This window comes from Lepeophtheirus salmonis, chromosome 4, assembly GCF_016086655.4.
Source record: "Lepeophtheirus salmonis chromosome 4, UVic_Lsal_1.4, whole genome shotgun sequence".
Taxonomy (NCBI): Eukaryota; Metazoa; Arthropoda; class Copepoda; order Siphonostomatoida; family Caligidae; genus Lepeophtheirus; species Lepeophtheirus salmonis.
Window position 1 is genome coordinate 51,557,194 of NC_052134.2, and position 72,089 is coordinate 51,629,282.

The window sequence follows — 72,089 nt, forward strand, 5'->3', positions numbered from 1 at the left end:
GCTGTTTGAATAGCTTCATAATCAAATATTATTAAAAAAATTGAGAAAATTACTTTTAAGATTTTGGCATTGAACAAAGATAGATTTAATATTTATTGTCATCATGATGGGGTTGTAGTCATGATACACTTGGAATTACCAGAGAAAACGTAATTTCACTTTGGGTATAAAATCATTCTCAGTTCATTTACTCAAATAGTTTAGTTTTGTGATTATTCTCCATTGATTCATTGAAAGAAAATACATCCTTGTTTACTCTGAATATACTCTAAAGAAGGGGGTCTTAAAGTATAGAAGATCAAGCCTCCACCGAGAACAATGAATTTCTATAGTTGCATAAAATATGACCCTAATACGTCTGATATTTTTTTCTTGTTGGTAATTGAAGGGAGAATATTTAAATATAAAGTAATCACTAGTGGCGTGTGGTCATGAACAATGGAGAGTAACTCTGAAAATTTGTTTGGGAGTTATAAGTGGGAGTCTTTGTTGAACTCAGAGTAGAATTGAGGTTCAAGATCGGAGTAATTCCTGCCGTCTATATTCTTGCTAGAGACGGAGTGATATTTCTGTTATTTTCTTGCACTATAGTTGCTCTAAGATAATCTAAAAAAACGTCATGACACCTAAGCTGCTCTCCTCTGAAACATTCTTCAAATCGTCAGGGTCACTATGTAGTTTTTAGGTTTCTTTAATTTTTACAAGCCGGAAGCTCATATTTTATACAACTCTATTAATAGTTCTGCTTTCCCTCCAATCCCCTTTAGCTGTCATTACGTTTTATTTGTAAAGAATGGATCTATGTAAAGAAAAAAACAAGTATAGCGATTAGAAAAGGAAAAACGGTTGATGCGTGTGCTCTTTCTTCTTTTTTGCACTTAATTTAATAATTGCATTTGTGTCAACACCACCCTCTAAAAGAAGAATTCTCCCCTATCTTTGGTATAAAAATGACTTAAATTTATAATTCCGGATCAAAACTTCATTTTTACTCTTCGACTTTCATGAGCATACCCACTACTTATAACTTTATACTTTGATATTTCCTTCTCAATAATTGAATAATATTGACAGCAGTAGTAAAAAAAAAATCTACAAAAACTACAAAAGGTCGCTTTTGCCTTCGAGGACATATTTTATACACTTTTACTGATAAAATACGGAACACACATACATAATTATATTTTCTAAGAGCCTCGGAGCTAGCTTAACCTCCATATTTGAATGTAATACGTAAAATAAAAATGGATTGATCGTATATGGAATCTGAAAATACATCATAATTACGTTCTACTAACCTGAGTCAAAAGAAATGATTAGGGATTGAAAGATAAGAAGTTAATATTTCCACTTCTCTGTAATTGCAGAGACGGTGTCATAGAGTTGAACCTTAGGGGATGCTCCATAAGTTTTGAGTCATATTACATTTCTTATTTTCCTAGTGATCAACATTTATTGGCGTTTGCCAGTGAGAACATATACATAAGTAGTCATGAAAATCGTCGTCTAAACATCGACACAGTGTAGATAAAGGGACCAGAAAAAGACACACCTTTGTGCAAGGTTATTAAAAAAATAATAAAACAATCCTCTCTACAAATAGGAAATAATCTATTAAGAAGGCCCCTTTATTATTTTTAGGGGGAATGAAAAGGCCCATATCCTGTTTAAAAGAATAAGTCAAATCATATTAGACTCGGGGAAAAAAAGGAGATGTGAGTCGAAAAATTTGAAAAAATATTTAAAAAAAACACAAAGAAAAATCCTAGGGCTGGCCCTGCGTGTGCTCGTTTTCCTTTTTCGTTTATTGTTCAAGAAGACGTTGTGGTGTTAACAACTATAGTGATGAAAATTGTGTGTATTTTGGAAGTTTAAAAAAGAAACCGACAATCAACATGGTAACCCTAACAATTTGTAGAATGTTTTGAAGAAGAGAAGTTTAGTTGTCATGACGTTTCATTAGATCAGCTACAATCATATGTGACAAGGGAGGAGGGAAAAAAAGAAGAAGGAAATAACCAAGGACTTTAGCAAGAATTACTTCGACATTGATCATCATCTCTATTCAGCAAGGGTTTGTTGCTGAGTTATAATTGTCAGTCCTTGTTGGACTCAACGAATAATGGAGGATCAACATAGGGGGAATATCCCCCTTGCTCTTCTTTATTTCCTTCTCTACCTTCTGCTCGTCACAGCTGCTTGTTGTCAATCTAATGTAAGGTCATTAGAGCTAAGCTGTTCTTATCAAAAAAAAAAAAAAAATCAATTTGACAGGGTTCCCATGTGGGTTTTCGGATGCTTTTTTTAACATCCTCAAAATCCTACCGTTTAGCAACACTACCTATAACAGTGTTACCCACCAACGTTAATATAGACACTGTATTTGTTGTCGGCTTATTCATCCAATAATGTTCCTATCACTGGAAATAAGTAATCATGTTTATAAAGTTGACTGCAGGAAATCGAATTACTTCGTGTTAAATACTGTGAACGAGGCACTAGCACCTGTTCAGAACATTATTTGGTTCAGCTCAAATGATATTCTGTTAATATAACGAAATTTACACTCTATTTTGTCGTCAACTGTCGATGTTTCTGCTTTTCCCACTCTTAATTAGTGTTTTGAACGTTGATTTGTCGAATTTGAATTATTTCTTGTTAAGCTGTGAACAATTCCCATTCATTGAAAAATAATAGTTCCATAGTAGGGAAGAATACCTCCTGATTTCGGGCCTTTTTTCTGTTTCTTTTCGGAGAAGCGGTTACATATAAATAATAAACGGAATGACATGTTGAATAAAATTTCTCACACTATTAATTAGAGAATGGTTCAACTATTGAAAAAATTTGTCTAACTACCAAGTGATTTGGGGTATTTATTTATTTTCTCTTTTCGGAGGAAAGGTTGAGAGATATAATAATGATTTGGGTACATACAGGAGAAGTGGGAAAAGGTTTTTAATCTGCACGTACAAATCGAACCAAGTTCGAGTCCTCATATTTCTTTTGAGCTCTTTTCAACTACATAATTATGATATAAAGTCCATAGCGATCGTACTCGGCATTGTCCGGAGTAATTAGGAGTCGACAAACTTGTAGATTTGTAGATATTTTTCAGTTGCCCCTTGTATGCCATCCTTTTCTCGAGGCGTTTTTTTATGTTAAATTATGCATAAAACCTTTTACTTAATAGGATAACCAAATCCCTGTTATCAAAAGGGGGATTCAAATGTATCAATGGATATTCTTATGGAATTCGATTACGTCCATAGCAAGGAAATAGATGCATATTGATTTCCTATTTATATGAATAGAGAAATCTTTGCATTTAAATTGGATTTGTCAGGGCTCAGGAGTTTTAAAAAGGGTCTTACTCTATTTATTTTCTTGTGTACATAATATGAATGTATTTCAACTGAAAGAGGTCAATGGTTTACAATAGTATTGAAACATGATAAATATATATGATTTTATGTAATCTTTTAACAAATTAATTAAATAATAAAAATATCCTACTAATTGATTAATTATACATATTATGAGGATACGATAGGGGCTTGAACAGCTGAAAGAAAAATGGAGTTTGACTAGATGACATTGAAAATGTAGCGATAATGTAGTATCATGGCTAATTATCTGAAAGGGGATGGGCATATTGCATTCGAGGCATAGTGGCTAAGCCTCGAAGTTGTTGGCTATGAGCAGGGGGCTGAACAACTCCAGGACGTCCAATAGTTGTGTTCCCCTCATTGATATTGAGACACACAAATTGATTCCCATTCATTGTAGTAACTTGCACTGGGATTTCTTCCTCATCTCTGGTTCTTCTTCCATCGGAGTTGTTGGGTACAACTGAGGACTTAGTGAACATGGACCGTCGAGCAGGATTATTTTGTGAGTTCATGGAGGAGGCGGAGGAGGTATTTGGAGGTAGGCGAACACTTTGTGAGTGGAGTACACCACTTATTGTATGGAGAAGATTTCTCTCTCCAGTCATGAAATTTCCTCTTCGTATGAGTGGGCGACATTCGCGAGAGGAGGATTGTCCACTTGTTCCATCGACATAGTGGTTACTTACATCCTCACTGAGATCACTTATGGTTGACATCATATAAGTATCGCTTAATGGCTCATATACAATTTGTTGTTGCTGCTGTTGTTGTGCTGGCAGCTGAGGATTGTCCTCAATTTCCATGTAGATATGATTAATCGGGGATTTGGCACGATTTGAAAGTAGTTCATGAGGTTGAGCTTGGTTGAGGATGGTTTGAGATCCGGAGATGTTGGATTGTTTGTTATTTAATTCACCCGATGAGTTCTTTTTCGAAGCATTTGATGTAGGAGGATTTTTTTGCATGGCAATCATGTGCTCAAAAAATATTTGAGCTTCATCATGTTTATTACCAGCCGGATTTGAGGTGGCAGTGTTATTACCCGTAGAAACATTTAATTTTGGATTAACCGTATAAAAATTTCCTCTATCCCGTGTTTTATCCGAGTCGGGATCCTTATTTCCTTTCTTATGAAAGCATGGAAGACCTGAGTTCTCAAGAGCGGTTCGACACTGACGAGACACATGGTACTTTCGCCAGATTAAAACAGCGACCAAAAGGAGAAACAGAACAGATATTGATGAAATGGCTGCAGCAATAATGACCGTTATATTAGTATGGAATTCATTGTCATTGGAATAGACTGACTCCTGACTCTTTTTGAGAAGTGGGTATGCACCAGAGAGGTGATCATCTCTCATAAAGAGACCAAAATGAGTTAAATGATCACAGTTACAAATTGTATGCGACTCATTTGTGACAGAAATGATGCATCCATCATTACTCCAATTATTATTCGTGTAGTCCCAAAATACGCACTCAGGATCCGACACATTTTCCAATCGCAGATGTTTAAAGGTGATATAGACAGGCGTGGATAGGGGAACGTAGCTCCTAGATTTAGAACTTCCGGTTCTTCCAAGAGATGCACTCAATACTCGAGAATTGAGGAATCGAACACCTCTTCTAGGATCATGAATAGGCCTCAAAACCCGTTCAACGCCATCATACATGGCAAAAATGACGCGAACAGCACCGTTTTGAAGACCACTATGAAGGAGTGAGTCGGAACTTAGATCAATGGAATTACCTAGTTGTGCACCAATGGTATCAGCCTCAACAGTTTCAACAGACGGAAATCTTTGATGAAGAGCATTCCGAGATTGCATTACGCGAATAGAAAGCACTAGGAATAAAAGAGAACATGGTTCAGTTTTTTAAACGACAAAACAAGTCAATTAACTTACATAGATGCCTCGTTGGTTTGATAATGATTTTTTCTGATGTCACTGAACTTGCCAAGAGATATGCATTATCTTCAATTCCCATCATTAGTGCAGATATGGATCTTTCGACATCCTCTCTATCCAGATCCCTCCAACTTTGAAGGTTTTTGTAATCAAGGAGATTACTCCCAGTTTTTACAACGCTTTGTACTAATTGGGTGACAAGGGCCTCTTTATCTCTTGGATCCAATGTCCTCTAAAAATGTTGAATAAAATTATTGCAGAAATCGTTCGTGCATGCTTTTTAAATTATTATATATTACCTGAAGATCAAACTGAGTCCTTTCAGCCATATGTTTTAACATTTTGGATGACAAAAGTATATCTGGTCCAAACATGGAGCCAAGTCCAGAAAACTCGGAAAGGTCATGACCTATTTTAACAACAGAAGCTCCTTGTCGGAGTTGACTATCCAAGTCACCTGACCAAAGGGATCTACATTCTGCCAAAGAGGGAGTGGGAGTTGCCCAGCCCACTGTTGGTGGTCTAGACTCACAGTACCATTTGGCAAATCCAGTACTTCCGGGTGGACATTGAATAACTGAGGTTTCGCCCTATGTCGAGGTAAATAAGATGATTTCTATTAAGAACTGAACTACATCTAATAAAAAGATAATTATTTACTTACCGCACTCGTCCAATTCCAAAAGAGACCTCGCGCATGTGTTGGAGGACAAAACCGAGTAAAGTTTGGTACAACCTGCATCGCCTTTTCTTCAGTAATTTTGTTCTTCTTCGTTTTGATGGGTGGAGGAGGTATCATGGTTGTAGTAGTAGTAGAGGTTGTGGTTGATAATCCAATTGCACCAGACTTCAAGGACGGAACTTGTGATTCAGAGGAATCATCCTTGCTGTTGACTCCTTCATCATCTTGAGATATTTCAAGATGTGCCTCAGTGATTCCACTGAGATGGTTATTAATGGTGGACCAAGAGTCTGGAGCACTTAGAGGGAACCAACTGGGCTTAGGTTTTGAAGTGGAGGTCAATGCAGGAAGTTCTATAAAAAATAAAAATAAATCATTTTATTAGTATTTCAAAAATAGTTCAAAATCGACTATTAGTATTATACCTTTTGAGCATTGATATTGCACCTCAATATATTTAAAGGTTCCTGGGCATGGATCCCCGAATATGGCAGAGTCTACAGGGACCTCACAGTATCTCTTGTTACCACATCTAAAAATAAAATAAAATGTACGAAACATTAACAATAATAACTAACTTAACAGTTAATCTCATTTCTCGTTACCTCGCATTGATGACCCGAAGGGTTCGTGGAGATAAGCAATTCACGCTCCAGGCTGTGTTTCCTCCGTCATTGCACACAGTAATGGAGAATCGACCATAGTTGGCACGTATGATATCCAAATAAGAATTTTCTGGACAGGATATGTTAAGATGTTTGGATTCGCAGGCATATGCCGTCAAATATTCACTACTTTTTCGTTTGAATCGGGCCTCTGAAAGATTAAAAATACATCTCACAATATATTTGTTGAGTTCACAAAAAAATAATATTGAAGAAATATGTCAAATTTATTTTTTTAAATCCTACATGCTCACATACATACAGCAAAATATTCATGGTCATATGAATTCAATGATATATTTTCTTTCAATTTTTTTAGATGAGATGACCAGAAGAATGTTTAGTATAGTTAGAACCTCCATTTTATTTATGGAACTTTTTGTAGGCCTCCAATCATATGGCCTTTCAAAGACATCCACAATATATCAATACCTAATTCGGTAACTGTGAGGATACCTATTTGCTACTTTAATTTGCAATTTGATGCGTTTTCAAAGGAGTAATCAGTAAAATTTATTGATATAAATGAAAGATAATTTTGTGGAGGAATACAATAATATAAAATTCAGAGTCTATTTCGAGAAAAATAATTCTAGTTTGATTTTGTGTTGACAGGCTACTTCCTTATTTAAAACGCAGTGGAACTAGGTTGAGGAAATAGTTGCTTGGGGGGGGCGTAGTTTCATTCTAGAGACAAGATTTTAAAATTAAAATTTTCGAAGAAATAAAATTAGTTACTCTTATGTGTTGGAGTGGCGAGGAACGTACGTTTGTCGTCCAAAAATAGTTTGACAAAATATTTTATAAAATTAAAATAATTGCAATTTAGACCCAACATTTTGATTGGTACGATTCATGAAAATCAAGAAATTGATTCAATTTCTAATCTACAAAAGTTCATTTTCATAATTTGAAATTTGTAAAAATTATTTGAAGGCTAATAACTCCAGAATAACTTATACTAGAGAGCTAAAAATAACATCATCAGATCCGGTGCTATGCAAGAATAACAAATTAGAGAAGCTTGTACAAATTCAGTTATTTGAACCGGATTTATTCTGGAAAATCAAACATTTTTATGACTATTGCAAAATCACTAATAACTAATTTTTTAACCAACTAATCATCCACAACTATAAGATAAGATATGTCACTAATTAATTGGTATATCCTTTTGTATAAAATAAGTATTCATCAAAAACTTCTCAATGAAAAGTAATTAAAGATATAAACGAAATAATAACGAAGTTTGGTCTATTTGTTGTATGGTCTACTATCGGATATGATTTTTAAAATTGTGAATTAACTATGAAATAATAAATATAACCTTTTTTATTTATAAAAGAAAATATATCTTGCCTCACTCTGTATAATTATAGAGATTACGCATATATATTTGTCTAGGATGGAACAGACAGCAGTATAAATAAAAAAACACCACACTTTTATTAATAATAATGACTAGGAAAAGAGCAACAATATTGATAAACCTTTTTTTTTATTTTTGATATCTTTAACAGGTGTAAGAAATGGTTTTATATATAGTTTTACAAGAGAGAAGGGCGGAGAACCATAATATTTCATAATCCCTTCTTCCATGATTTGTACACCACAAGGTTTTATGTATTATGTATGTAACGACGTTACTACTTATTTCGTAGTTATTAGGGTGGTTTGTGCTTTCAACTATTTTCAAATTTCGATTACGACGCATGCCGAAAAGTTATTTGTTGGTAAAAAAATTAACTATTAGATATTTTACCGCCGGAACGAAACTGAACTGTTTTTGCCTCTGTTTTTTCTTTTCTTTTGTTTATATTGTCATTGAATGCAATGTTTAACTAGATTGGCACACGTTAGAGTGCAAAACCTCCACTTTAAATCACATTGAGTTATGTATCTGAATTTGTTCTAAAGTTATGGTCGATTATGATTTTTGTACATTTTGTGTTACCTTGACCTCTCAAATCAAACAAACAGGGGCAGACACCTCCCTTCAACTTTGTCGGCTGAGGCAATGGTACAACTGTCCTAATGGCCAGATACGGGGTTCAGCAGTTAAAAAAGGTCAAATTTGTGTCAAAATTATACAAGTATAAAATTTGTATGTAATAGAGACTAGGTAGGGTTAAAACTTATTGCTTTTGGCTAAATTGCTCAGAGTTGGTTTGTCACAGACACGTCAAAATGTGAACAAAAATATAAAACCATCGTTTGGGTTTATTTAGGTAAAGATAACAAATTGTGTTTCCTAATTAGTAATTACTTTCAGATTCAAAATCAAAAGTAGCCTTCTTTTGACAACCATAAAATGGTGATTAAAAAGGATGGGGGTAAAGGTTTCAGTGGGTAGATGGCTCGAAGAGTGTGATACTAGGGAGTAAAAAGACCGGAGTGATGCCCGCTTGGGGGTGAAAGTAAGATGGGGTAGGTGCCCTGTATTACTCCATAAATAACTACACCATGTTTTCACCATTTATACTAAGTTAACTGGATGAATAGTGCAAAAAGAATAAAAGTTGCAAACGTTATGACAGATAATAAAATCAGACGAGTTTTTATAAATCTTGGTCAATAGATTATCCCAGTCCACTAACCAAGAGTTAAAAACGTACAGTGATTCCCCACACTTTTCATCACTTCGAAGCCCCTAGGCGTAATTTTTTTATATAACTAACTATATAATTAATAAATAGGGTAATACTAATCAATTATTATGAATATGAAGTATATCTATAAACTTGCTTTAATTCACTTAAATCTAAATTATTAATTATATAGTGAGTTATAAACTTATAAGCAATTAAATTCTTCCCCCCGGGAGTATTATAATAATGTATATTCAACGCAACCTAAACAACTTGTTACATTACATTTCTTAACAAATACTAAATTGACCAAAAATCAATCAAAATTGACTTTTTTTAAATTAAAATATAAGGTTCATTCTATAACTGCAACTATAATATAAACCATTGGTGGTAATATACATTTTTTATTAATTGTAATCGAAATAAAGTAAAAAATAATTCATTTTTCAAATTCTGAAATGTTTGTATGAATTTTTTATTTACTTCGATTTTCATCTATCTAGTTCTTTTAAGTCGAAATATGGCACTGAACCAGTTTATGGTATAAGCTTGATATAAAAGGCTGTTGAGGTTGAAAGTTTTAATGGTCATTTTCGTGTTTTATGGCTTAAATAACAATAATAAATATGGGGTTCAGCCTGTGGGTACTCCAAGAGTTTAATTTTGTTGCATAGTGTAATTTAACGATAATAAATACTTGGGTCTAGAGATCCTAATCCTAGGGATTTATCCCAAGACCTTATGATATTGGCGTTACGTCAGGGAAGATTTGTAACAAAATATCAAAATCTCGTTATTTATTTTTACATGCAACAATAATATATTACTTTCTTTTAAATTGTTTTCATTATTTCTTCAAACTTTGTTTTCAACTCTTTCTCGTTTCGTCTGACTTTATCTGCATTTATACAATATATTAGAAAGAACGGTGGAACATTCTAGAACTGGCAGCCTAATATAGCCTAAATAACGAAACTTAAACATTGAAAGGTTCATCAACGATATGCTTAAAATCCATAAAGAAAATGATTTCATACATTTATCAGCAGATATGATTGAAGGTGAAGAAGAATGTTGAAATATAATGGATTCAAGGTGACTGTAAACTATTTATATTTTCTTGAGATCTTAGTGTTGATTCGTAGGATGTATTTAGGGGGGTTATCTAGGGATATTATAATATGCTTGGGTATATAATTTTTTTGATAACATCTAGGAGCCCTACACAACTCTGTGAGGAGCCCCAGTTAGGAGTCACTGTCCTCGAATAATGAGCTTTTGCATCCGTGGTATTTCTCAGCAACTGACATTACTTCCCCAGTAGCTGTCATTAGTGTTGTGGCAGTTCTTATTTATTCGGGCCAGGCTAATATTTGGACCGGTCCTTTGGACTGTCAGGACTAGAATGATTACAAAAATAAGAAATAAAGTTGAGTAACGTCGTCAAGGATGGATCTTTATAAGTTTTTATGACTGATGTGCAGGAACGAAATGGACTGAAACGATACTGTACTAGACGGGACTTCAGTCTTTAGTCCTAAATAGTACTTCCCAAGGCATTACCTGTAATCGAAATTCATAAAAACATGAAAAAGAAACCGCCCTACTCCCCATATTAATACTTTTGTATTCAATAAACAGAGAGAAGGGGTTGAACAAACCCCTTATTAGATAAACTCATTGTTTTGTGTTTTTGGCCCCCCCCCCTTATTTTTTATGACTCATATTAAAGACAAGGGGATTTACATACATATATGGATAAATGATTGTATGTTTTACCAACACCACCACCACCACGATTCGAATCCTCCACCCACCCACACAGGATTGTCTCTGCTGACAAAAGACCCAAATCATAACAATAAACAACATGTTTTGTTTATTGGATAATTTTATTTATTTTGTTCTGTGGTTGTGACAACGACATGTAGTGAATGTAATGATGATGGCAATATGTACAAAGATATTACAAAGTCCTGGAACTGACATAATCATGATGATTAGGGGAGTCGTCCTTTCTGTGGATTTCTCTCATTTGGCACGATGCGTCAGAATCAATGGATTGACCTCATTTCTTGAGAGAAAAAAGGGAGTTAGATGGTGTAGATAGATATACTTTAAATGGAAGTATTAATTACTATTAATATACAGAGTGGCGGGAAATGAATTTAAAAAAGAATCAATGAATGATTTGACAGCTAAAACTTTAGTCTTTCTTATAATGCTTATTTTCTTGGTCTCACTAATGACTTGATCGTACACCCTTTGATTCCTTACTTAATGGTGGACCTGTCCACGTCCATCTCAATTGAGAATCACCTCTGGGAAATCGTTGGGTAAGTGATCGTCCTGTCATTGAGTTTCCTCATGCACTTCCAGGAGCTCAGGAGAAGGACTGGTTATCCTTGAACAAGATGCCCATTCCCATACAGACCAGAAGAACCAAAAATTATGCAGCAAGAATATGGCTGACTTCCGGCCTGCCTCCATGTAGCCCTCCTCCATTCTCGACCTCAATGTCCTCATGTTTTGTACAGTTTTGAGTGGCAAAAATGGACAATTAAGCTTTGAGGTGTAAATCCATTATTCTTTGTCGTGGTATTTATACTTCACATAAGTCACAACCCCATCAAATACATTTTTCTATTTGCAATGTTTTTTTATGGTGAAATATACGTACAAAAGTTTCACTGATTAGCTAAAACACCTCCATCCAGTCAACAACAGAAGATTTCAAGCCTATTAAATTTTCAGAGGAGAAGGGGGGTAATACTGTTGTGGTGAAGGATATTAGCTTTGCTGAAGTCTCAAAGATGACAGGGATCAACAGGATTTGCTCCAGGAACACTGCGACGAGAGTGTGTCTAAGGATATTTGACTTCTTAAGCTCAATCAGCCTGAATCTGATGGATTCTTTTGTCTTGAGCTATGTGTGTCTGCATGATTATGTTTTTTTTGTGGGGGGCAGGGGAGAGCTTGGATTTTTGGGATTGAAAAAAACTGAAAATCTTTTTCTGCACCAAAGAATGACATCAAAAGACCTTTGTTTTTTTAGAGAAGAGATCTTTAAATTTTTTTATCTTCCAAATCAATCATTTTTTCTTGTTCAAGACATAACAACTTGCATTTCGGGCTACATCCTCCTCGGGCACCCCTGAAAGAGGTCTTCACACCATCTAAAAAAGTCCCTAATCAACTACACCGTCCTATATTTGAGGAGTTTAGATATAATCTATTTTAGTTTTCAGGGCCGTTCAGGACACAAATTGAGGCAGTTATTGAGGCCAACTGAGGCATCATTGAGTGAGATATATTTTTAATGATTGCATCTGCTGATTAGTTTTTGTTTTTTTTGCATAAATTTTAAGAAATGACCATTATAATTTAAAGTAGATAGAACAATATCCCCGGATTTCTTTGATATACCCTGTAGATAGAGCAAAGGGGAGAAAATTTTCTCCCATACCCCCTTCCTCATTTGGAAGCCATAAAAAAATCCAAAGTAGTGTGTGTGTATGTATAAGGGATCCATAAACAAGGAAACGAAGAAGTAATATATAAAAGTTATTCCCAATGCCTCATTTTTGTATTTTGGTTTCCTAACTAAACCATAGTAATAATAACAAAAAAAAAAAAAAGAAGAAGAATCAACTTCCATTTTTAGACATGAATTCCCGCCTTTTCTCTTTTTACTTCTCTTGTTTTTTCTTTCTTTCACTTTTTACTTCTTCTTTTTAAAGACACAAATAAATAAGGAAATTGGGAGGAGGTGAATAAAGGTAGACAGAGAAAAAAAAAAGAAGATAAAAGACAGTAGTCATTGAATGTAGTCAAGAATGGGTTCAAATTGTATGTTCATTGAAGACAAAAATAACCGTTGAAAGGTCCTCAAAATGACTCTTTTGAGAAAAGTGGAGATAAAATAAAAAAATAGGGGGCCGGGGGAGATCTACAGTATAATATCCTCACTAAAGAGTGTCCCTAATTAGATTTGCAGAAAGTATGACCCGCCTGTATGATAAAAAAATCGACAAATCATATGAATGTACCTAGTGTGGTGTCGGTCCTAATTTATTTGATCTTACGAACGGTCCTAAACTGTCAGTAATTGGAATTTTTCATACAAATATTGATGAGCTATTAAAACAAATAAGATATACATACGTATATTAAGAATATTGCACATATCTTGCTAAAAATATTCATTTTCTCATAATAATGTAATATAAAACGAAGTGAACATATTAATACTTAGTCATATAATTTATTCTATCATTAACTGAGTAATTTAAAAAAAAGGAAAAACACTATATGACGTCACGAGAGATGGATTTTACATTCTTTAAGGACCAACAAGGGGGACTTGACTTGACTGCGGTCTTCGGTACAAAATAAGGACCGACACAACATTAATGGTAACCATAACAATTTGAATAATGTTTGGGAGGAGAGCGGATTAGCTGAAGGTACTTTTTATTAGATCACTAGGGCTGGCATATGGGTGAGCGCGAGTATAGAGTGGGAGCGTGACATATAACACTATGGAATAAAGTTATTTATAAAAATATACTGCCTATAATGTTATAATTTTGGACAATATATTATAGGACGTATTTCTTCTCTAAAAATGAGAATCTTCTGTCTTTTAAATAACCCTAGAGATGTGTGTTAATACATACAAAAATATTTGTTTTTTTAGGCATTTCCAATATTAGTTATATTGTACAAAAGTAGGTAGTTATTTATTTAGAGAGAGAGAGAGAGAGATGTTAGTTATCTCAACAATAATTTAGTGAAGATTGAAAAAAAAAGAAAAAAAAAAGAAAGAAAGAGCACCCGCAAGAACCGTTTTTCCTTTTCTAATAAAAAACTGCTATTTATGCATACTTTTTTTAAACTTTTTGCTCAGCTATATAAATTAAACTATTCAACAAATTCTATGGTTTCTTCTCACTTTTTACTCAATCTCTTATTATTGAATAATTATCAAACTACTTAAGGAGGATAAAATCGAAGGTTAGGATTAAATGAGTGCGAGGCTAGCACGGATAAGTTTCGTCTTTGTCGGGAATGAATGAAGGTAACATCATTAAAAAAAACCCGCTCAGATTATCAACCACAAATAAACTCGCACGCAAGAAAATACTTAGAATTTAAAAATCTATCCCAAATTGATACATTTTTTAAAATGTACATTGGATTAATTATTATGGATTGAGTCCATTAAGGGCTAAAAAAAGTATTTTAACACTCACAGGGAAAGTGAAAAATATAAAAAAACTCTTTGGATCTTTTTTCTATACTATGTACATCCAATTCCAAGACAAAAAATGGGAGAAAAAATATCTTCTTCTGCCTTCAATATGTAATAATATATAATTTCCCATTCTACCTTAAAAACTACCTGTCCAGATAGATATTCGTATTATTACTATCGTGATTTTGATTGTAAATATACCCACTATATGAAGATATGTGTAGCTTTTTACCTTCCATAGAGGAAAATAGATGGAAAATATGTAGAGATTAGTGATGGGAGAATTACTTCGAGCCTGGAAAAGGAAGTTTAATTACCGATTACTTCTTTCTAATTCTTATGTATTACCATCTACTACTTTTCAAAGATATGAAAAAAAAATATTATGAAATATTTCTGTCAAGATAGAGAAAACAACTACCTGAATTTAAGACTTTAGTCTTATCTTATATCTATATTAATGAAGCAAAGTTTGTCTGTCTGTACGCATATCTGAATTTTGTATTTATGAAGACGAGCTACGGGTACACTCTACAATATAAGGTGCTCCATATCATACACATATTTTGATCTAAAAAATACGACTGTTGTCGTATTAATGAAATATTACAAGCAGGTGCATATATGTAGCATCGAGCGTGAGTAGAGCGTGCACTGTATATAGTGATCCCTGATAAACCACATATCATTTTTGATTTAAGAAATAAGAATCAATAAAATATTGCAGGTGTGTGCATGCATAACAATAACACTGTTTCTGTTTGATTTTGTTATTTGCCTCATTTGTGTATCATCATTTCATATTCAATTAGATAGTACGTTAAGACTTGAATTAAATATAAACATGTTATATTTAATTCAAATAAATTTTGTTTGTTTGTATTAGTGACCGCTCTAAAGACATAAGTACTCATCAGTCATACCAACATATTAATGTTTTTTTCTCACTCTCCGATTAATATTCTTACATTCTTGAGGCGAGAATACGTATGTATTGATATATTACAACTATTGAGTGGTTTTGTGTGCTCATGAAAGACGTAGGGTAGTTCTAAGGATTTCTTCGGGAGTTATCTTCTATACTATAGAAGCAACATTTGTCATTTAGCCGACACCTAATTACTCCGGGCAATGTCCGGTACTAATGCTAGTATATTTATAAAACTGTTTTTTGTGTTATCACTTATGGAATCCAAAATGGGCGAACATATCAGTCTGAAATTTAGCAAGTAGACGTGTAAAATATCCAAGTATTTTCCTACCACATTTTTTGGGTGCCTCCAAGGTCATTAAAAGGTTATTTTTGATCTAAATAAAACCTTATTCTCCTTCTCTCTTTTTATATCTCTTTCGTCTCCCATATTCCCTTTCCCTCTCTTTCTTTCTAAATCCCTCCCTCTCTTTTCTTCTACCTTCATTCTTTGTTTCTATTCTCTGCAACGCGAACACCCTTTGCTAGTATATATATTTATAAAATAATTAACTATCAAACAATATTTGGAAAAAAAAAGATATCGAAAAATATTAAACACAAATGTGTTCTAAACCAGTGGTTCTCAAAAGGTGTATGCGTACCCCATGGGGTACTTAGAGGCACTCCAGGGTATACTTGAAATAATATTTTACAAGTGGTACATAACTCAAGGACTTCTGCAGGAGGTGGGCTGAAGGGGCTGCAGCCCCCCACAATTTAGGATTTAAAAAAAAAAAATGTTTAAGATTGAATTGAATTTTCTGTGAATATCTTTGGAGTTTTAAATTTTTCTCCAAAAAATTTAATATTTGAAATTATTTTTCGAAAAATTCTTTAATTAATTTGCAAATAGTAGTAGATTTAATTTTTTTTCTCAAAAAAATCTAATTTTTTTGGGAATAGCTATGGATTTTCGACATTTTTTTCGAAAAAATTTAAATTATCCAAAAACTAAAAAAATTTAATTTTTGGATTTTTTTTTCTAAACAATTCCCCCCTCCCCTCCAAAATATAATCCTAAATACAACCTGTGACTGAAGCTAAATATGTTTTGTGCTGGCTTACCAGTTTTACTTGGGTTAAATAATTATTTTAGAAGTTGTACTTTACTATAAAAAAAGGTTGAGAATCCCTACTATTAACTCTTGCCGTCGGTGCAGGAATTGCTATTTTATTTCAAACAGTCTTGTTTTTTAATTTTAGTTTGCTAAGTATAAATGGAAAATATTGTTGCTAATTATAGTTTAATGCATATAATAGCGTATTAAATTTAGTTTAATTATTTATTTCATTAAAAGTAGACTGAAATGAAATTTATATTAGTTTAATTTATCTTAATCTATGCAATGATAATCAAAATTAAATTATTAATTACGTTGATTATTATGTATAATTTAATCAATTGTAATTCTCAAAAATATACAGCAAAATTATATTGTTAACTATTATTTAAAGTGTTAAAGAATCGGAAATTTTTACTAAAATAGGCATTGGGATTTAAAAAAAAAAATGTTTCATCACTAGAAGAAATGTTTAACAGATATACTCAAATACTGGTCTTTTTAAATATTTATTCTATTCAATCCGTGCAACAAATAAATTAAATATTTGGAATAAAATATTACGTGAAAGGTAAACAGTTAATATAGTACAGATAGCGAGTTGTCCCTGACGTCACAAATTGTATTCATAATTGATTTTGACAGTGCAATGCTATCTTGGGGCCCATAGTGGATATTTTTACTACATAAGATGAACGAATTTCAAGGATCAGTTTGCTTTAAAAATCAAAAAAGACTAAACACCTGAATTGACTATTAGTTGATGTTAGGGATATTTGAATTAAATCAAAGAATGAACTGTCTTGATGTATACGATTAAAATTGTTTTGATGGATTAAGGACGAGAAAAATAGGATAATTTTTGGACAAACATCTTATTCTTTCAATTTTAATCTTTGATTTTGATACAGCAAAGTTTTTCTGTCTGTTTGATTGTCTGAGGAGGACTCATTTTTAAAAACAGGCAGTATAGCTATAGTTCAATTCGTAGTATTAAAAATGAAAAAAAAGAAGAATTGTACATATAAAAATATTCAATGGGACTTTAAATGAGGTTAATCAATAAGTGTGTATAGCTGATACTGAGTGCGTCATATTAAAAAAAAAACTGGAAAAAGATTATAGTTTTTTTAGCGTTTTTATTTTCAGCTTTTATTCTTATACAACTTGGTTGACCGACAACAAAAAACTGACGTCATATGAAAATGATCTATTGCGATTTTATTCTGATATGCCTCCGAAAATCGTACGGTGTGCTCCCCTATTTTATGACTATGGATGGTTTGGCTCACGAAGAAGGCATTTTTTTGCCACTTCTTCATTCTGCTTCAAAGCAAATTAGTCTTTTATAGGAATTATAGTTCATAGACATTTCACAATATATATTGCAACAAAAAGTCGTGCTATCTTATCTTTACTACTATTTTGTTTGTACAAAGATAAGCTGAAATGTGATCAAAATGGGTTCAATTTAGGAGGAACTTGACCACTTGATTTATTCTGTTATTTGACGTAGACTGAATAAATCGGTTATTATTCTACAAAACTTTAATCATACAGTATTCGATTTTCCATTTTTTTGGATAATTTAACATCTCAAATGAAAACTGATCACATTCCATCAATTGGATCCATCTCAAATATTTGCACTCAACTTCGCTTAGCATGTTTAATCCCTATTTATGTAGACACAAAGAGAAAATTATATAAGGCCTTGAATGACTTCTTTGGCCTACATACAACGATTTTTATTTTTTTGCAAACAAATATAGAAAAAATGCGAGGTATTTAGTCAAGTAATCATCAATGATCTCTCTCACAAAGCATTCTACCTTGAATCTCACAACCTCCACTTCGAAAATAGAGAAAAAGGCTCAAAAATAGGGATAGGTTGAAAATATATTATTTTCGAATCGAATAAACACGGGTAATTGTTCTTCAGAAAATATCGGAGTATTTTTGTATATTTTACATACTGATCAGTAATTGCTCACAGGCTATCTGTTTGTGAATAATGTAGACGGATGCTCCGTGTACGAGGATGAAAAATAATTAGTTGAGCTACTTAGCCACAATATCACCATTCTTCCCAAATGTTGGACTTCAAGCTATATCAGAAAATGGCGAAACGTGCCCATTAGTACTTGAGGGATTTCATTGGTTAGCTACGAGAATACTTTCTTGTCTCCCTCGCTTTTGAGATACTAGAGTTGGATGACGTTCATTTATAATATCCCCTGGTGACGTATACAATTTTTCTTCCCTTCGCAGAATTCCACTTGTTATTAATTCAATTAAAAGGGTAAATAAGTCATGGAGGCTGTGGATATATTTGTAGAGTATGAATATCAGTGAAACCCTCCAAAGCCCTAGCGGACAAAACAGTTGTCACTTGATCGCTTTTTCATAATTGATTTCTCAACTTGATTTAGATATAGCTTTTATGAGACTTTTCTCAATTTAATAGAATGGATATTAAGAGCTTAACATCAAGATCTACATAAATAATTCGAGGTAGATGAATCAATGAACAGGAATCAGTGGTGATGGAATCATAGGGGCCAGAGAGTATTTTTTTCCAATTTTAATTTAAAAAAAAAAGGATATTCGTTCAACTTTGGGATCCAAACAAACTTAACTCTAAAAAGTTTTTGTGTTGTAAAAAAAAATATATATATATATATATTTGTCAAATTGTCAATTTATCAAAAAAAAACCATTCTGTCAAAATGGTCAAAAAATCCAACAACGGGCCCTACAAAAAAATATACCTACGCCCCTATTCCCCCTCCCCACATAGGAGTCTTTGAAGTTTTTTTTAAAGGTAATGCCATATAATTGTGTTTCCACCTTTAATTTAATTAGAATGATTCTATTCGTACTTTATATTTGTTAATTTATTATAACTGTTTTATATCAATTGAAAGAGGTACCTAAATAAATGGTGGTTATATTTAAAAAAATAGAAGTAGTCATGTTCAAATTCTGTAATAAGATTTATTTGCATTTTGGGCTTATATTGACATTTTTTGTATTTTCGACTTTTATTTACATTTTTAGGTAGAAAATCTGTATTAATGCAATAGTCCCATAGTAACAACCTTGATTACACACTCTCTAAGTATTTCACTACAAAACAAGATATCTATCTCTGTCTCTTAGGTTCCTCACCCTGTTTATCCTATCCATCTTGCAACCAAAGCTGTTGAAGTTTTTACAATCCATTTTTTTCTCTATAAATGTTAAGTGTATCTATTTTGTTTTTCATTACCGATAAATTACTCTACGGGAAAACAATCAGACTTTATTGATGTTTATTTGCATATTTAGCTTATTGTTTATGCATTATTTGGACATCACTAGAGTAATCAGCATATTTGAAAATAACATGTATTTATAAAATAAATTGAAAATGAACGTGGGCACCCTCACAATTTGAGAAGAATTTTTGAAGGAGAGCAGCTTAGCTGTGATGACATTTCATTAAATTAGCTCTGAGCAGCTATGGGATGATGTTAATAAACACACACATTACTGCTATTGTCGATCCTCAATTCTACTCCGAGTCCAACAAGAACTTAGACATATAACTCCACAACAAATCCACAGTTGTTAACTTTTCCCCTTCCATGATTACTTAATGTTTATATATTCTTTCTTTAATAATAAATGAATATGATAACAGCTTATGAAAATGAAAACAACTATTCATGTAGATACTTCAAAAAACATGGATGCCCTCTTTTATTATCATATTATTTTCATCTATACTAAGAGGCAAGAGGAGAGGGACTTATTGATGTTGTGAGGATTTCATACACATGATCTTTGGATGAACAAGGAAGGAGATACGGTAGAAAATCTCTCGCGTTTCATGTCCTTTTTGTCCTCAGGGCTTTATATGAATCCCTCAAAAACAATGTTTATCTTAATTGATCAAATAGTAGTGAGAAATGTTCAAATAACAACAACAGCAACTGATTTTCACAGTCCCTTGATAAAACAATAACTAATGGATGTTTTGTTCGTATAATGTGTTGTGTATGTCGGTTCTAATTTAGGAATGTTCGTCTCCTCAAAAAATAAGAAAAATCGGTCATTGATTACGTTAGGAATAACTTTTATTTTTTTTTTCATCTTCATCAAAACATAAATATCCTTATTGTACTTTGAATTTTGGTTAGCAAAGCATTGCTTCGAAAATATTTTCTTTTTGGACTTAAATCATTTATTTGATCACTTTCCGATTTTGTTAGATTGCCTTTTGACAAACAAAAAAAAAAGAGCGGTCTATCATTTTAATGGTAGGTTTATTGTAACAGTTAATTATATGAAGAAAAAAAAAGTGTTTTGGCGAAGAAAAAACACGGTGTATAACTACAAAAACACACTTTCTACCAACAATTATGGGGCTGGAAACTTATGTTTTGGGATTGTTTCTCTGCAGAGGGGAAATGACGACCTCACCACATCGATGGGAGGATTGACAGGGCCATATAGTCTGGAAATCTTTGACGACAACATTCCTCCCACGGGACAGAAGTACTGAAAATGGGTCTTCCAGTATTATAATTAACAAAAAAACACGACCAAAGCAGCAAAAAAGGGGCTGAAGAAGAATCCCATTAAGGCCATGGAGTGGTTGAGCCGGATCTCAATATGGACCAAAATGGCCTGTAATAATTTATAATCGATCGAAAATTCGGGGAACCAAAACTATGGTAAGGCGGTTTAGTATAAAAAAGCTATTACATCTTTTGATAAATAACTTTGATGGCTTCCTCTACGAGTAAATGCAGATATCTACCATTTGACTGCCTTTCTGTGAAATTTCGGAAATATATAGTAGGCCCTATGGACACTATTTGTTTATAAAAAATCTACAGAACCTTTATTATTTTTTTAAGAATGTCCCTATTAGGTTTTATAAAGATGAATCCATAAATCTGTTCTTACCTTCTTGATCTGAAGATATTTCTACTATTAAAATCAGGAGTAGAAGAAAGATTTCCCTCATGGTACATGTGTAGTCTAAGACTCACTCTAAATCATCGTGGAATCTGAAAAAGAAAAAAATAACTATAGTATGTAATTTAGTATATGTGTTGAGCTAACACAAAAACTATCCTGAACGAAAAGAAACCCCCCAAATATATACAATACATGCAACCCAATATTTCAATCAATTATAAACTTTTTATTCAATTTCTGGTAGGAGTTGTGATGGCGAGCATGATTTTGTTGCTAATAATTTATGTACAATTACCAAGGTCTCCCAAGGATGAATCCGACTAATCATTATGGATACAAATTGAAGGTAACTATTAGTTAAAGAGTACACATGAACAAATCTCAGTCTCAACTTTGAATACTGCCCAATATTTCAAAGACATATTTTGGACAATTATAGGCTATTTGTTCAAATTTCTGAGATGAGTTGAGATACACAATAATACTAAGTATAGGTTTCGACCTTCATTTGATTTATGATAATTAGTTAGGCTCAGATCATATGACCCCTTTCCAATACATATCAAACCTATCAATTGTTAATTACTTCATTGTGACGATTTACAATGCCTACTTTCATTTGCAATTTGCAGTCCTACCAAAGGATGGTTCAGACAGATTTAAGGGGTATCCCGAGGATATGGGATGGAGGGGCTGTAGCATCCTCCAAAAAATTAAGAAATTTTGGTTTTTTACTAGACAATTTTTTGGTTAGGATAAAAAAATCTTACGCTAAATAGGGGAATTTTTTTTTTTTGAAAGATTTATAATCGTAAAAAAAGGTCATTCAGGCAAAGTATGCAGAAGAATAAAAAATAAATATTTAATATTTGAATTTTTTCCAATGAAAAAAAAAAAAAAATCTTGTGAATAGCAAATGGAGTTTTGAAATTTTTTTCATAAAAATTTAAATTGTAATTATCAGATTTTTTCTGTGGATTTTGAAAAAAAGTCATCCTCTCCTACCAGACACCCCTGGATTTATTGAAAGTATTTGACCTACATTGTTCGTTGGAGAATAAAAAAATATATTAAGTCTATACTCAATTTTGTGAGGAAATCATTCCAGGTTCCTTTTGAGTTGACGGGATCATATATTTGCTTTTATTTGATAGAATTAAAAAAAGGAAGTTTTAGATAAAAATCTTGCTTAATATTTATAGGATTGATTTTGAGTGCATTAAGGGAGAGAAAACACTCTGAATGAGTGATCTTTTAGTTTAATTTGTAGATAAATCAGAATGCTCCTTGTTGATATAAATAAGCGATAAATATTCGTCAAAAAGTACATTCAAAATAATTAACCCAGACTCCCTTTTGATGTGAAAACTCATTCTAACTTGCTTTTTGTTGACGGTCACATACTATGAGAGTAATTCAAGACATGATTGGTATAGTATGTCACAGCGAATCGTGAAATGAAACTTTGGAAAGCTTTCATTGACATGAAGCAGTTCCAACAAACAATTATTGTCAAACAAATTTATTCATAAGACATAGGACAACTGAGATGGAGGTCAAAAGAAATCGTGTCTTAGCGCTTCTTGACACGGTAATGCGTTATGACGAGTTCTTCCGCGTCATCCCCTGCTCCAAAGGACACATTAGCAGGATTAAAAGGCTGGAGAACGACAACAAGAGCCTTGAGAGTCGGGTACTGTCCGTACTTATTTATTTGGTCCAGTCCAGTCTTACAAACGGGCCCGTCAATCCTGGGAGCCAGTCTTTAAGAGCGTCTGCCCTTTGGACTGTCAGTACAAGAACTTATTCATAAAAAAAAAGAAGAAATGAAGTTGCTAGAAACACGGAACTGTATAATTCGTTTGGACTGAACTGGATTACAGTCTTGAGTACAAAATAAGGATCAACACAACACTACTCAAGAGGCCAAAAAAAGCCACAAGTTGTGTGAAGACAACTTTAAGAACTTCTGGCAATGGTCAATGTGGCCTCCCTCTTACTAGTCTGTAACCCTTTTGACTATGATATCTGGGGAGCCATCGAGAGGAAGGCCTATGCCACCTCTCATGTGAATGCCCTGAAGGCTGCCAAGGAGAAGGAGTGGACTGACATGTCGTAGGAATACGTGTGGAAGAACTGGGAGGCCTTCAGACCTAGGATCGAGCCAATGCAGATTGGGATATAATTATTTATAAAATTAAAATAAATATATAAAGTCTCATTCTCTAACAATTTGTACTTTTTGAGAATCTTGATAAAGTTAATCTTGGTAAAATAGTTGGTTCCTACTATGTACAACAAGGAATATTTTTGTCAAGACGAACGTCAGCAACAACGAATACAAAAAGAAATTATATCTATTTTTAAATCTTTCTTCAAAAAGGAAAAAAAAAAAAATAACAGAGGGGTTTATTATCATTCGTATTGTTGAGTGTGGAATCACAAGGATAGAGAAACAGAGAGAAAAAAAATACAATGTTTTTTCGTTAAAAATAGTCATAAACGGGTGATGACAAAAATTCTTTTTAGTTGCTGCTACATTTGCTACTCCTTGGTAGTTTAAGGTATGTCCAGAACACAATCACCTCAATACAATACCCAAACTATGTAGATTATAGGGGTATGTCTATTCTAAGGGGTGCTATTTTACAAGTTTGTTATTGCTTTTTGGCTCCTCTGATCCCTCTGGTTGTAAAAGTCAAATTATAATTCGTCGACCTATGTCTTCTTTAATTTTACAACGCGATTGAGTTATTTATCACACGTCCTTTGATATTTATTGTATCTCACAACCTTTCCTTTAAAAACAAATAGAAAAATATTCCGAAATCAGATCTATTAGAATGGCGTAGGATTAAAGTAATTACTAACTGATTTTAGACGTTTCTTTCTCCTACTTTTTGGAAAATACTTGAACAAGCTGTCAATTTTTCTTCTACCCTTGTCCTTTATTTGTATTATGTCATTACTATTATTCCAACAAAGAGAATATAAAGGCTCAAAATCAGACAATTCTTCCCTCCAAAATTGTTCACAGCTCTTAACTCCTATAGCTCATTAGATTTGATCAACCAATGAGCAACGTTCAAAACACGAATAAATGAGGGGAGAAAGTAGAAATATCGACAGCTGACAACCAATGCAATGCACATTTATATGTTAGGGATTGAACGTCGTCGTGTAATAGATGTACACCAATTGCCCTTTAATTGTTTGGTAGATAAATTAGACTGTTTGTGAGGCGGTCAGTACTACTATGAATTGAGATTAATTTATTTTTGTATATAAATATGATTAGATAAAAAACTGTTGGTATTAGGGTGACGTTGGGGACAGTTGCCCTGGGCTCTGGACTTTAATGTTATAAAATAGGGGCTCACATTTTATTTTTGCTTCAGACCCTACACACAGTAAAACATATTACATTATATAATTAAAAGAAAATGAATGAAATGAATAAAAACTAAAGTTGTACCATATTTGCAAAACCTGGACTCGCATCAAATCTGAAAAATTGGTTCGTCGAATACATCAGACTGCTTGGAGAAACTTGTGTTATACAAAAAAATAAATGTATGAATATTTTGGTATTGACCATATTGATATTTATGGAAGAATAAGTATGAATTTGAAAGAGGGGGATTAATAGTTTGAAATTCATTAATTTAAGAACCAATTATTCATAAATCTTTACTATTGATATTGTAAAGAAAATTGTATTTCATTTTAAGTCGATTTTCAACATGAACTATTTCACCTAAATATGACCAAACATTAAAAAAAAGTTCCCATACTCTCCGGACAAGATGTTAAAAGAGAACTTTGAATCATTCTAACACGTGGTCGGATAAATATCGGTTTAAGGGTTGGGCAGAGTGTTAATAACGCTTTGAAATGAGCAAGTTTGAGGATAAAATATCAATGAATTTATATATTTTTTGAGATCTTTCTTTATCTGAAGAAATACAACTATTTTAAGATAATTTTCAACTTTTTGTCTCATAGAAAACCGCAGATTTTATTAATTTAATCAAAATTCCCATGGACAGGATTTAGTAAGAGAATTTGAACCCGCAAAAAAGGACAGTTGGTCACTTTATATTATGTAAACTGTGAATTTTATACTATTACCCAAAAGTTTTTGAGAATGAATAATCATAGAAGGATGATTATAAAAGTGAAATCCAGACTGATTGATGATGTACACGATTTAAATGGGGATATTGCTCTAAAACAGGGACACTATTTAAATGATGTAACTTCTGTGGGGCACATGTACCCTCGTTCACCCCTTTACCGGCGACAATTTCTGTGCAATATGCATATATATTTATAGATATACAAGTTTCAAATTCCAAAAGAGTCTCGTTAGTAGGGGGTCTGTGATGTGAAGAGGATATTGATGATGAAACATGAGAGATTCCCTCTGTGAAGGATTCCTTAAGAGAGAATGGGGATTCAGCACTCTTTTTGTTTACCCATTTTAATATTTTTATTATTATTATTCGCTCTGTGGTTAACAAATAAAAGGGAGAAAAAACAACCCCCTCCTCTCCTCTCGTTCTTCACAATATATGTATGTATGTACAAAAACAGTAATTACTGAGCCTCCAGGGCAAATTTCTGACCACAAATTTAAATGTGTCCTACACCTTCCAGCCATGAAGTTTAATTATATGGTTACAGCGAGAGAGAGACGACTACATGGTATTATAATAATAACCAGTTGGAATTCGGTTCTACCATTTTATTTCTCTTTCTACCATTCCCCTCTTAAACCTCTCCACATATTTCTTTTCCTTTTTCTCTTCTCCTCTTTTTTCACCATTTTTCTTTTTGAATACTAACGTTTTTCACAAATTATTTATTCAATTATTAAATGTACTACTTACGTATAAAGAAAGGCCCAAAAGACTCTTGAGGAGGAACGTTTAGATAATAATCACAGAACCTAGCAATACAATCGCAAAGTGTTATAGAGTTCACAAATGAGAAGTTAGAAATCCTCGTTTCTCTTCTTTTTCACGTCGACCCACAGCTCAAAAAAACACGCAAAACAACGGTTTGCTGAACGAATAATAATACCTGTTGCTCACAATCACTTCTACTCAAAGACTAAGTTCAAACTACACACAATATTATTAAACGGGCGGGTCATTCTTCTTATTATTAGGATGTACACGCACTCATAAATGACTATATGTAGTATGAGGTAAAAGAGCCGCATAGGTAGGTAGTGGTATAGGTATAATTTCCCCCCAAAATACTCAAAGAGGTAAAAAAATATTGGGCAGGTAAAGGGAATTTGAAATTTGTATTTATAGAGGGCGCTAATGCTTATCATTGAAGGGTTAATACATAACAAAAAAAGTGGGATTCTTGTTGGATAGAAATAAATATAAAAAAGTAGCAAATTCATCAGCTGCTCCATGTAATAAATATTATATTTATTTGCAAAAAAGGCTTGACAAAAACATCAAATAGTGTTTTGATCGCAATGGTTTTTAATAATAAATTACAGACAAAATATATTTGTATCATCAAATGCCAATTCCATTTGAATCGAAAATCCCATAGTTTAGTGTATTAATCTAGAGTGGAGCAAATATAAGTTCCCTCCACGACGCATTTTTAGTGACTCTGTCCTAGGGGAAGAGGTTGTCATCCAAGATTTATCAGAGGATGTCATAGGGTAACCCATCAAATATTATTATTCCACAAAATAAGTACTTGTTTTTTCATACAAACCCACTCTGCTAGTACGTTCTCGGTTCTCTAAATTTTTGATCTATAAAATTTTTTGACCGCCCCTTTGGTTATTGTGTGTGTCCATCTTATTGATTAAATCATTTTATAATCAAAGCTGAATCCTTGAGATAAACTCTGTAGTGAATTATTCATAAATTACAACATTGCCATATTCAATTTAATGTACGTAATAATTAAGAATTATTCTCTAAATAATAATAAACAGCTGACACAAAGAAAAATACCTAATTTGTCCTTTCCTTTTTGACAGTCGTGGCTTAGAGTGGATACGAAAAACTAATCGTGTATAACACTTGTTGAACCCCATTTTTTTGGAAATTCTTCCTTTGTCCATAAATCACATTCGTCTAGATTGATAATTGCCTTTTTCAAATCTCTCACACACTGTTCAGCAGGCTCTAGCTCAGTGGTACGTACTGAGGAGGATAGTGTATGAGTCTCTAGGTCTTTTTTTTGCTAGGATTGACATCTGCTGACATTCCTCGTCAGGGCTCCCTTTTGAAAAATGTACCCACAAACTGTTGGCTTGGAGATTATATTAAATTAAATAGAATAAAATTGAAACGAATTATAGTCGAAAAACTATAGAATATGGAAGACTTATTAATTTCAAACTGCCGACTGCGGACTCTAGAGGACTTAGTAGGTGTAATTGTGTATATTTACACGTACAGGAAGGGATAAAAGGACTATATAATACATTATACTAAGTAATGATGACCAGAGGTGTATAAAATATGTCCTATAAAGCAGAAGCGTTTTTTTCTTGTTGGCAAACTGAAAAAAAAACTATTTTGTTTTCCAAAACTGCTACGATTATTATTCAATTTTTGAGAAGAGATTTAAGTATAGGGTAATAACTATTGCCTATGCTTATGAAAGACGGATAATAACAACAAGGGTTTGCTCGGGAGTTGTAAGTCCTTGTTGGACTCGGAGTAGAATTGAGGATCGACATTCGAGTAATTCCATTCTATATGTCCTTGCTATATTTTGATCCATTTTTGATTTTTAAATATTTGGTTAAATTTTGGATAACCTATTTTTTCTGATTCATATTTAAAACAAAAATGGGGCAGGTAGTTGTTTCTAATTTTATAAGCATTTTAGCCAAATTTCAGACCTCAATAAACTATTTTTACAGATTACTCATGCCGCAACAATGTTATTAATTAATTAATAAATTGAAAATTTATTAATTAATAAATGAACAATCTATTGTTAGTAACATTTGAACATTATTATTAATTGTTCTAAATATTTATTGATTCTCGTCACCTATCATTCTTAAAAAGAACATAAAAAGGCTCGAAATCAGTTGGTGGTTTTCAAATTCTTCCAGCTATAAAATTATTATTAAACAATATGTGATAATTGTTCACAGTTTAATAAGAACTAATTCGTATCTAACCAATATTTGTTGATAAATAATAACACTAATTAGAGGAAAGTAAGAAGATACATCGACAGCTGAATACCAGTGTACATTTTTGTGTTAGTGAGGTAACGCCGTCTGGAATGCCCATGCCATGCAACTGTTTATGTAGATTTGGCTCCAAGCACTAATCAAGACAAATAGAGATGCAACGTTCAATATAGGTAATATTTTTTTTATAACTAGGACTATGTATTAAGTAATACTATAAACTTTTTAAGATCATGCCTCTGATCTTTTTAAGATCCGTAAAAGTTCGAATATCCGTAGGTGGTTCGAGTCTCGGATTTAAACAAACAATACAAGTTTACTTATATCGGCGTAATAATAAATTAAAGTCCTTCTATCCAGTGTGGAAAATAAACTTGCGCACATCTGTCTATCCCTACAAATACTTAATAATAGTAATACAGGCATACATAGTTGGAACATTTACCAATAGATGGCATCCTACGCATATATTTATCTGCTATTATTATTTTTTTGCAAACTACATAAATACTATGCGAAATTTCACTTTTTTTATGACATACAAAATAAATATTTTCTAATTTATAATAAATATTTTGTGGATTTTATTTTTATTTTTGTACAGCTCATCATCAAACCGGAATTATTGTTTTTGAGTTGGTTCAATTCATACTAATTATGTAATTATTTATGATTAATTAGTTTTATTTTCCATGAATGTATGTATGTATTTATATATGAAAGTATACAGCTGATGATAGAACATCAGCTGTATATTATGTTTCTATGTGAAGAATACTACTGACATCCGGCTTCATTTTAGTATATATTGAATATGGGGCCCATTAAAACACAAATAAGCAAGGACTAGACTGTTGTCATGGGGGCATTATTAGTAGAGTTTATCGCTACTAGGGATCTGTAACTCTTCTGAATCTTTCCGAGTGTAACTCAAAAAGAAATTTTTAATTTTGCCTAATTTAAGTGTAATTTGCGCTGCCTTCAACGAAGTGATCATAATATTTTGTCAATAGAACGGGTAGCATTGTGTTGGTCCTTATTTATTCGGTCAAGGTCAGTCCAGGCTTAGGACTGCCAGTACTTGAACTGATTAAACAAAGAAGAAATAAAGTTGGGGGGATGTCGTGAGAGACCTTTTTATGAGATGAAAAAGAGGAGCTGTATAGAAACTAGAGCCTGTGTCTACCCCAATCCTCTTTCAACCCCCTTAAAACCGTTATTAAGAAGTAATGGACTGTCATGCCAGACGAATATGTTGTGAGGGTCGGCAGTGTCGGCAGTACTTACAGTGGTGGAATTTAGACCATGGTGGAAACAGAAAGTGTACATTTTGAGAAATGAAGGTTGAAGATGTAAATAAGTGATTACGTTAATAAAGATTTCTACTACGACCACCCCTGCACCCTCCAGGAGGCATTGCACTTGGCAATGTTTGTTTGTTTTCACGTGCTTCGCTGACACAAGCTGTTTGAAATAATAAATGCGACTTTACATGAGGTTTATCTATGAGCGAGTGTTGCTAATCCAGATAGCGTTCTAGAGACTAAAGTACTCTTTAGCTCATCACGTTATATTAATAAAAATATCCAGCTGTTATCATTTTTTATTATTATTATCGAGGAGAGAACATCTATGTAGTAAGTAACTACGTGTGAGTGTGCATAAAAAAACAAACAGAGAGTAACACTAAGGATTTTTTAGGGAGTTATTTTATATATATTTCAAGGAAAGGTTGTATGTTTGTCGAGCCCTAATGAATTTGAATTTGATACAATTATATTAACTGATAGCAAAATAAAATAAATAATCATAAATCATTGAAATTTACGGTAAATAAAACGAAAAAAGTATTACATTATTACAAAAAAAATCTAACTTAATGTTTTGTTCGTCCTTATTTAGGCTTGAAGACTGCAGTCACTTTGTAGAGTCTTATAAAGTTTGGTCCTTAATGACGTCACTCTACTATATTTCTTCATTGTTCAATCAGTTTTACTACTGACCGTCCTAAGGAAAAACAGTATTATGGACTGTTTCTAAGACTGGACTGAATCGGATCAAATAAATGAGGACCGACACATCACTACTTTTACTCCCTCAAATTCCGTTTTGATCAAATATCTCAAAGAAAATTTGACAAGTTTTTTTATTTTTTTCTCACAATAATCTGAGTTATAATATATTATACAGTTTGTATTGTGACGTAAACTTTGTAGCTGTAAATTTTTCAATGTTCGAAACAGAGTAATTCTACTCCTTTAGCAAAAATTAGTAGGTGCATACTAATTTTTTAAAAGGCTGCATTATACAGTGAAAGGGGATATGGAATGCTCACGTAGTGTGGTCAAAAGGTATTGATGATGGATGACCATGACTCCTTAAACAAATTGTTTTTTCCGCTAAAGCCCTTGGCTTTGTTTTTCTGTCTTGGTAGGAGGATAATTATTATTATTCTTATTTTTTGTTGTGGTTCATTTTCAAGATATTTGAAAACATAATATTTTCACACATCGAATACAAAATACAACTGTGGCCTGTCAACGCAAAAACAAGCTAGAAAAGATTTTTCTCAATATGAGTCTGTAATATATTTGCAATCTTCGACGAATAAGTATTTTCAATTTCTATGAACAAATTATTCGGATTAACCCTTACAATAGCACTGCATATGATATAAATTAAAGTTGAAAAAAATTCATCGTATCAGTTAAAGAAATCAAAATTGATATACTTATGCAGCTCGTCAATACAAAAACAAACTAGAAGGATTTTTCTCAAAATTGAATGTGAATGACATATTTATTCTCAATTTCTATCAATAAATTATTTTTATTCAACTTTTGTATTTGTCTCAAAAAGCAAATAAAAGTAGCTAAAAATTCATCTTCACAATTAAATAATTAGAAGTTTATCAACTTTTATTAAGAAGAACATATCGGGCTAATTTAAGTCTCACAAGTCAAATGTAGGCTTTAAACTATATGTAGATAATATACTTGGGTATATCAACTTATCCTATAAATTTGAATAGAAAACCTAAATTGACCAAGATATGTCACAAATTGCACTTAAAGTAGGGAAAATTGATTGTCACAATAAAATAATCTGAAAATTAACCGAATATGTTTTAAAAGGTATTATTTGGGTCAAAATAAGTGTTTTAATTCAAATAATGGTTCTAAACTGTAGCTGAAATTATTGGATATCTTAACTTATCCCACTAATTATAATACAGAGCTTATAATTGACTCAAATTTGTAAATTAAATATTGGGGGTTATGTATATATAAAGTAAAAATTGGATTTTTTCCTTTTGTTAATTTTTGTTCCAGATTGTTTTTAAGTTGTCGTGCTTCATATGTTATTTGAAATGGAACATAATGAGGACAGATTCATCCTCAGTAATCAAATGAAGGTTCTTAGCTATAGTTTGCATTATTGCAAACCATACTTTATCCCAGAAATTTGAATACTATGTCGTTTATAATTGAGCAAAGTATGCTTATGAAAGATTGGCTATATATATATATTGTATATATGAATAAAAAAATATAAAACATTTTCTTTTTTTCTTCTTGATTTTTGTTCAAGATTGTTTTTTTGTTTTTGTACATATATATCCAATCAACATCTGACATCGACGTCTCATCATCAGGATTTCTAGTTTGACAGACCTTCACTTCACCACTAAACAGTAAACATATAATTAACGACAATTAAGGAGATCAATAATATTAGTGAAGGAATTCTATGGATTAAAATCCTCTATAGTGTTTGTGTATATTGTATAGATACTAGTAATGTCAGAGATTGTAAGTTCGAACCGATTCGTGAACCAATAAAATCAGTAAAGCAGGTTACCTGCGAACTGTTTTTAAAAATACGTAAAAGAACCGGATCGTGAATTTTAACCATGACAAAAGATTAAAGTGTCATCACTCATTTTACCAAGGGGTCTGCATTGTATCCTCTTTGGCTCTGCGAGATTATCAAAGTCATAAAATAATGTCTTTTGTAAAAAAAAAAAAAAGTTTTTTGAGAAATTCTCAAAAAAGTAGACCTAAATAATAGATAAAAGTTAAATGCTCCCTAAAAAACGCCTAGGGCCTCAACACTGATGAAAAGGTTGGGAATGACTGATTTAGTATATGCTTTCATTTCTTCAGGCAAGAGAGAACCACCTATAACATCCTCTACACAGTGACGACCTGTGACTTTTTGCTGCCTAATGACAAATATATAATTTACCTATAATTTACATTACAAACAAATAAAACATTATCAGATTAAGTTTTATCTCATCGCCGAGAAGTTCACTGATGCTAAGTTTTCGGGAAAGGGTACTTCTCGAAAGGAGACCGACAGAAGACAGTTGAAGTATTATCACGGACTGTGTATATTCAAATTTATTTATTTATGTTCTTTCTTCCTCTTTTCTCTCTGCTAATGTACACAGGTAAAAAAATCGGTTCGAATTCATCATAATAAAAAATGATATTCATTCAATATTAATGCTATACATCCAAAATGAATAAAAATACCCATATTTTTAGTTATTCCATTAAAAAAAACGAATTAAAAGGGAATTTAAGTGAAGCAAGACCCATTTTAAGACTGAAAAAATAAGTGTGAAGATACATCTATGCTATAAAATATATATGAGCGTGAAAGCTCTCAGGTTGAATATTCTGGTAACCGTCTATCTCAACCCCTTCTTGCTTGTCACTGGTATTACATAGCAGGGGCTACGGCAGGGAGAGGGGATGAAGCCACTACCAAATATATAAATGTCTACAAAAATTGTTTTCCTCAATTTTTTTAGAAAAAACATAATTTTTGAATTTTTTTTTTTTTTAAAATAATTAATATTTGAAATTTAATTTTCGAAATTTTTTGTTAATGGCTGTAAATTTTTGATTTTTTTTCAAAATAATTAATATTTTTTTTTAATTTTTTGAAATTTTTTTTAAAAAAAAAAAATTCAATATTTAAATTTTTTTGAAATTAAATTTTTGTAAATAGCTATGTACTTTTGAATTTTTTTGAAAAAAGTTTATTTTGTGATTGAATAGTATTCAACAAAATTTTTAGTAAATTTTTCAGTAAAAACTAAATTTTTTTAATGATGATCCGTTAAGAACCACAAACCGGCAAGCAAATTAGATTTTTGGAACTAATTGAAGGATTTTTACATCACTTTTAATAAAACCTACCTAATATTACAACTTAATGACTGTTTTTTCAAAAATATCTTTTTTGTCATTTTTGTATATTACATAGCAGGGGCGATCGCAGGGGAGGGGATGATTTTTCAAAAAATTCCAAACACAAAATTGTTTCCCCCTCAAAAAAATTTTTTTATATAAAATAATATAATGTTTGAATTTTTTTTCTAATTAATTAATATTTGAAATTTAATTGATCTCCAGCTTTTTTGTTACCGGTCAGATCACCTAAAATTATTTAGATAATGATTTAAGAACCAAAAAACAATATTTAAAGCAAAAAAATTCAATTGAATTGAAATCCGTTACATCACTAATAATAAGAACCTACCTATTGCATACAACTTTGAAGCAAGGAAGAACATTTTCACAATTTTCCTCCTTTAGAACCTTAAGCACTTGATATTCAAATCATGTAGCAAACTCAAATGACTTTCATTTTCATCTTAAATTTCCTATATGCATAATTTTTTCTTCATATTCCCCCTCCTTACTTTTTTAAGAGCTCTTATTTAAAAAGTGACTTTATGATCTGATATCTATACCTATATATTTATGTGCAGGGCAAAGCTTTTAAAAGTTTTTGTGAGGCTTTCTAGTTTTTTAAAAAGAAAAAGTAAATATAATTAGTAATGTTGAATTTTAGTCCTAAATTTCTAGTTTTTGACTTCTGTGTTGAGTCGAATTCGTGATAGGACAATATAATATGTTCAAGCTATTTAGAATTTACAAATATTATATAAACTGGTCTGTGTTAGTGATATTTACTAACCAATCTACAATGTTTCGATTGGTTCGGACTGTTATTCGAATTCTAGTTAAGTTGATTTTTCCAAGATGTATTTTGGTAGAATTCGATTCATTTTCACAAAATGGAATCCTTTAGAAAAATTGAGTTTTTTTGGGGTTGAGCAATATTAGAATCCAACAATTACACAATGGAGACAGGAAGTATTGTCGTTTTTACCCCAAAATTACCGCTTTGGCGGAAATTTCTTAAATGGCAAATTGGGTAACTAAAGTTTTTAATTATTTGATCCCTTGCTGATTTTGTACTGATAAAGTTCATAAAAAGGTAAAAAAAAGTATTTTTATAAAAAAAGGTCAAAAAATTTATTTTTATAAAAAATGATCATCAAAAAAATTATTTGCTTAAAAAATTCAAACTAAAAGTTTTTTTTAAATACATTGAAGCAATCAAAAAATGTATTTTACATAAAAGGGTCAGCAAAAAATGTCATAAAAATGTATTTTAATAATAAGATTATCAAAAAAATATATTTTATTAAAAATTTCATCAAAAAATTTAATTTTCGATAAAAAGAAACGGTGATTATTAAATATGTTTTATTCAAAAATGTCATCAAGAAAATTAATTTGATAAAAAAAAGAGTAATAATAAATATATTTGGATAAAAAAAAGGCAATCCAAAAATTAAAATTAAAAAAAACAATCATCAAAAAATGTCATTTTAAAAAAAAGTAATAAAAAAATATCTTTTGATAAGGAAAGGCAATCAAAAAATAATTTTAATTGAAGATCATCTGCGCTTGGTTTTTGGAAAATAATTTGAAAAATAAATTTTAAATAAAAAAACTTTTTAAAAACCGCAGCATTTCACTAAAAATTAAATTTTTGAAAAAAAAAAAAAAACAAATCCACAACTATTTAATAAAAATTTCAAATATTAAATTTTTACTGAAAAGTTTAAAAAAAAATATAGCTCTATACAGAGAATTACATTTTTTTATTTAAATAAAGTAAAAAATAATTTTTTTTTGAAAGAATTTCGAATATTAAATTTTCTATAAAAAAAAAAATTATGGATTTTTTTTTTTTTGGGGGGGTGGGCTACAACTCCTCCAGCCCACCCTATGCAGACGCCCCTGAGTAATCAAAAAATGTATTTTATATGTAAAATCTTAGTTTCAAATATTCAAAATGATAATCTCCTCTGTCTAAGTCTAAAGGTACCAACGGATTTATGAATGTATGTCACCATTACAACAAATGCCTTTTGTTTTGTTTTGTGTACGCAACACAAACAAAGTAATTAAGAATGGTAATCATTTGTGTCGTTTCTTTGTTAAACTGTTTTTTTTTTTGTTTCAAACATTTTCTTCTGGGTATTGTAGCTTTTTTGTAAAAGAATAAGAAAGAAGAAAACATTTCCATGTACCTAAACATAACATTTAATACTGGGTGGTAATTTCATTCTCGCACCCTTTTTTTAAATGATGTATAATTGATCTCAATACATCAGTTCCGTAAATAATAATAACTATTCAACTGTTATTGTACTACATTGACTAAAAAAAGTTTTCAAGTATCTCAACGTGTGTTTTTTTTTAACTAAACAAAATTCGCAATCAGATACAGGAATGATGCACGCGCACCAATACTAAAGTGTTTTAAATTTGTAAGGAATTAAACATATTTCAGTCAAGGGTACTTTGATTAAAACGACATGTTATGGGAGGCATGGACCTTAGTCCCGGTCCCTAGTTTTGTGTAGGTCCTTATTTAGGACTGAAGACTACAGTCCTGTCTAGTTCAGTCTCTGTTCGGTCCAGTTCAGTCCTATATATCAGTCCTAAAACGAATAAAGTTTGATCTTGGATAACGTCACTCAACTTTATTTCTTTTTTTAAATCAGTTATAATACTGACAGTCCGAAGAACCTGTCTTAAGATTGGACTGTACTGAATAATTAAGGACTGACACATAACTTCCTGTCCATAGGACTTAGCTCCTCTAAAAGTTTTATGGATAATTTTTTTTTATTGACCAAAGTACTTTTGGTCTCCATCTTCATCTGACCACCTTATTACAGCATGCAGAGACATATTGGGGACAGGGCTTGTGTTAAACATTGAGCAAATTTGAGGGTCCCCAAGGAGGACGAATAAATGACCAAGACGGACAAAACTTGCAGCCATTTTATATTATTGAGGTATGTCCCTAACTTTGAAGCCAGTTCAAGCTCATGAGATTCTCAAAAACCGTGAGCCGTGAAACATGGGCCACGGCCATTCTGCTTTTTGATAATTTGTAATTATCCTTTTGCAGCAAAAAAATAACATTTTTGTTAAGAAATAACAATTATTCCCCCATCCGTTTTCAAAAATGTGGCGCGGAGATTAACAAAGAGCTTCTTCATATTGAATAAAATTTTAGTTTAATGTTCGTTGTACTACGTCAACATAACAATAATCTTGAACTAAAATGTGAAAATCTCAATTTTTTTTTGCTTCATATACGTTTACTAACATTTAATTTATATTAGTCAATTAATGGCTTTGAATTCAAATTTAATGGGGTAATTTAAGATATCCAAGAGTTATTACTATAGTTAAAAACCTTTATTTGATTTAAGAGACTTATATTGGCTCCGATATGGCCTTTCAAATAAAGTTGGTCAATTTGTTGTTATTTTAAGGTATTGATCAACTTTGGTTAGATTAAGTACAATCTGAGAGATACCTAAAGGGTCAATAAGAATAAATGGTTTATGGAAATTGAAGGTAATTTCTTGAAGTATACAAAAGTAATCCACACTAATTTTTAGAAGAATCACTCATGGTTGTCTTTGTGTTAAAGTGTTGTTTCAAAAATGTACAAAAATGTTTCATGAGTCTAAAGTGTGTCAGATTGAAATGTACACCCTGTAGCTCTATCTACCGATAGACAAAAACTATATAGTCTTCCATCAGACTTCTTGGAAGCAAGAAATTGGATGTGCATTTTTTGTTTTGTTTAAAGACACGTTGTACATTCCTGAGTAATCATGGGGAAATGATACTATAATTTATTCAAACTCTTGGAATGTGATTTTCGTTGGATGTTTGGAGAAAGTAACGTGCGTGCATATGTATGTTTGTATAAAGTTACGGAAATGAAGAAATGAATTCTTTGTATGGAACATGAAGAAGGAACGTTATACAAATTAAATGCAGTTTTGAAGTGCATTTCATGCATTTTTAAAGCAGGTTGTATTCATAAGAATTATATGTTAATAATCTCTTTATTTAAACTTTCGTCTGTAATTTTTTTTTTAAAGAATAGAACGAAAATGAATTAATTTAAAACGTTTAAGAAATTCCTATGCATTTTCAAGAATAAAAGATACTGATTTTTGTATCGTTAGGGAAGTAAAAATTGACTAAATCCTCGTGAGTGTAAATCAAAAAGAAAAGTATATGTTGGCAACTTTGATCGAAGAAGTTATTGGCGGTAAAAACCACTCGTGATGTACATTTAGCAAGTAGACGTATAAAATAACCAAGCATGTGCCAATGATATTTGTTTGAGCCTCCGAGGAAATTAAGAGACTATATTTGACCGAAATAAAACCTCATTTTCCTTCTTTCTTTCTCTCTCTCTTCCCCTTTTCTCTCTCTCTTTTCTTCTACATTCATTCTTTGTTTTTATTCCCCAATATTGAGCCCTGTAACACAGGCCTCCTTTGCTTGTATACGAGTATGTATTAAATAAATTTATTTATATAAGTAACTATATAACGTATAATTTTTGGGGCGAGCAACCCCCTGCCTACATTATAGCATTTCAATTAATCAATTGAATTCAATATACCAGCTGCGATAGCATAACTTCCTTTCTATAAAAGGCAATAAAACAATTTTTATTAATAAAAAAGTTTTTTTGTTTCATAATGATACTGAATATTTAAAGTTTTGTTTTACACTGTTCTAAAAAATCGTATCAGATAAATGACGTCCCTCAATGTTGAATAAACCAAACCTCGTTATTTTAATTTCATTTTTTTGTTTTTCTTTAAATAAATTTTCATGAAAAGATTTTGGAGGACTAGTTTTTTTATACAAAAAGATTAACAAAATATCTCATTTAATAACTGTGGAGGATTAGTTGATTAAATAAATATTTATTGGCGGCCTTGCATAGGTCTTAAAAGATAATTTATTACTAGTAATGAAAGAGAACTAATTAGAATTGAATAATACATTTATGAAAAATAGCAGGAATTTTGTAACATGGAACGGTTACAATAAACCCTTTTTATTAAACTTCAAAATAGCAATAGACACAAAATTTAAAATGGAATCGCATAATTTGATGTTTGTTATTGTGATAAAAAATCAATAATATTAATCAACTACTTATTGAAAAATTGAATAAAAAACTAATTTCAAGGGGTAAAAGTATTATTTTTAGAAGATAAATTTTTTTACACAAATGCCGTGAATTTTCAACCCTTTTTGCTGTAACTTAAGTTGTTAAAAATAATGGTTACTTGCTATCAGTTGATATATAAGATTGCTCTGAAAACTATCCTACCTAACAACGATACAAGTCCCATTTTCCCAGAATTTTTTTCTTTTCTTTTTCAAAATAGTCTCCTTGTAATTCAACACACTTCTCCTAGCGAAGCTTCCCTCTCTTTAACCCGTCTAAATAGTACGCTGCTTTTTTTCCCCTGCAAAATAATTTAACTCAATTAGTGCGAATTTTAATACAACAAGTCTTTAAAAAAGTATACTTAATGACAGCCTGATACTCAATTTTGTCCATTTTCAACTCATTCAAACAAAAGTTACATATCAACTAAGCTTCTAAATTGGCGAAAACTTTGGTCAGTAACTGTCCAGAGATACTACATAAGTGTGTGACAAGCTTTCATTTAGGATTGCTGCCTCCCTCACGTTGAGAGCCCAATATATATATAATCCAACGGACCCTTCCATAAACCAGAATTTGGGCTCTAAGTTTTTTTTCTATTTAAAGCAATTTTATCACATTCAAACACTTTTGCCTCTCATATGAAAGATGTTGTTCATTTGCATGAGACTTGTTTCACTCCAGATATGAGACGAGCTCATTGGTAGAATATTTCATAAGAAAAATAGAGACAAACGGATATTCATCAACACACATTGAAATGAAATTTGAGACCATATTTCACCTTGCATGACCTTAAAAACAACAAGGGGAACAGAATAACAAACCACAATGTATTATTATTGTTTTTATTTTTTGTCAAACCTCATCACGTCAGGATATTTATTGAGTCTCAACTAGTGTTGGATAAAATTTTGTAAAAAACCGAACCAAGTATATTAAACTAGACAAGGAAAAAGAAGAAGATTGATACCAAATTGAAGTTGCTACGATTTACGCGTCCATTAATAAATTTCGAATAATTTTCAATTATTAGCTATTATATTATTGTAATGTTGTTTTAGCATTTTTTTTATTGAAAAAAAAAAAAAAGACTTAATGAATAAGTTGAGGATAGTTATTTATATATACGTTGGTAGACATTGATTCCTACAGGTTAGAAAGGGGTTAGTCGTAGAGAGGTTGAAATCTGAACAATAAATAATTTGAACTTTAGCAGGATATATTTCTGTAGCTACTAGACAAGTACAAAAATATTTTAGAGACCAGCTTTAATGCTATATTGTCTTCTCTACTTTTTGATGTTGACCCCTCTGGCGTTCACGATGGTCTCAAGACGTCTCCTGAATGCTTGGCATCTTTTAATTATGTATTCCTTGGATACATTGACGCTGTGTTCGATATTTTCGTGCCTAAGGCCTTGGACTTGTACAGGGTGCAAACTGGGGCCATTTTTCTTTTTGACTGAAATTGATGTTATTGCTTAATCATCTTGGAGCAGCTACGACAGTGTGGACAGGGGCGCTTTCTTTTTTCTGCACCGCATTTTCACCTCGGAAAAATGGGAGCCTCCAGATTTTATTTTCTGCATCAAGAATTGTGTGGATCTTCAGGCCAGTGTCACGTTCAGACCCCATTTTCTCTATAACTTAAATAAAGATAAACAAAAGGCATTTCTACAAAGTGTTATGAATTGCCCAACTATAATTTATGTCTGTCTCTGAAATATTACTAGAACATATCAATTTGCCAATAACTTACTCCACAGATTTCAGCGTCGTATCTGCCTTACAATGAAATATACATCATGTATGTATATTGACTTTCCTTGGTCATACTATAATATTACTTATGTTTAATGAGTGTAACTCCATCTGATCAATTAAATAACGATAAAATGAAATGCAAATCAAGCCGACTCAATCAAAATATTAAGTCAATGCGAGTTTGTTTGAATTTGAGAATCGAATTACCATTTTATTTTTTTAAATATTCTTTTAATTGGTTGGATGTAGTTGCATCGATTAGTTATAATTAAACTTGTGTTGAGACTCGGTCCAAGACCGAATGCATTGTCCGGTTCGGTCAAAAGTCGTGTTTTTTTATAAGACGGATTTGGAGCAATATTTCGTTCCAGATAGCAGTATCATCGTTTTCTGATAGCGTACTGATTTACAGGGTCTCAATCTATGGACCAATTCTCTATCCCATAAAGATTCATGAGTTGTACGAATATGACTTATGAAACACATTTAACTTTGTTTGACACTTTGTTTACAATTTTGAAACACAGCTGACGCAATTCCATGGAATCGGTCAATACTCAATTTTAAATAAGACCCACTCAGACCTAATTTTTCCTTTGAGATCGATCCAGATCGAACTTACTTAAATTAGTTCTGTCTACTAAAAATCATAACTGTCTCAAACTGGTCTAGAATTTTCAGGTTTGAGCCTGGTGTAACAGCTACCTGTTTTAAGCCTTGCACAACACTAAGCGGCCACATCCACTTTTCCAATTGATATTTTTTTACAAAAAGGAAACTTGGTGTAAATAATGACTGGTACTAAGGTATTGCTTATTCAGCTTCCCTTGCCTGACCGCTTAATGTAGGTTTGACTGTATAAATTACCGTAATGCTTTAAAAAAAAGTTAGCTTGAGTAGATTCATTATCTTATTGATATCATTTTCCGGTTCAATATGTCTCTTCTTATGATACCATGATGACGTTACTTCAATACTTTTTTCCTTCTTAACCTTTGCAATTTTATCTTCCATTAGTAGAGTTCACCACCTTTTAATTCACTTAAAAGGGTGAATTCTTGCAGGTAGTGTAGTTAGTTATTGAGTAATATCGAGTATACTCGAAGCCCCTAGCAGACATAAAAAAGTGTCCCATAGACTTATACAAATATTTGTCTTTTGATCAAGATTTATTTCCACTGTATCTAAACATTTTCTATGGATTCTATTTATAGTGTGCGAGGTAAAATCGTAGACTTGACTTAAAATCCATCTGGGTTTTTTAAGAGTAATATTTTAATACAAGGTTGCCTTATGAAAAGTAGAGACTATTCCAGTTAATAAACAATAAAAAAGCACTTTCAAGTATCAACAGATGTCAGGATATAAGCTCCATGTGAGTGTCGAGATGATTATGAAGGTCGTAGGGTGCTGCTAGAGTCCTGCTTACATGATTAAAAGCATGTCAGCTTGAGGTCAGAGGTGAAGGATTTGGGGAAAACTTATTTTGTACGATGACATCGGCAAGTGACCAAGCCAACCAGATCAAAAGATGCCAGCAATACTAGATTTGGTTAAAGTATAATATGTCAATGGTTATCCTTCCTCTCCAGACTATTCCCCCTCGACAATGGCATTTGGAACGTAGTCGAGAAGAGAGCCTGATCTACCCCTTACCGGAAGTTTACAATGACCTCAATACCTCCGCCAAGCAGCAGTGTCCGAGGCCTTCATCAAGAAGTGCTGCTACGCCTTTAGGCCCAGGTTGGAGGCACATGGTAACCACAAAAGGAAATCCTTTAGAAAACTATAAGAATAAATCAATAAAGAAGTCTGTGATAAAGCCTCAATGTTAGACTTCGTTTCATTCTTGCAAAAGTTAATCCCCCTATTTTTCATTGTCAAAAAGTCAAGACGGTACATAATGTATTTTTCCTTCTTTAAGAGCAAACGTAAACTGAACCAACGTATGTACGTTGAGTTCAGGACGATATTTTCTACGGAGGGTGTTGTCCATTGAGCTACGTCGTCTCAATCATTTGATTTGTGTTTTAAAAGCCATCGACTCAAGTCGACACATCACTAGTCAACCCCCCTCCCCCCTCCCCATATCCATAGCTCAAATAAGGCAAATCAATAACAAATATTGACACACTACTACAGATATATCCAATGATCAATTTATATGTGTACATAGGTAGTTATTTATTGATTTCTACAGGTGCCCACGTCGCTACCACCCCCTGAGTCAACCTTTAAACAATAAACATTAAAAAAAAACTACTAAATATAATATCCTGCATATATTTCAGTTTGACAAAAGGGAAAAAAAATTCCAAGAGTCAAAAATAGACACATGTGCGAGTCGTTTCAACTCATAAGTTCAAAATATTAATAATAATCATAAAAGAACAACAATTTGAGGTTAATCAGCTCTCTCGAATCTCATTTTTTTAAAAACATAGGTGGGGCTCATAGGGAATAGGTAAGTACACACGTGAGTTAGTTAAATATATATAGGTATATTTTTATATTCTTCTTCAAAACACAAATAAATATTTCTATTAAAAATAAAAACTAGCTAAAAATATATATTTACAATAATAATAATATATCCATAAAAATTGTCATTCTTTCAAAAAATACAAAGGAAAACTTTTTTAAATTCTTCCATTTTATTTATTAGAGTCAAATAATAAATAGTTGGTCGTTATATCATCATCCTTAAAAAGTTGTTAGCTGTTGTTGATCCCTCTGCGTATGTATAGAGGGTTGGGCACTGTTAGTTAATGTTAAATTTCTCACTAATAGAGGAAGGTTTGGTGAATATTTTTCGACATTTTGGTTCAGCCATCCTTTGTGCATCGACAAACTATAAGTAATATTTCGTCATATCCTCATCATGAATGAGCAAAAAGCCAAAAAGGCAGGACATCTAAGATTTCTTAGATACTGAAGTAGAGGTGGTGAGGATTATGGACATTGGGAAGTGCTCCAGGACCATGGATTTCAAGGTGTTCAAGAGGATGAAGAAGACCTCTCCCGGAAAGTAGGAAGAGGAGGGCACAATTTAAGGAAGGATCTGGAATTCCTGTACATCTTGGGGAAGAAGATCGAGGAGGACCCCACTCAATCGATGAATTTCCTCGCTAACAACATCTACGTATCTTAGTACCATCGGGATCCCCATCAATGTTGACTTGTTCTCATACACGGGGACCCCCCTTCCGACAGAGGTCATGAAGGCCAGGAGGCTCAAGAGGCAAAGAGATGTGACCTCTTCCTAGCCTGATTGGAACCCGCTTGATTTTGCTGTGTGGGGGAACTTTGGAGAGGGAAACCAACAAAACTCCACATCCAAATGTAACCGTAGACTGCCTTAGTCTCTGCGTGGAACAGCTTTGCTGAGGAGTTTGCAAAGGTCTTTTTTACCAATTTTGTTAAAATTAATATTTTAATCTATTATTGAAAATAAATAAATAATGTGTATTGCTAAATTAACCTCTCGAGTTCACGTGTAGGTGTCCAACCCTGTACACGTTATTGGACTCTTTAATTGGTATTTTAGATATTAGACAGGACTTAAAAGCTAATACTTGATACCTTATTGGATTTCAGACAATATTTAAATCATTTTTTAAAGTTAAGATGTCTGTACAAGTTGCATTTATAAACTGCAATTTTATTTGTCTTAAAATGTCTCATTTAATTACAACATTGGGCATTCTAACTACTTATTATTAATTGATGCAATCATTTCATTTTCACTGACATGGTTATTATCGTGTTTGGATACTTTGTCAAAACACTTATTGTGGCATACCGCCGTACGGTGACTTTGCCGAAGAAATAATAAATATATGTCATGATGATTATTTCTGAAATTCTATGTAATAATGATTCCCATTCATGTTATTTCAATTTTAATAGATAAAATGTTAATTATTATTCATAAATTTGAGTAATTAAGTGTTTTTTTTATGTGTTCTTTTTTTCTACCCAAATACAACTATATTTTAATTTTGTAAATAATGAATTAAACTGTGAAGCTAAACTTACGTCTAAACAATAACGAAAAATTGCATTCGTATAAAAATCTTTTTTATAGATCCATCAAAATTTTTGATATACATAATTATCAAACAATGACTTTCTAGTGGATTCGAATTTATATAAAATGCTCTCAATTTTTGTGGTAATGCTTTTTTTTTAATTATGTAAAATCTTTAGTACTTAATAGTATTTTAAAATTCAAATAAAAAAGACAATTTCAGGGATCCTAGATATTTGCTATATCCTCACATTCAAATTAAAAAAATACTTAGCTATTTCTTTAATTGCCTTTTCAAAAGAAGCAAATTATCTCTTCATTAGTCATCCCATACACACTTTCCAGAAACCAGATGTTGGCAAGTATTATAAATTTTATCAGATATTGAGGTTTTCTCAAAAATGAATGCAATTCATTATGAAAATGCATCAACAATTGGTTCAAATGGCTATTAGAACCATCGATCAAAAATCATGACAATCCCACAATAAATCTCCTTACAACTTCGCTTACACAAAAATATAAGCTAATATTGTATACCCCCCAAAAATGGCCAACATCAACTGCTGTCGTCACATGATAATCCTTTATTTATACTATCGAAAGCAGACTGATAATTGGGGTTTCTTCTCCCTTATTCCCTCTGGTTAATCACTATTCTCTCTTTAGTTAAATGTAAATAATACAACGACATCTAACGTCTTGATGAGTTATTATTTAACAAATCAAGATTTGAGGTTCATGGCTCTTTGATAGGTTATATTTATCATGGTACATCGCACTTCTAATGGAGGTAAAACCGCATCAATACTCATTATCTCTAAGGCCTAATAAATAATATAAGCTATACATATATTGTGGTTAACATTAATTTATATACCTGGTATATATCATAAAACCAATGATAAATATGTCACGATAATGACACTGATAATGATTATTTCGTAGAATATATATATATATATATACTTTTTTTTTAATTCAAGTGTATAATGTCTTCAATATATATATAGAAAATATTTATGAATATATATATATATATATATACCTTTTGATAACACCTTTTCACAGAATACATTTTATACTATACTAAAAAAAATCCCTCTTTGATGAAAATAGTCTAGTATCATCCCCCTTTAAAACTCTTCGTAAAAAAGTACACACTTAAATCGACTGTATTTACATAATAAAAAAAGCATTACCACAAAAATTTAGAGCATTTAATATAAATCAATTTCTAGGGGAGAAACTTCAGATCCCCCAATAATCAGAACCTATCGCTGACCATTCCCCTGATTTGATTTTACAGCTCGACAACTCCCTACGAAGGTCGTTTGAAAAGTTAGTGAAAAGTCCGAGAGATCGCACTACTGACGTGTATCGATGTTATGTTTAGTTAGTAGCATCTCTTGAAAGAACAAACACCAACTTTCAGCCCGATCAGTCAATTTCTTTCATTTTCAATAGAGGAAGGATTATGGGGACTTTCTTTTGGATTCACGAGGAATAATCCACATCGACTATCTGGAAAAGGGTAAAACTATTACACGTGAATATTATTCATCGTTATTGGACCGTTTAAAAATCGAGCTGGAAGAAAAATTCCCACGATTGGCCCCTAAAAAAGTCCTTTTCTTCAGGACAATACACCAATTCACACCTCAACAGTTGTGGCCACAAAATTAATGAAAATAGGGTTCCAACTCGGGATGACCAGAGCACTAGCAATCCCACACACCTTCACTCTTCTGTCATCCATCACCATATAATGGATATTATCAATGATTTCTGGAGTAGTAACCTCAACAGGTCATCCAGAAAGTTCAGCGTCACTTGTGCCCATATTGCCACTCTGAAAATTTGAAACCACATATAAACTGTTCTAATCGAAGTTGCAGAGTCCCCATAATGTTTATTAAGCTTCTTTTTAGTCTCCTATGGGGATTTGCCTTTCATAAGGTTATATTTAATCAACAACTGAAATTTTTTTTCGTCCATTTTTTGAAAATCTCTCAACTTCCTCAATTCAAACGAACGCTAAATAGAAAGAAAACGCTGTGCACAGTTTCCTCCCGTTGATTGTTCGGTTTTTCCCGTTTAGCCGTTTAAAAATGAACAAAAGTCTAAAAAACAGTCATTTCCCCCTCAATATCTATGTTGATTAAAAGTTAACACATAGTTAAGATTTTTTCTGTTAATTGGCGTTGAGAAATGAAGGGAAGCATGAAAGAGGATTCAAAATATCCAAGCAGGTTGAACTCAAATTCTTACAATAAAAAATGACATGTAAATAGCTCTGATATTAATGAATCCACAAATGAAACCATCCCAAAAGAGCAAAAAAAACAACAACATCATAAGAACCCCTTTTCAACAAGTTATTCAAATTTGACCTCTACACACATAATACCTTTGCAATGTCATCATAAGTTCGTTGTCAGATTAAATAATTATAAAGGTATGTTCCTATCTAAATGTAAGGAATGTAGTCAAGCCTGAAATTAACAGACTGATGTCTGTTGGTAAATCCACTGAACCTCAAGAATGAATAGAATAATAAAAATTGGGCACGTTTCATTTGTAAAAACCTTTGTGCCTGTATTATCTTGACGTTAGAAATGAGCAAAAAAATGTGTTTTAACAAGGATCATACAAACAAAATGGGTGGTAATGGTCATTTGATTAATCCTTTTAACAAAATGAGTGCCTCTATATAAGACTTTTATATATTTGCTTTACGAATATTAATAAAAGATTTACCAAAAAAAAATATTTCTTTGTATTTAATAGGTTCTTTGAAATGTAGGGAAGACCCGGACACTTTTTTTCCATTTAGCTCATTTTTTATCAACTAATTATAAGTAATTACCCATTTTGAATGCATTAGAAAAATAAAGCTTTGATTTTGAGAGCTCTCTTTCATATTATTTAGGGAAAATTAGAGGTCTGTTGTAACTTTAATTGATTTTATCTCAATTACTCCGAGCTGGTTTGATTTTAACTCGACAAATTTTAATACAATGTACTTTCAAATGTAAGTTATTGTTTAAATATATTTAAAAATTATACCCGTTCGTAGTTTTTGTACAAATTACATTTGAATACGACTAGTCAATTGTTGCAACTGTCCTTGTAGTAACAGTTTGAGCACAAAATTAAAAATATTGTATTATAAATAAATAGTTATACTTTTCATAATATTAAATCTTGAAGTTTCAATGTATTTTTGTAGATTAAGATATATTAAGATTTATAATATATGTATATCCGTATTAGACATTAGATAAATTCACTCTCAAAAACTTCTTTAGGTCCTTTTCGGACTAAAAAAAATGCTGGATGTGATGTGTAAATATATAAAAATATTGTTAGTACCAAGCATTGCCTTTAGTTATTAGGGGTTGTCGAACTGACAAACTTTGCCGAAAAATGATGAAAGTAACTACCTAAGAAATCCTCATTATTACTCACCGTTTTTCATGGGCCCTCCCATACGTAGTTACTCAATACATAGATGTTATCTCCTCAAGAATAAAACAATATTAATAACAGCTTGATAAACAATAAAATAGTATTACGTACTTTAGTCTCCAGAGAGCTACCTGATTGAGCATTACCTACACGCGCTCGATGTTACATACTAAAAACCCACTACATTTCACTTAAATGATTACAATATTTTATCTTCAAGAGAAGATATATATATGATATATTTACATCAAATAGCCACTATATTCAGTGGACCACGCATACCCGCTCAACATCCTAAGCAAAACACCTCGAAATGTCATAATATTTTCTTGGATCAAAAATATGTCTATGATAAACATCAGGGAACACTATATATAGTGCAGCCTGTATTCACGCTCAATACTATCTGCAAAACACCAGTGAAATTTCATAATATGACTAAATTATTTTTTTCATACTTCAAAAATATGTAGCTAATATACATCAGGGAGTACTATATATACACACTCAATACTACATGCAAAATACCTGAACCATTTTATTAATATGACTATACTCATTGTCTCAGATAAAAATATTTTTTTTTCATTCAAAAATACATGTATGCATACAGACAAACTTTGCTTTAAAAAAAGAATAAAGTATGTAAGGAAAATGGCAAATCTTTTTGCAACTTTGTGCTGCGTTTTACAATATTTCTACTTTTTCCTTCAGGAGTGAGTTTTTAAAAAAAATCTTTATTCAATGATATATGTAGATATATACAAAAAATTAAATTACTAAGAGAAATTATATTGTATTAACATAAATAAGCATTTTAGCCTAAAATTAGTACTCCTAGCCATGACCTACAACTAAAAACAATTAAACATGACAACAATCAAATGGTAGTAAAAAACATTTGTACACTAAATAAAATAAAATATAAAAATCAATCCATTGTTCTCCCTCGATGAAAGCGTTCATACCTCTGGACTATTGTTTTTTTAAGTAGTTCTATTTGTAGTTGACTACGACAATATATATATTTGCCAATATTAATAGTATGGTCCCAGGAATCACCACCTATCCTTGGTATTTTCAATGCAAAAGCACAATATTATGCTGCAGAGGACAAAACTATTCCTCATAGGGTTTCTCTAAGAATTGGTTCTCCTCTAACCAATTTATTGCCAATAAGGTCTTTGATGCTCAAAAGAGCGAAATAAATTGCCCGATTTTCTGCACTTTTTTGTATTTGCCTTATAGGCCAGCCTAACAAAATTGTTGCTTTTAAGGTATTCATGTTTCCTCCCTCTATATTTAGAGAAACCAATTCAATTAAAGGAGACACAAAAGGGCACTCCACAAACGCATGCAAAGTAGTATTAAAACACTTTCCACAATCCTTGAGTTTGTATTTTGAGAAAAATATATCAACTGATGGCCAAATAACCATTTATTCAAATGTTTTAAGTGACAACAACAACATTGTAAGACTGACGGCATTATTACAAAATTATTTCTCCGCCAAAAATTAATTTTACCAGGGGAAAAACAGTTTAAAATGATTGATTTTTTATCGCAACAATCTATATTATATTATACAATTTTTATGTGAGTTGTTTTTATAACCGACCCATGTCTGCAACTGCCCAAGTATTCCCACCTATGTAGATTGCAGGTATAATTTATGAATAAATCATCACTAAAAACAAAATTGGAATTCGGCAAGTTTTCTATTATATGCTATATATTTTTTTCTTCAGTAAAGAAATGTATTTCAAACTGATTGATTAATTATTCTTCTTCAATGACGTGCAAACATATACAATACACATTAGGGTGGGTCGTTGAGGGGGGTATACACAGGATTTTCATTACTTAGTATCCAGATGAATCTGATAGTTTGTATTTGACCATTTCAACAGCCTGATCCCAGAAACATCCCCCAATATTGGTGTTTAAAAAAAAACCGTTGCATATCCAGCTGGATAGAAAAAAACTATTGCTCTCAAGTTTTGTCTATGACTTGGCTCTCCACATTTGAATTGATTGGCAATAAGAACTTTGGCGCTCAAAAAAGGGATATGTATTACCGGATTTTCTGAGCTTTTACTTCTTTGCTTTGTCGGAAGGCTGAACAGAATGGTTGCCTTTAAGGTATTCACATTTTCACCCTCCACATTAAGAAAAAAAAATTCAAGTAAAAAGTAACCAAACTGCACTCGACAAAAGCACTGTCGAAATCTGAAATTAAGCTGTCAATTTTCATGCTTCCACAACTCCACACAAGGAATTCCTTATTGCAATAGCCTAATACTCTGTCAGTTACAATTTTCTTACGAACTTTTGACATATCTTGTTAGATACACCAGCATATAAATAGGAAACTCCTCATTTTAAAGTGCCAGGACCCTGGATGAAAATGATGTCTTGTAGATTTTGTAAGGGGAAATCAATATGTTCCACTATTTAACAGGGAGTTAATCTTTCAAACGGAAAGAAAGAGAGAGAAAAGGCCAAAATCAGTTGGTAGTCAAATCTATGTATTTTTCTCTTGGGTGATGAGTGGTTGTTTACTCATATTGGTTTGTTTAGGAAAAGATAGAGAGTGACGTCACCTTGCGGTAAAATAATACCGTTCTCCGAATAATAATATCATTTATTATTTGTAGATTCAAAATTGTATTTGGGGCTAAGAAAAAAAAAAAAAAAAGGAATAACCTTTTTTTATTATTTATACATATTGGGCTTCTAAACTACTAACATGTCGTCAGCCCACCTTGTAGATTATATATTTTCAATATTTTGATCATGCCCCACTGGAGACGTTCTAAATATGTTCATTTGTCCCAAAATTTGGGATAGAAATTGGAGTGGTCCCTTAAAATCTGAACACTTTGAATTTTAAACTTCAACAACATTATATATAGATGTGTGTCTGAGCTCTTAATTATCAATGTAGCCGCCCTTGGTGCTAATGATAGCTTCGAGGTGGTGGCGGAAATCCTGACGTCCACTGTGGATGTAGTATTCTGTTATGGCGTCCCAGTGCCGGATGACAGTGGCTTTGAGGGTATCTATGCTTGGATGATAAATGTACTGCAGGCCTTCCTTCGACATGCACCCAAAAGGTATAGTTGAGGATGTGTCAAAAAAGAGTTCAAAAGACTAATTCAAAACTCATTTAAAAGAATTTTGTAACGGAGGAGATGGGATTCTTTCATTGTTGGTGTCGAAAGTGGCCTCTCCAGCCTCACAAATATCTGTCCACCCACTTTTTTGATAGCTATCTGGACAGTCTGGTGGGAAATCCCAAGATCTCTTGCATGGACCCTCATGGACTTATGGCAATTGGCTTGGGCTGTTCTTTAACTCCTCCGTGTTTAGCTTGGTCTTTTTGACTGAGCCCTTCTTTCTCTTCATAGTTTTTGAGTTGCTCACGGCATAGACGGTGGTCCTGGGGGCGCCCAACTGCTTGGAGTGCTGGAATGGAAATTCGTTGATCCCGTTCAAGTGTCATTTTCTCAACTTGTACGTAAGCTAAAACACTCAAATTTGTTTTATTTTGTAAACAATTGCATATGCTTTAATATATCCAAATATGAATTAATTCCAATCACTCAACCTTCATTAATTATTGTATTAGTAAGTGCTCCGATTACAATGTACCACATATGTAGTCTATTATGGTAATTCTAATTTCCGACCCACCCTAATATATAATATGTATGGATGATGTAACATATATTTCTGTTTTTTAAATGTATTTACATACATATGTAAATACACTTCTTCACGAATTCATTTCACAAAGTTGTTGTAAATATAAATGGATAATTTCTCAAATTTAGAAGAAAAAAATAATACATATATTTGCATAAGAACATTTCAATTTATACATTTTTCATCAAACATATTTAAACTGATATCATACCCATTTTTCAAGGTTTTAACTTACCTCACAGAGACAAAAATATATATTGTATTTTGTTGTCAGCAAACGGGAATTGTTTATATTAGAATGAACTATTGTTAAGCTGGAAAAAATTTCCAAACAATCATTGAACAATAATTCCATATTTGGGGATAGTTGTGTAACTACTAAAATGATTTTGGGGGTACTTTATGCTTCTTTTCGGAATAAAGGTTACGTGATACAGTACAGAGTGGGAACACAAAGCTTGCAGAAGCATGAATAAATTACGAAAAACGTTATTTTTATGGAATCAAGAAAAGATCACTTAAAAACAATTAGTGGTATGTTTAAAAACTATGTATATTTAACCCTATTTTTTATTCAATATGTGATCTTTTACAAACAATTACAGCTTCGATATGCTGGCGAAAAGATTAGCTGCTCCTGACGATGAAATTCGTGTCCATGGCGTACCACACTATCTAGATAGCAAGTAGACGTTTATCCAAATTTGGATTAGTGGTGCGGCATATATTCTTCTCCACGATGCCCTACACTACAAAGTGCAGAGGTTTGAGATCAGAACTGGAGGAGGGCCACATGGAGACAGGCCAGAAGTAAGCCATATTATTGCTACAAAAGTTTTTGTTATTATTATTTTAAAACCTGAATTTATTCACATAAAATACACATTATATATTAAATGCAATACTTCAATCATCCAAAAATACTTCAAATAATCAAAATGTTTATAGGATTACTATTTAAAAACTATAACGACATAAAATAAAAGTTCAATACACAAATTTCAATAATCTACTTATTTTTATACATGTAACCAGGATCCATTTCTCATCAAAACTGTCCATAATTGATATTGATCTCTTTACCCAACCCTAGAAGTACCTATTACCTTTTAATTAGTCCTTGCTGCGAATATGACTGACTGTATTTTTGCTATCAAGACTTCTATTTTGAATTTTTCTGAGGTTTTTGACACTGTTGACACTAACCAATCACACTTCGTGCTTCTGTTGTTCCACTTTTCTTGTTCTATCTCCTTCACTCCGATAATTAATTGCCGCACGGATGGACCTAGGAATTTATTAGTATTTATATCCCGCTACTGATTTGTTAGTGAGGATGTATCCATCCATTTTGGTTCTTTTTGACCCTATAGGCCTGTAATGTGCTTTTTGATGTTGTAGACAGTCTTGATGGAGATGTCAACGGTCTTTGCAGCCTTTTCAGAAATCATTCTCCGTGCACACGTTTTTTTTTTTGTGTGGTTGTTTCAATATTTCTACACTTTAAATAACAAATTACAAATATTCAAAAAAGAAGGCTAAAATCAGTTGGTAGCAGTTAGCAAATAACTCTTCTCAGCCATGGAATTATTGTTCAATAATTGAGAATTGTTCACAGTGTAACCCTTCAATTAATGTCTGTTCAACTTACCATAACCCTTTTACGGGAACAGGGGAGGGGGTTGCGGTTGTTGAAGCAGAAACATTCACAATTGACAACAAAATACCTACAGGCTAGATTTGTATGTTATTGAGGTAATGTCGTATTTGAGAATGTAGTCCCTTATTCGAGTTTTAATCTTTTAATTTTTGAAGTCAGACTTTCAAGAGAGTTAAATGGAATGGTTTGTCACTTGAACTCGAGACTTGCGAGTTGGGGTTGAGTCCATATTTTGAAGACTTGCAACTCAACTTGATCTCACTACCAAAGACACTTCACTTGTGTTAAAAAAATATTGTATACTGAACTCAATAAAACCCTTACAATTTTCGATAGTTATAATTATATGGACTTATGTGAGCTCAATATAAATAAATTATCGGGAGAAATTATTCTCCTCAAATCAATGTGCGTTTGTTAGATACCTGGTTGCTCCTAGAGAAGGAGATATCTATACATTGACTTCAATTTAGTTGTAGTACTAAAATGTACCTTTTTATACCTAATCGGTATAACTCCGTCTGAACAATAGAGCATAAAATAAATAAACAAATTTAAAGACACGAACTGAACTCGATGAAAATGTTCAATGACTTGGACTTATGAACAAAACGTGAGACTTGATTAGAACTTGCAGCAGCGGCACAAGAGGGGTGGGGGGATTTTATAGAGTGTTGTTATGTGACGTCATCATTGTTAATGTTGGCCATTTTATAGGCTTTAACATCCAAGTTTTTAAACAAGATAGGATTTATAGGAAGATGGTGAGCTTATGTCAAAAATGGGACCAACAAATAAAAGGATTTTAATCTTTACCCTCTAACAAAAGTAATTGCCTAGTTTTATTATTTATCTTACTCTAAAATGTATTGAAAATATGCTATTAGGTACATCCTTATAAAATCTTTTTTCATTGTATAGACAATCAATTAAGAATTAAAATGGAAAGAATGATATATTTTTCTCTAATTACATACTTTCTTGTCCCTAATCCATCAAAAAAAAAAAAAAAAATATATATATTGCATTCTTGAGATTTTATAAGAATTTTCAGTACATATTACTTTGATTTAATTCAAATAAATCCATTATATGAAGTTTTATCTATATTTATAGGGAATTTGTCGATTTAATGAATTAAAAATATCAATTTTGAGTCCATAAAGTGGCGTTTCCTACAATTATGATGCAACTTATGACGTCAGTGAAGAAGTTATATATCACATTTATTGTACCACACATCCTTTCCTTCAAAAAGAAACAAACAAAAGCCTGAAATCATCTGGTTATTACCCAATAAGTCAATCATACCAACTGCTATTTATCTTTAAAAACTATTTTATTTGATACTGTATTACATATATATTAATAATATTATATTAAAAACGAGGCTATACATTGGTATTTCTATATGATAGCCAAAATGTGTTCATATTAATAATAAATGGCTACTATATATATATTTGACGAGTGATCAACAAGAAATGGTATTCCTGTCTTTTTGGAAACGGTGTATAAATATAGAACGACTTATTACTTCGTTTATTTATCAAAACGATTTAATTATGAAATAGGCATGATGCATCAAGTGGAATGAGTGAATCGACAGCTGACAACAAAATAAATAATGTATTTTTGTGTTAACGAAGTAAAGCCCTTGTTTATGTATATCAACTATGACCCCAGAAGATGATGTCATTTTTAATTATAATCCAATTTATGACATCAGCAAAAAAGTGCTATAATGGTGATATCATAATCAAGCAATTTTACATTTATATTGTCAATATATTACACTTGGTCTAAAAGAGTGAGGGGGGAGGGAGGAATTGCCTCTTGGCCCCTTAGGTTCCGTGAGATACTGACTTGTAGTATAAGGACTTTCTTCCACCTCTGCTCTACGAGTCCCAGATCCCATGACTTCGTTATATCCCAAGCCATTCTTATTCTACATAAATAGCTCGAAGGAATAACGATGATCCAAGCAATTTAAGGAAATGATATTCAGTTTTTACTTCATCACAGAGTCTCCCTCCCATTGCACCTGTGTTTTTAACCTATGTAAGTTGTACCAATATGACTTGAAAACAATACAACACAGCATATTTACAAAAATACTCCAATTTTCTGCTCAATAATCTACATACAGAACAAAGGTAAAAGAAAAACAACATTAAACCTTATTATTATTTAACTACTGCCTCAAGGCTTGTTTTTTGAATCTTCTTTATAATAAAGTGAAAATTAATTTGTAAATGGGGGTAGTGATTATATTCATTTCCAAGAATATAATAGAACCCACTTACATAAGTATAATAAATTAGAAAGAAAAAGAAAAGGAAAATCCTTTGCGGTTCCATGGAAATAATGGTTCTTGATCGTTCATGATGAAGTGGTTTATTGGTTTGAGGCTTTGTTTATCCGAATCCAGTTATTTATATATCTTAGCACGAGATGTAGAAAAATACCCCGATTTCATTTATAGTATGTCTCAATATCCTAAGGATACTTTTAAAAGCAACAACAACTTTAGGTAAAAAATGGGAAGACATCCATTTAATAAAACAACTGCTATAAAACGATTAAAGTTGAATAAAAAATCAGAGATTTTTTAAAATTTAATATCTATTTAAAAGACACAAGTAAAATACTATAAAAATAAAATTCATTCGACTATAGAGCTTCGGAAACGCACAATCATTTCCACCAGTCCAACTAAAAATGGCGATTTCTGTAGATTTGCAGGTGTAGATTAGCCCAAGAATTTTAGCAAGTGTTGCTTCCATTCTTTATTTGACTTTTATCTAATTGACTGGTGCAACGAGCCAGTCTGCAGCAAGAGTTTCATTATAAACTTTTCGGGGATGAGGTTATCAACTAATTTTATAATCGGATTCCCTTTTTGACAATAGTAGAAAATGAGGTTTCTACTAATGTTTTACAAAAGAAGCAGATAATGTTTTTTTTGTTCGTATACAGGAAGAAGGTTGCAAGTCTAAATTGGAACTATTTTTCAACCAAGTTGTGCAGAGGTTGGTATGAATGGTTTGAGAACATATTTCTTGTGAAATATACCTCAGCTTTTTCAGTCGTCTCTTTACTAAATTTGGAGGTACCGTCTTCATCTTTATTCGTATTTAGAAATCTTTGATCTTCTTAGATTTGACCATTCGAATTACCATGAAAAATGGAACAAGTGGGCTAAGTCCTTTGTGAATCATGTACTCAGAAACTCTTGCTACTGCCTCGAGTATCCAGTTATGGATTCCTCCGTAACCCCTCTTATGTTCTCCAACAGTGGTCATATTTTTTCTTCATAAAAATGACACTGAGGTTCTAATTGGAAGTTATGGTTAATAAATCAATAAAACTTCCGCAAAAAAGTGCCATTTGGTGCCAGTATTGATCTAGACGCTTCAGTATCTTAAATAGAAATAAAAATTGACAATAATTATTTTTCGAAGAATATAAATGTAGTCCATACTTACTTTTCATAAAATTTGAACAGAGATAATGTTTTTTGACTCTTTTCGTTTCTTTGTTAGTCACCAGGATTACCACAAAAGTGAATGATTGATTTTGATCAAACTCTGTACGCAAATAATATTTAGTTACAATAAGGGACCATTAAATTTTGAGGGGTCAAGGTTAGAGGTCAAAGTAACACAAAACGTAAAAAAAAAACATAATCGACCTTAACTTTGGAACAAATTGAGATACATAACTCCAATCCTGGTTATATATTGCTTTCTTAGAAGCATGCCTCAAATATGCTATTTTTATTTTCTTCTAATACAGAAATGTTGTATACTCTACACACGGTTGATTTGAGTTTTAATGGAATTATATCCTTCACGAATGTTTGTAAACAGTAGCTCTTGAAAACTTATAATATTTTGATATTATCAGGGCATATGATTATAATCCCTGTTTTTCGTGAGGAATTAATTTCTATTAAAAATAAGATTGGATCAATGTTTATACACAATCTACGTAAGCACTTTGTTCTTTCATTTACGTGGATATCTCCTTGAAAAAATAAGTAAAAAACATCTTCAAATCATATTTGTATATACCAGGTGCAGGTGGAATTTTTTTGACTAAATAATAAATCTTGTACAAGATTTACTAGAAATTACATATTTTTAAAATTTTAATATGCTAGATCACCAACCTAAGGCTATTTTTCAATGATTAAAATAGTTATAAAGTGAAAAGGATATAGTTAAATAAAAAAGTTGTATAATAAATCTCAAAGGAAAGTTAACGAACCTTATTTTAATCATAATTATTCAAATGAGACATAACACATAGACCAACCATTTAAATTGTTAATTCCTTAAGGCTTTTATTTAGTATTATGTTGGTCCTTATTTATTTTGCCCAGTCTATTCTTAGGACCGATCCTTAGGACTCTCAGTCAATCGAACCTTAATTATGGTCCTTAACCATCGACCCTTTGAGTTTTTTCCTAAAAATGTCGATGGTTCAAAAATATATATATTAAGAGTATTGGACATATTTTGGAAAAATATCACTGTTTTCAAAATTTATTCTATTATATAGAGGAATAATAAAAAAAGAAAAAAAGGAAGAAAACCCTTAATGACGTCACGAGGGATCAATTTTAACTTCATTTAAATTTGAAAAAAATAGGTCAAAAATATTAGCTTCCAAATAAATCCCTTCATTTTACTTAATTTTTGTACATATGATTAGACCCATTTTGTAGGAACTCTATTCGGGGTAACTTTATAAATATTTTATTTTTCGAATGCTGGAATATTATTTATAAGCTGTCATTATTTTTAATTTTAATTTTTATAGTTTTTTTATTCCAAAAAATGGCTCTGAACTGAAATTATACTAAAACACGTGATTTTTTAAAAGGGTCACACGATTGAACTAAGGGGTATTTTCTTGTTTTATGGCTTAAATAACAATAATCAATGTTGGTTTTAGCCGGCGGTTTAAAATCTTTTTGTGGAGTGATAATAAAAAAATTGTAGTGGATGGCCACTGTCAACAGCTGTCTCAATTATGTTTCCTTTGTTATGTGATCCTGTGTAAGTTTATATATTTTTTTCAACTGTAAAAAAATTATGATAGTCCAAATATAAATTTCATGCCTCAAGTATCTTTAAAAAAATCACCGCACCCAGGACATACACTCTACGTCATGTTATATTTAGATTAATACATAAAATCTATGATCAAATTCTACGGATTAAAGTAGTATTATAAACACATATCTTTATGTATACATGACTCCAAGGATAATAGTATCATATCGATAAGATATGTAATCCATCCGAAAAATAACTATGTAGACAAGTGAGTCCCAACCTTTTCATCACTGCAGAGCCCAATAGCATTTTACTATCATGTAGCTTATAAAATATGTTCAACCAAGTGTTTATTTATTATTCATGTAACCTCTTGTGGATTACCTGACATTGCAACATGGAGCACAAGGCCTCCGAGGAGACCTGTTTGGGAAGCACTGGTATATACATTATACAGCGGATAAAAGAAGTATTTGAACCCTGGCCGATTTTGTAAGTTTGCCCATTGTAAAATTTAAAGCCTCTCCTTTGGAAATCCCAGACAAACCATAACTTTGGCAACGTTACTATAAGTATGTTCCAATCCTTTTAGCATGTATTTTAAAATACTCACAGTGGTACAATCCAGGACTGCATGTAACACATGCACTAAAAAGTACCTATTTTCACACATAGATGACGCTATTTTTTATAAAATTTACATCATTTCCAGTTAGTAACATCCTTCAAAAGACAACTGTCAAAATTGCATGACAATCTGTTCTTTAGTTTGTGATTTATTGTACTAAGTGTGACAGTATTTTTGTTATTTTCAAAACATTGGATCATAAAAATTTGTTTTTTTAAATTTTATACTGCTTCTTACATTGGGAAAATACCGTTCAAACTAAGAAATGGATTACTAAATGTTATGGGAACTTCGCTCTATAAAGCGAATAATAATCATTAAAAAACTTTTGAGCACATGTATTAGAGTGGCATTGAAAGTTGACCAAACTCCTTGGAGGGCATAACAAACTTAATTATTCCTGCGAAGTTTTGGAATCTCAAGATATTACTGCGTTTTCTACGAGTCTTGTTTTAGAGGAGGTATGCAGCAATTTTGAAGGAGGATGGTAATTTATTATAACCGTCTATCTATAGATATATCGGATCCTTAATCCTTTCAACTGATTAATGTGAGCATACCCCTTATATTTTTATTGATGAGGGATGAAACTTATAATATAAGTTAATTAAAATATTTATATGACTAAATACAAATAGAATCATCTATAGAAATGATGACTCTATGAAAGGATTTACGTCTCTGGAATCTACCTGTAGGGATTTACTTCACTAATCCACTATTTAGAATTATCACAATGCTATAAATAAGATCACAATCTTAATGATTATAGATATGTCAATTGTCGTTAGGTTCGTTTAAAGATGGAAATAGATGGAAAATTGTTATAAAAGGACAAAATATGTACCTAAATTTATATGTAAGGAACATATGTACATACAAGAAACAGGCATGCTAACAACAGTTTTCGGTACTTTTACCTTAAGCTATTCTCCCTCATTACAATTCGCCGAACAGCTATTTTGCCTAAAGGGTATTGTTTGAAATTGATGTTTCTTTTTAATTTTTAAATCAAACTATGTAATGTTTATTACATAATTAATTTGGAATAATTATGATATTATCCCCCAAAATGTCAAACCATACTATCAAAATCTCACTATACAATGAGTTCAAACAAGAAACAAAATAGTTATTAATGTAATAATAAAAATAAACAAACAGGAAAACGATTTGAATGGATGATGTATTAATCACTTTTACAGTCTCCGTCATCAAATATCAAAGGATGTGTTAAAAGAAGAGGTTATTCATGAACCGACTTTTGAGTGCCTCATCGAATCCTCTCAGTGGTTTGCCTCACTACAGCCTCTCGATCTGACATATTCTGGATCATAAGTAAGTACAAGAACTGTTCTTTTCAAATTACATATCTAAAGCAAGAAAATTACTTAAGAATTTTTTTCTCTTCCAAAAACAAAAAAATATTTTAAATAATAGAACATCTTTATTTTGACATGGAGGGTCATGTTATTCAAGGTTAATAGAAATACAAGGTTATACCATAACGCAGGCACGACTGATGTTTGACTTACACCACGACTTTGTTAGTGACGTCATAGTGGATGAGTGGTTGGGTGTTTTGTCAAAATCTATTTTTCTTTCCCAGCAATCGGTACGATACATAAAATTGAAAATTCTAGCAATAGTGACGTCATAGAATATAAGTAGTTCCGTATTTTGTCAAAATCTGCCTGTCTTGCCCAGCAGTCGGTAAAATGCATCAGATTGAAAATTCTAGCAAGCCTGATTACATGATGGTCTAACCTAGTAGTTCTATTAACCTTGATATTATTGAGGTTTGAAGTTCATAATATGCAAAGTTTTTAGAAATAAATTGCTCGTACACACATGATGGATGTGGTAACTCACCTTAAGACATTAAGAAGCCCTGAATAAGGCTAGACCAAACAATTCTGATGAATTTGGAAAAATTGAGATACCTATATACTGTAGATAACTCTCGATAGGGTCATTCCATGTCAAATAGACAAAAAAAATGTAACCTGACCCTTTCAGATTTGGATAATTTTTGACACACAAGGAGCTCAAATTCATGAGTAGATCAAGTGAGCCAAATTTATGAACATACCATTCAGTAATTCATTAGATATAGATACTTGTGCTAGTCACTTTTTCTACCAAAATTTTCAGCGTCGCTTTAATATTTTATAACCAGACGCTAATTTTTTTTGTATATTTATTTATCCAAAAGAGCTTACGTCTTGAAATGTAATACTTGACAATTTTGAAGTGTGAGGATTCAAAAATAAAGTCAAAAGTAGAATAATTAATTGTCTTATTACCTCAATTTTGATTAAAAAAAACCCCCCAAAAAAACCTTGCAAGTATATGATCAAGAATTTAAAAAATGCCCAACTCTTATAAAATGAAACTTTGGCAACATATTGCACATATTACCTATGTAGGGGTATCCTTGTGCCAAAAGTCTGGCTGGTTTTTTATCCTATTTATCGGAGAGGGATCTCAAAGTTAGGTTACTTTACTCAGGAAATTTTGTAAATTTTACCTGCATGTTTATATTTTAAACCAATTTTATAATTTACATAGACATACGAAAGAAAACTGAATTAAAGTAATTGATATCATTGATTAAAAGTTGACAAATTAAAAAAAAAAAAAAAGAAGATTAGTTATACTATATTACTTGTTTATTAAGCTGATATATATATATATTTTATTCATAATAAGGTATTTTTGTGTTAACTAAGTAATTCCACCATGAAAATTAATTAAAACAGCCATAAACAAATATAATAAATTTAAGAGCGCTGTTGTCGCAGCATTTCATCTCAGCTATTGTCGGGGGCAGTAAATCAATCAAATTTATTAATAAGGAAATAAAACATGAAGTGATCATACGTTAATTTATACTTTTATAATAATACAAGAACTTTACGTATGACGCATATATGAGTTATGACGTATTATAATTTTGAAAGAAGAGGTCGTGGAGGCAATTTATGCTTACTATAATTATCCATTCACATTTTTAATTTGTATTGTCCAGATATTATAAAAGAAGTCCTTTATCCATCCGTGATTGAATCAAATAATTCAAATTAGTTTCCCAAGTGGCTCATGGTTGTGCTGTTTTGGGTTTTTTTTCCAAAATAAGAGTGATATTTTTCAAGGTTAAAATAATTAATCAGTATAAAATTCCTTTTTTTTTAAATATTTAATTTTTAAACATAAATTACTAAACCAAAATATTTCATCGATCATTTGATTAAATTTTACAAAGCTAGCATTAACCATCTATACGATATTTAATTTCTATGGACATAATTCTAGCATCTTTTTCATTCAAACTAATCATAAATTTTTGTCTAGGAGTGAGTAAAAATATTTTTGTTTATTTTAAATTGTAGTTTTATGTATGTGCTACAACTTCTATTAATTCATTTTTTACTTTATTTTCTACATATTTTTTAAAATACAAAAATCAATAACAATAAGTACATATGAATCAATAATTGAATAACGGTATTCATTATCGAAATTTAGCCCTTGTTTGAAATGTAAATTATTCAACCAAAATGTTTCATCTATCATCTGACAAAATTATATAAGCAGGGCATTAACCATTCATGCGATATTTAACCATTTTAGTTCTACCTGATAACTAATAAGTGATAAGTATTAATAGCTATCAAGATTCAATTCATAGCATTACTTTGTCCCCTCGCAGCAGCACCATCAACTTTATATGTATATTATCTATGAAAACAGCTGAAAGAAAAACACACAACATCTTTGTTTATTAAAAATATAATGAACGTGCCCCAGTTTTTTATTTGTTTCGCATTCACATTAGGTAAAAATTATCGGAACAATTTAAAAAATGAGGTTGCGTGATGTTCATGTGAAATCTTTATATCATTAAATATACCTAAAACATAAATAGCTGCATAGAAATCCCATTATAATTATATTTATTATATAATAAAAATCAATCTATGCAATCCATCAAAGGGTCTCTTTTTCTTTGTTCGGCTATTCACCTTCAATGCCTAAATACTAATACATTTTTTGTACCAAATATATTATTTTGTATGTGTGTACTTTAAAATTCTAGTCATAAATCATTCATTCCAATTAGGAGTTATTGACATTAATAACTCGAATCCATCGATAATAAAATTAAAAGTTTGCGGTGTTTTTTAAAGAGAGGTCATTATTTTGACCTTTTGACCATTGGATGGATGGATGAAGAGACTTAAATGCAACTTTTTGTTATTTATAACCTTACAGAGTGCACACGCAAAAAATGTTCGAATAAACTGATTGATATTTGGGTGGAGGATGTATGATTATAAGTAGGGTTGTTAATCGTTTGTATTTTGAGCATGTAAAAAAAAACAATAATAAAAAAAACTCGTAAATGAACATGGTCATCTTGACAATTTAAAAAATGTTTGAGAGGATAGCAGCTTAGTTGACGTTTCTGTTCATCATGTGCAAGCAGCTGTCAGATGAAGGAAATAAAATACTACGATTACGACTCCATATCAAGCAAACACAGGAGCAGAAATTACTATTAATAAAAATATAAGTATTTAGGGCATGTCAAAAATAGAAACTGAAAATTCACATGGTAACCCTGACAATTTGAAGAATGTTATTGAGGAGAGCCGCTTATATGTCATGAGGTTTTATTAAAATCTGTAGAAAAGGAAGTTTAACCTAAGAAATTGAATAATAGTTGCAACAGCTTAGAAAAAGAAAAGACAATGTTCGTTGGTCAACTAAAAACAAAAACAAAAAATGGCTGTGAGTGCTCAGAAGGATGCAGAGACAGTTGTTTCTCCATCCAGTCTACATACAACGTCAAGAAGTCTATAACAGCTCTACACAATCAAGAAGAACCAAAGCTTCTGCTCCAACAATATGGCTGACTTCTGTCCAGCCTCAATGTAGCCCTCCTCCTGCCAGGACCTCATCCCCCTGGACTTTACAGTTTGAGGAGAAAAATGCCTCTCAACCTCTCCTCTAAATTTCGATTTGCTCCAAGCTGTCAACATCATAGTGTGGTACACTATGAGCACGGCCTTCATCTTCTAGAGCTGCCAGTCTGTTCACCTGCATGTCGAGGCACTTATTGCTTGTGAAGGAGGATATATTCAATAGGAAATATACTATTTAAACATATCCTAAACATGTTTCGAGTTGTCTTTCCATGATTCTATAAAAATCATGTTTTTTATCATTTACTCATGCTACTCCAAGCTTTGTGTCATCACTCTGTAAAGGTAACGATAGAACGGCGGCGAATATATCATGTGGCAAAATCTCCAATAGGTCAAATTTCCTAGAACTCATTTTTGTTAACGCACCCTGTACTTAATAATATAAATATATATTTTAAAACCATAATTTAATCCAAAAGGTATTAAAAATACTTTTATAAATGAAAATATGTTTTATTGAAGAGGCAAAAAAGAAGAAAAGAAAATTTATTTATTTCCCAACTAACTTTTGACTTTATTTCATTTCAATTTAAATTGTAAATAATATATTATATTTAAATAACTTTACTTTGAAAATAAATAAATTGTTGATATTTCAAAGAAATTTTTGTGTGTTTTTATTCTTTTACTTTCTTCAAATTGCTTTGATTTCTGTAAATATGTATAAGTATAACCTCGTTCCATATATTCAAACTTTAAAGACATGAAATAACTTGTTTGTTTTTAAATCTATGTTGTGTAATATTGATTTATTTAGCGTTTTTACTGAAGTCATAAATTGCACCATAATTGAAGGAGAAACCATCTAATTTAAGAATATAAAAAAACTCAATATCTGTATTGAATTCTACTTGATGTCAATGATAAACAATGATATTTGAATATAATCAAAGTAATTTATACTAAAAATCCCAATGAAAGGGCTTGATTTGTATAATTATTACTATTTTTGGGGGTTCGATTAGGGATTAGAAGAGTTGGTTAATTATTAATTTATACTAAAGTAGGTTTGCTCGCTGTTGACCGGACAGTAAGAAATTAAAATTAATTATAAGCTCTTCTACTTAATATAAAAGAAAAAATAATTACCGTAAAATTTTATGACAATTATTCTCGCTGCATGTTGGTATGAATCTTTGCCCCCTTTTTTTTATAAGGAGATAGAGTAGGTTTGTCCGGCTTTGCCGGAACATTCAGAAATTACAATTAATTCTCAACCATTTTTACTTTTTTTAAAGGAGATTATAAGGTCTAGAGAAGAAAAAATATTCAAATTGAACTGCCATATGCTCAACATTCAACTTATTGTCAAAAATCCATTTTCCTAATCTCTCTGATTTTTTTTCGTCTTTAAACCTTATAATCTCTTTTAAAAAAAGTGCGCAAAGATATATAGCAAAGTAATTCGACAGCAACAATAGTTCTTAGAATTTTATGTTTTATATGAAATAGTCGTTTGTTAGTCAAAAAACTATTTTTTTAAAATATGCTATTCTAATGCCACCGTGACCTTGAAGGCCAAAAAATTGTTACCAGAACCCTCTATGGGGCCTTCAAAACTTACATGAACAATTTCAGCAAAATTTATTCTTTGGTTTGGCCGTGATTCCCGGACACACCAACAGGTATTAGTATTAAATGTATTTACATAGATAACTTACATATTCTATACCCAAAAATCAAAATTGTTTTTGGAGCTCAAGAATGGGTTGATTTATAGATCATAAGAGACCGGTGTTTTAAAAAACAACTATAAGAATAAAGACATTTTCTTAATTTATTCAAAAACAGTTAAGTTATGGTCAAAATAATGAATTATTTAAAATGTTCACTTTCATTTTTTTTCAGGCGAACAACAATGGATATCCATTGGAAAATTGTATGCGTAGATACAATAAATAAAAAGAAATTCCTCAAAATGATGCATCTTTTCAAAAAAATTGTAAGCCTTAACAATATGACAATATTGAATTGTCAATTTCTAGAACATTTTATTACATTATTTATGCAATATTTGCAAGGATGACACAGTTATTTTTTGACAACATTATTCTCCATAACTTTTTTGGCCTTACAATTACGAAAAAAGTCTGGGTTGGTTTATGTTCCTGCTTAGAATGCCAGTAAGTCCTATTTACTACTTCTTTTATTAAAAATATTAGTGAAAACAGTTTTTTGGTCATTTTCTTCACGAATTTCGATTCGGCAATTTTTTGACAAAAATTAAAGACAATTTTTTCATGCATGTATGTCTTTTAAAATTCATATAGTATACAGTCACTCTCCTGCTCCAAAGTGGTCTGAATCAGGGATGTCCCACCTTTTAATATAATTAAGCACTCGAAATATTCTAATGGGCCACATAACCTATTAAATTAAATTTCATGGAAAATGGCTTTATGAAACAAAACTATCAAATACATATTTATTTCCAATTTATGCCAAATCTAATTTTTCAACGCCAAACTGCTTCAAAAAAGGCTAATCTGGTAGTCGCAGAATTATATTTCAGGGAGTTTGGTTAGTTTTTACTTTTGGATTAAAAAAAAAACATACAGTAAAAACCAATTTTTAGAAAATCAATTCTTAAAAAAAATTATTCACCGTTTTTTCATTCTTTTTTTCCCCGAGGGCAATAATTTTTAAAAATTCATTTATTTGGGAAATATTTTGCACTATTTGTACGTATTATACGCGTTCAACGCGTTTTGATGATATTGTGACAATTTTGCTACAAAATACTTATTGAAGTTAAAATGAGTAATGCGTTGCACTGAAATATTAAGCGGCCCGCAGCCTACGGGTTGGAAATCCCTGGTCTAAACATTAAGAAGAGTTAAAAAATAATATAGACCATTGTGAATGTAATTTTCCGCTCCCTCCTTGCCCCGAGCAATGCCGGGTAACACTTTGCTAGTTAGATATAAATATATGAACTTTCCAAATATATAATAATTTCATTTTGACAGGCTAAAACATGTTGTAACTTGTTATTAATAACTAGATAATTTTTTTTTTGACATTAGTTAATCTGTTGTCCAGGATGCAATGCCATATTTTAATACATATTAAAGTCTTATCTACAATAAAAATAGACGCTATATAAGATATATAATATATTTTTGAAGACACTAGACGAGTAAAAAAAAATATTTTTGGACCATTTGTAGTTCTATATTGTGTCCTTTAATCCTTGATGTAGCCCCCTTTGATGTCCACGTTAGCCTCAAGACTCCTCCTGAAGACTTGGTATGTTTTTTATATATACTCTTTGGACTTTTCGCCCAGTTTTTGTTAATAGATGCCTTCACGATAATGATGCGTTCGTTTCTAAGAGTACATGCCCTGGACTCTACATACAACTTGAAGGCGTAGTCCAAAGGGTTGGCGGTGTGGGAATACGGAGGACGTATTTCTTTGAGTTAGAAATTGCTGATATTGCTCAACGACCTTTGAGCAGCTTTGACGCCGTCTTGTTACAGGACCACATTATCATCCAGAAAGTCAGCCTGAACCAATGGGAGGATGCGAGCTCCATTTATTAGTTCCTGCTTCAATTAGCGCGCGGATCTTCACGCCTCTCTCATGATCAGACACCATTTTCTTGATAAATTAAAAAAATATATACAAATCAAATTTCTACATAGTGTTATGAAATATTCAACCTGCCTAATTTTATTGATGGCCATCTCTGAAAATCTTAACAGAGCCTCCCATTTTGCCACTAACTTAGTGTTCAGATTTCAGGGTCGCATACGGCAGGGATTATTTGACGTACAAGAATGATCACCTAGGCATCATCGATCCAATCAATTTACAAAAACTAACTGGATTATAAACATACAAATGAAGTCGGAATTTTTTGAAAAAAAATTCAAATTACTCCTTCACTATCGAAAAAATAAAAAAATATTGTCATTAGTGAAATCAGGAAAAAAAGTTACATCAAATGAAATTAATATCTTTGAATCTTATTTTTTAGAATTTTAGATTAACGGTGCTTGTATTGCGCAAAAAAATCAAAGGATTCGAAACCATAATTATACCTGAAAATATCATCAAATGTAAAAATCCAACATCAAAGCAAAGTTTTTAAGGCTTCCCTGAAGAATATTGTGGAAATTCAAAGATTGATTTTTTGATTGCTCCCTTTCAAATTACTTGATTTTTACAATTAATTTTATGTTCTATAGATTAGGGAAAAAAAAAGTATTATGATAAGAGATAAATGTCTGTTTCATTTCATTTTCATAGTGAATTTATTGTTAACACTATGAAAATAAGATTGTACAATGATCTAATAATATATTTTAAATACATTTAAAGGTCTATATATTTTAAATACATTTAAAGGTCTATATATTTTAAATACATTTTAAGGTATGATATATGTATAATACAACTAAGCAATAGAGGGATAGTTTTTGATAGATGGCCAGTTTTCAGTTATTTATTTGTTGTTCCCATTTTGACATATACTATTAACTAGCATAAGCATTGTTCAGGACATTAAGAAATTAAAATTAATTAAGAACTCTTCTTCTTAATATCAACAAAAAATATAGTCCTTAAAATTTTCAGAATTATTCTCCAATTGGTTTTATGGGGATGAGTATACTAAAATATAAGCATTATATAGGTACTCTTTTTTCACGAGATGAGTAAGTAGTTGCTCTATTCTAGGTCAGACGCTGAACTCACAGTCTCGCAGCCACTTCCCTGAGCATCAAGGAAACTACCTAATATCCCAAAATACATACACCACGACTCTTAAGCTGTACAGGTGAAGTACTGGGCCAAAATACAGTTTAAAGTCCTCCATTTCTAGACACCAAGGAATCCTTATAATATTCTTTAATACACCCCATCCCACGAGTTTTGCAGGTGATCTGCTGGGACAAAGTTAAGTAAAATTTATCCGCCGCCGCTTCCTTAAGCATCAAGAAACCCCCTAATATCCCAAAATATATACCGGCTCTCAGGTTGTACAAGTGAAGTACCGGGCCTCAAGGCAATTTAAACTGCACCGCCACCACTTTTATAAGAACCATGAAACCGTTCTTATATACTAGAATATATCCCTGCCCACGGGCTGTGGTTGCTGGTCCTAAATAGGTAAATTCTTCTACCACCGCTTCCCTGAGCATCAAAGAACCCTTCTAATATCCAAAAATACACTCCGGCCCTCAAGTTCAACAGGTGAAGTGCTATAATTTGCTATTTAAAGGCAAACCATAGCCTTGAAAAAAAAAAAAAACAATATCTTATAAATACTAAAAGAAACGTCTATCTTCTTCCTCCGTTTTTGCTGCCTAGCAAATTTTTTTGTTTTCTTCTAGCTCTATCTACTATTAAAAATAAGAAGTGAAGGGAAGATTGTATTAGCCAGTTAATTCGTCTTGGATGACCACTTATGATAATTCAATCTGTTCAATATTTTTTTAGGTGGTAACATGAAGGGAGATTGCATTAGCCAGTTAATTTGTCTTGGATTGCTGCAATTCAAATGAACATTCTATTGAAGCATTGGATATTAGTACAAAGGATACTAATTTATGTGGAGGTAAAGTAATTTGAAAGTGGTTATGTAGTTGGTGCATGTATTAAGCGATCTTTACTTTAAGCAAGTTAGGAATAGGTTAGTTTATTGACATGGGGTTGAACAGGGTTTAATTTACAAAGGTTATTTATTATAATAAACTTTTTATTTGTGATTCAACAAAAAAAATTAGTAATCATAAACTTGGTTTAGCTACATATTGAGAGGATTGTTAAGTAGCTATCTGTTGCTTGTTTATTGTTACTGATTATTTGGTATCTTTGCAATTTGTTGGGCTGTCTTCAAACCATATGCAACTGTGGGAGTAACAATATCTGTTTAGGAGTAATTCTAACAAACATAACCTTTTTTTTATCAAACCCAGGAGGCTACCAAAAAAAAAAAAAAAGTAATAATAATAATAATAATTGCGTTCTTGGGACTTTTAATTTTTGTTCTGGAATAAATTAATTACTTTTATGTTCGATTAAAATAGACAAACTTAAGTTTTGAATAACATTACTTATTTGAATTTTTAAACTATTTGACCACCAGAATTTTGGGTCCAAATGCGGCTAATATTTTTCTTACTTTAGGTGTATGCGTAGATCATTTTTATGATATCTGGAAATAATAGTTTTTTTGGCTTGCTTGTTGTTTCTCCTAAATTTTTCATTTTACTTTAGGTGTATGCGTAGAGGTTTGGGCAGCCATTTCCATATGATATCTGGAAATATTTTATAACAAATGGAAAGTTTTTTTGGCTTGCTTGTTGTTTCTCCTAAATTAAAAACAGAGTCGAAAGATTTACGCATTATGTTTACCCTTTATAAACATTTTGAGGTGGTCCATGAATGGGCTCAAAAAAACTTCTTGCCTCTCCTTTTTTTGTTGTGTACGGTTTTCCCTGACCAATATTTGTGTGAAGGTTTGGGCAGCCATACGTGGACTCCATAGGTTGATTTAGAAATACTTCAATAATTTTTTATTTTCAAAATAACAAACCAAATGTAAATAAAAAAACTTGTTAACAAAGCCATTACAAACTTGGTCTATGATTTTTTACTGAATATTTCGAATCTCTTGTCCTTTCCGCATAAGTAAACAATAATAAACATTTCTTAAATCTTTCATCATGAGTGAGCAAGGAGCAAAAAGGCAGATGATCTCAGACCTTCTGGGTTCCAAAATTGAGGTGGCAGATGTTATGGACATTGTGAAGTGCTCCAGGAGCCTCATTTTCAAGTTGTCCAGGATGAAAAAGGATGTTTAAAGGACCTCTCAAGGAAAGAAGGAAGTGGGGGACACAACTTGAAAAGGGATTCTGAGTTTCTGGGGGACCTGTAGAGGAAGATCAAGGAGGACCCCACAAAATCAATGAATTGCCTTTCTAATGAGTTTGACATGGACGAGGTACAATTAGGAGTACTGTGAAGGAGGACTTTGGGTTGTCCTCTTACACAAGGACCCCACACCACCTGTTGACGGATATTCTTAAGGAAAGGAGACTGCAGTGGTGACAGAAAGTTCGTGCTTAAATCAAGACAAATGGATCCACATTAAAAAATTTATCTGACGAGAAGATTTTGACTGAGGGCCAGGTTTACAACTGTCGGAACGATTGTTGGCTTGGGGATCACCAGAAGAGGTCTAAGGGGTGTTTCGTACAAAACATTTGCCCAAACAATGGTCCTGGGGGTCGTGGCGTCCGACGGCAAGAAGATGCCTCCCTTCTTTTTTAAGGCTGGGGAGAAAATTCGCCAGGAGGCCTGCTACAAGGTGCAGAGGTTCACCATACTACCATGGCTCAAGGCCACCTATGGGACGCATATTTCTGGCCCCAAGATGCTGCATCCTCACACACATCGACCAAATGCCAGAAGTTCTGCGAAGAAACATGGCGGATTTTTGGCCCAAGGACATGTGACCATCATCTTCACCGGATTTGAACCCGTTGGACTTTGCTGTGTGGGGAACTTTGGAGAGGGAGACTAACCGGACATCTCATCCGAACATGGACTCCCTGAAGGCTGCCATGGGGAAGGAGGGGAACAACTTGTCTGGGAAGTTCATCATCAACTCCTGCAAGGATTTCCGCCACCGTGTGGATGCTGTGATTGATGCTGAGGGGGACATATTGAGTGAACATG

General features: G+C 31.9%; 1 protein-coding gene and 1 long non-coding RNA gene across 2 annotated transcripts; both read right to left on the reverse strand.

The window, feature by feature from the left end:
• Positions 1-3,378: 3,378 nt before the first annotated feature.
• On the reverse strand, positions 3,379-26,630 carry LOC121116185 (latrophilin Cirl). Its single transcript, XM_040710425.2, has 8 exons — positions 26,395-26,630; positions 21,488-21,591; positions 6,590-6,800; positions 6,410-6,516; positions 5,967-6,337; positions 5,602-5,892; positions 5,300-5,534; positions 3,379-5,238 (listed from the first exon to the last, which is right to left on the reverse strand). Exons 2-8 carry the CDS (start codon positions 21,546-21,548, stop codon positions 3,629-3,631), a joined length of 2,886 nt encoding a protein of 961 aa, XP_040566359.1. The 5' UTR covers positions 21,549-21,591; positions 26,395-26,630; the 3' UTR covers positions 3,379-3,628.
• A 29,670-nt stretch (positions 26,631-56,300) lies between these two features.
• On the reverse strand, positions 56,301-57,707 carry LOC139905088 (uncharacterized). Its single transcript, XR_011779565.1, has 2 exons — positions 57,204-57,707; positions 56,301-57,138 (listed from the first exon to the last, which is right to left on the reverse strand). It is a non-coding gene; the product is annotated as an uncharacterized lncRNA (long non-coding RNA).
• Between the last annotated feature and the right edge of the window lie 14,382 nt (positions 57,708-72,089).

Bases quoted from the DNA above. Each gene is read 5' to 3' on its own strand.
- LOC121116185 (XM_040710425.2), bottom strand. From the start codon at position 21,548: ATGAGGGAAATCTTTCTTCTACTCCTGATTTTAATAGTAGAAATATCT. The intron at 6,517-6,589 runs GTAACGAGAAAT...TTTTATTTTTAG, and splicing joins CTTCGGGTCATCAATGCGAG to ATGTGGTAACAAGAGATACT. The intron at 5,239-5,299 runs GTAAGTTAATTG...TTTTATTCCTAG, and splicing joins CAAACCAACGAGGCATCTAT to TGCTTTCTATTCGCGTAATG.